Here is a 60948-nt window from a genome sequence, read left to right on the forward strand (position 1 = left end):
CTCCAACAGAGTGACTCTAGGAGCCTGTGGCAGGGACTAAGAACAAACAACGGACTATAAAACACCAACAACTGGTATGACGAACGCGGACGTGACTCTGGCCGACGAGCTGAACACCTTCTATGCTTGCTTCAAGGCTGCAGCTAAAGATGCTAGCGATGCTAATAGCATCTCAGGTCGTATTGTCAGAGCCTGCGCAGACCAGCTAGCACCTGTGTTCCCTGAGATATCCCTCACCTCAGTAGTGATGAAGTGCTATGAGCGCCTGGTCAGAGACTTCATCATTTCTTCACTACAGGACTCGCTGGACCCACTAAGGTTTGCATACCACCTGAACCGGTCCACAGGCGATGCAATCTCTCATCTCATCCACACACACATCGCTCACTCACCTGGACACTAGGAAAGGGAATTATGTTAAAATGCTCTTCATCAACTACAGCTCTGCATTTAATACCATAATTGGTATTAAATATTTATATACCATATTTATCCTTTAATAAAGTCCTTTTAATTAGTCCCTCCACACTCACCACCAAGCTGGAGCACCTGGGACTCAGCTCATCTAGGTGTTAGTGGATCTCCAATTTTCTGACTGGCAGACCACAGGCAGTAGGGATAGGCGGGCATGTCTCAGCCTCACTTACTCTCACTGGCACTGGAGCCCCCCCAGGGGTGTGTTCTGAGCCCCCTGCTGTACTCTTTGTACACCCACAACTGCGTGGCCGCTAACAACTCCACCGCCATCATCAAGTTTGCTGACAACACTGTTGTGGTGGACCTGATCACCAACAATGATGAGACGGCCTACCTAGAGGAGATTGGAAATCTGGAGAACTGGTGCCAGAGAAACAATCTCCTCCTGAACGTCAGCAAGACAAAGAAGCTCATAGTGGACTTTAGTACAAAGCAGGAGAGGAACTAACAGACCCCCGTCATCAACATAAGCCCATGGAGAGAGTGGACATCTTCCGATACCTCTGTGTTCACATCACGCAGGACCTATCATGGTCCTGTCACATCAACACCATGGTGAAAAAGGCCCGACAGCGTCTCTACCACCTCAGACGCTTGAGAGACTTCAGGTCCTCTAAGGTACTCAGGAATTTCTACTCCTGTACCATAGAGAGCATCCTGACGGGAAACATCACGACCTGGTTTGGAAACAGCACCATGCAGGACAGACGAGCTCTACAGAGGGTGGTGCGATCAGCTGAGCGCAACATCGCACCTAACTCCCTGACCTATTGCACTCGATCTACAGCAAGCGGTGCTGGACCAAAGCCAGGAAGATCGTGAAGGACCTCAGCCATCCCAACAATGTACTGTTTCCTCTGTTGCGGTCTGGGAAGCGATTTTGCTCCGTGAAGGCCAACACAGAGAGACTTCCCGCAGGCAAAAAGGTCTCTCAATCATACCACCATACAGGACTGATAACATCTTTTAAACTCCCAACATTGACTGGACAATTATGGACAATCATGGTCACATTCACACACACTTGCACTACATATTTATACTTTTGGACCATTGCACAAGTCACTTTTCATGCATATTTGTACAACCACTGTCACTTTAAATTTTTATATATATATACTTTTTTTCTTCTATATTTCTGTATTTTGTGATATTTTTATTATGTCCTTATTTGTACAGTTTATTTTACTAGTTAAATTTATTTTTCTTTAGTATTTCTTTTTATTCATATTTATTCCTTACATATAAGTTGTTTTTTTTTTTTTAAGGTCACTGTCGGTCGTATATATGTTTATAAATATATGTTTCACATTGTCCACAGCCCAAGATTTTTGCTGCTGGCACCATTGAAACCGATGTTTGGCATTGGCACGACTGACCAAAGGTTTAGCTATAGCAGCCCGGCCATGTAGACTGACCCTGTGGAGCTCCCGACGAACAGTTTTGGTGAAAACAAGAGTTGAGGTGCACATTTAATTCTGCAGTGAATTGGGTAGCTGTGGCTTTATGTTTTTTGGATACAATCCGGGTTAGCACCCGGACATCCCTTTCAGACAGCTTTCTCTTGTGTCCACAGTTAATCCTGGTGGATGTGGTTCGTCCTTCTTCGTGGTATGCTGACATTACCGTGAATATCGTGACTCTTGATACATCACAAAGACTTGCTGTCCTGGTCACAGATGCACCGGCGAGACGCGCACCAACAATTTGTTCTCTTTTAATCTCTGAAATGTCACCCATAATGGTGTGTGCATTGCAATATTTTAAACAAAACTGTGCTATTACTCTGCTAATTAAAACTTAACACTCCGCTCTTACTAGTAAAATGCGCAATCAATGAAATTTTGCCACCAGCCAGGACACACAGGACTGAGACTCTATGATGAAACATAAGCTCTATGACTTATCTTACAGTGCATAGGTTCTGTGGCAAAACACAGTCTCTATGACGTAACATACAATGCATAGGCTCTATGGCGAAACACAGGCTCTATGGCTAAACATACAAGCTAGGCATGGAGCTGACATGGGACAAGACAAGCACAGAGGCACGGAGGGACCAGAGGCCGGAGGGACCAGAGGCCTCCTTACCTATAGCTAGACACATTAGGATAACACAAATGGGGGAACACACTCAACACTACTTACCTAAATTCTAACACAAAACACAACATTTCATAACACCGAATCAACTCCACACACACACTGAAACTCAAGGGACATATAACAATTACAACACTTGAGCCTCTTTTAACCAACATTGAACAAAACGTAAATTCACATTTAAATGAAAATACAAAGTATATAAAACAAAACAAAACAAAACAAAACAAAACAAAACAAAACGCCCACTTACATGACAGTGATTATAAACCAACAATCCTCGACCCAGTTTCCCAGACTAACCAGTTATTTATAGATGATTTAATGACCTGCCTCGGATCTGGTGAGCTCCCGTATCACCTGACCAAGGTGCCTTCTGGGAAACTGAGTCTGCAAACCAAAACTACAAAAACAACAGTTCCCTCTAGTGGGAACCCTTACAAAATTAACCAGTGTTTTAGTTTAATTGTCCAACCCCTGTATATACAATGGGTACGGAAAGTATTCAGACCCTCTTAAGTTTTTCACTCTTTATTATATTGCAGCCATTTGCTAAAATTATTTAAGTTTCTTTTTTTTCTCATTAATGTACACACAGCACCCCATATCGACAGAAAAACACAAAAGTGTTGGCATTTTTGCAGATTTATTAAAAAGTAAAAACTGAATTAAAAAAAACTAAATATTCAGACCTTTTGCTCAGTATTTAGTTAAAGCACCCTTTTGATCTAATATAGCCATAAGTCTTTTTGGGAAAGATGCAACAAGTTTTTCACACCTGGTTTTGGGGATCCTCTGCCATTCCTTCTTGCAGATCTTCTCCAGTTCTGTCAGGTTGGATGGTAAACGTTGGTGGACAGCCATTTTTGGGTCTCAATTGGGTTGAAGTCAGGGCTCTGGCTGGGGCATTCAAGAAAAGTTGCTGTGAAGCCACTTCTTTATTATATTATTTATTATATTATATTTTAGCTGTGCGCTTTGGGTCATTATATTGTTGGAAGGTAAACCTTTAGCGCAGTCTGAGGTCCTGAGAACCCTGGAGAAGGTTTTCGTCCAGGATATCCCTGTACTTGGCCGCATTCATCTTTCACTCGATTGCAACCAGTCATGAATGCTGCCACCACCATGCTTCACTGTTGGGACCGGACAGGTGATGAGCAGTGCCTGCTCTACACATACTGCTTAGAATTAAGGCCAAAAAGTTCTATCTTGGTCTCATCAGTCCAGAGAATCTTATTTCTCACCATCTTGGAGTCCTTCAGGTGTTTTTTAGCAAACTCCATGCAGGCTTTCAAGTGTCTTGCACTGAGGAGAGGCTTCCTAGTCGGGTCACTCTACCATAAAGCCCTGACTCGTGGAGGGCTGCAGTGATTGTTAACTTTCTACAACTTTCTACCATCTCCCAACTGCAACTCTGGAGCTTAGCCACAGTGATCTTTGGGTTCTTCTTTACCTCTTTCACCAAGGCTCTTCTCCCCCGATAGCTCAGTTTGGCGGGACGGCCAGCTTGAGGAAGGGTTCTGGTCATCCCAAACGTCTTCCATTTAAGGATTATGGAGGCCACTGTGCTCTTAGGAGTAAGGGCAGCAGAATTTTTTTTGTAACCTTGGCCAGATCTGTGCCTTGCCACAATTCTGTCTATGAGCTCTTCAGGCAGTTCCTTTGACCTAATGATTCTCATTTGCTCTGACATGCATTGTGAGCTGTAAGGTCTTATATAGACAGGTGTGTGGCTTTCCTAATTAAGTCCAATTAGTATAATAAAACACAGCTGAACTCAAATGAAGGTCTAGAACCATCTCAAGGATGATCAGGAGAAATGAACAGCACCTGAGTTAAATATATGAGTGTCACAGCAAAGGGTCTGAATACTTAGGACCATGTGATATTTCAGTTTTTCTTTTTTAATAAATCTGCAAAAAATGTCGACAATTCTGTGTTTTTCTGTCAATAAGCGGTACTGTGTGTACATTAATATGGGAAAAAATGAACTTAAATGATTTTAGCAAATGGCTGCAATATAACAGAGTGAGTGAGCGAGAGAGAGAGAGAGCGCAACATGAATTTATCAATAATCCTTATTCACTCAGCATTAGATGGTAACTTATGTCTCCATTCGGTCATGTTAGTTCCTTATCCTTAGCACAAAATTGTTTGTAGCTTAATGTTGGATATTCATGAATATCACTGCTCTAGATATTGTAATTAACAATTACATAACCACACAATTTAAGTCTCCTTATCATCAGTCTGCAATCTAAAGAAAATTTACAGCCAGTTTTGACTTAACAGTTGCTATAACATAAATACTGTACATACAATCACCCAGCAGAGCATGCAATGTGATATTCAAACACAATGCACTCTTCTGTTTCCATGCAGGTGCTCCATCACACCCTCCAGACCCTATGACCTGACCTCTGACCTCACACACCTGGGAGTCAGCTCACTGCAGTGTGACCTTTGGCTATGCTGTGTCCGTCACTTCCAGGCACCTGTTAAGCTTATCACAATGGCAGGCCATTTTTCTTTATGGGTTCACAGGACAGCAGGTGATAAAATTCTTCCCATGCTCCCATTTCAAGGAAAGTAAAATGTTGAACAAGCTTTCTTTAAAAAAAATAAAATAAAAAATCAATGTTTAGCAAACCCAAAAGTGGAAGAACTAGGGTTTTAGAACATGCTGCCAAAATACAATGTTCCTTCATCTAAAATGATAAATGATCCAGAATAATGAGACACTTTGTGGTTTTAAGCCACTGTCTTTTCAGTGCAAACATAAGGTGGCAGTCAATCCATTCAGCTGAACCAAGCCGAGATTTCTTCCCATATTAGTATAAACACTGACTTTTACCGGTTTTATCCCAGCCCAAAAGAAAATAATGAACATTTTCTTGTTTTCAAGACCTTGGAATCACTATACAACTCATGTTGCCATTTGAAGACCCATTTCCCCCCCTTCTCAAACCTTAAAATCCACCATTTTGACTGCACATTAATCTGAGCTGAAGTGCACTGTCATCTGCTAAGATAGATGAGCTTCGGATGCTCTCGTCTTACAGATGAAGTGGCTCATGTGGGGATTCGAGGAGGTAACCGTTATAATCGGCATGACAGAGAAACCCTCTCGAGGAGCCCATCAATCTTGATGCCACACACCGAGACAACCAGAGAGCTCTGCCTCAGCTGTCTTCTATCCGATTTCTCTCAGCAGCTAGTACTATATTTAATTGTGTTATTATGATGAACAGACACTGAGGCTTGGCGGGGAGTCAGAGGCAGATCATGCACAACTGTTTCTCTGGTTTCTTCCCACTCAGTGATGTGTAGCGGAGCATTTTAACAAAACCACACTGGCTTTACACTGAGAAATGTAGCTCCAAACCACCCTCATCCGTTTAAAGTGATCCAGTATTTGAAGAAGGTGCTGTGGTTTACAGGCCTTAAATATCACAAACATGCTCTTATTATTCACTGGATCAGATCATACTCTTGCCAGAGGTTCACTGACAGATTGAACTATTTATAAAGTACTGCCTTAACATTTAAAAAAGAATGACTGGAAAGCAAACATTATAAATATCCTCCATTCTAATAAAAACAATGGCTTATAAATGTTTCACATGATGCTTAAAATAGTTTATACCAGGGGTGTTAAATCTTTTCCAGAATGCACAAAGTGCTGGTGTGGGTGCAGGCTTTCATTTCAAACAAGCAGAAGCCAAACCTGATTCCACCTGTTTAGTTAATTAGTCATTCTTGGCTATCTACAGTTTATAATGTCAGGTGTGACATTTGGTTGGATGGAATAAAAACCTGTACCCACACCGGCCATTTCTGGATATGATTTTTCACCACTGGTTTACATTGACAGGACAAGCATTGGATTGTATAAATTATTTCACAATTAACCAGATAACATTAGACCAATTTTAGCTAGCTGTCTAGCTGGGCTGGATGGATGGATGAATGGATGGATGGGTATGTTTGTGGATATGTTGATAAATGAAGGGATGGACAGGCAGATGGAAGCATGATAGATGATTCAGGGGGTGTGTTTGTGGTTATGTAGTTGGATGGATGGATGGATGGATGGATACATTAGTAGATACATAGGTCCTTGGATGCTTAGGTAGGTGGATGGATAGATGTAGGAATCAACTGATAAATAATGAGTTGAAAGATATACTATAGATGGGTTAGAGGATGAACATGTGGGTTGAATGTTTGAATAGATGAGTGGTTGGATGGGTAGGCAGGTGGCTTTTTGGATGGATTGATGCAAGGATGGATGTTCCTGGATTGGCAGGTGCAAACAGATGTAAATTACCTACTTGGTCAGAGGAAAACCTCTGTAGAAATTATTATTATTTAAACCACCATCATTTAACCAATCAGAAATGAGAGGTATTACTGTCTGCCTGTTGCGTTGCCTGTTGATTCAGAAACTCCCATCTCTTACAGTAGCATTATGTTCCAGTCTAGGAAAGTGTTTTTAAAGGACGTTGCTTTGGATAATTACCTAGGCGAGGAGCTATATGCTGCTTAAATGGAAAACTAAAACATATGAAAGGCATCTTCATGTTTAATAATATGTGTTCCCTTTTTTCAGCACTTGATTTGATTGGATTATAAATTTCTGATGCATCTAAGTGTTAGATTACGCCAAAGTCTTGAACTTTCTAGGAAGCATTTAACATGTACAGTACAGTACATTTTATACACACCCAGTTTATACACACCAAAAACCAACCTTCATTTTCAGAAAAAGGAAAATTGACTGTTCAGTCATGGGTTTATTATGATTCACTGGAAAATCCACAGGATTCTTTTTTACTCAGTGCTACAGTAACTGCTTCAAAGAAAATACTAAATAATAATTTATTCACTTTTAAAGATGAGATTCGCACAGCATTTTTTATCCCATTCCTGCACCTGGTTCTAAGAAACAATAACATTGATTTTAATTTTAATTTTAGATTTACCACACAAAAGTGCAAAGAGCAAAACAAATTGCAATTTTTTAAATCAGGGCAAATCACTTCTGCCATAGAGTGCAGTAGTAATTCAAGGTTGTCTTGATTAAAAGCACAAAACATGTCCAATGTGGGACCCAGAGAAGAGAGACAATAACAGTATAATAATAGCTATGCAAGCTTAAAATTATTATCATACTAAAGATTGTGGCCAAAAAAATATCAAACACTTCATACACTGTGCAGAATGTCTTAGGAAAACTATGTGGCTCCTGTTAACGTCTGTCAAATTTAATGTAAATGACGGAGTTTGAGTAATAAATGACTAAGTAGTCGCATTGCAACAGTAGGAATGTTGGTGGCACCTAGGCCTGATTGATGAAGTAAGAACCCTAACCTGTACTTTTAAGCACAAGCGATATCATTTTACTACCTGTGCTGCTTCCTTTACATTGTTTTGTACAGCAATGTATGTTTTTGCTCTATTCTATCCATATTGTTTTGGTTTGTTTTGCCGGGCAAATATTACCAATTTGCTAGTAACTATGATTTGGCTGAATTTTCTAGACTAACAAAAATCTTGAATACCACAATACCACAGTTCTAGTTAGGGTTATTATTACATAACATTTGTCGATTTAAGGTCTGCTAGAAAGTGTTTAGACTAATTAAAATTGAACCATTTTTTAGGTTGAATTGAACAGCTGAGAACAGAATGAAAGATATGCATCACACCTACCTTTAATAGGCCTTTCAATTGGACCATTACAATATTACAAAACAGTTTGTCAAGCTGTAAAGCCATTATGCTGTTGAATTTGCTGATTGAAGCTAACATGCTCATGGTTCCCTGAAGCTGCTCATATTCCAAAAACAGCACATTCCAAAGTATTTCATTCCTCTTAAACCAATATTTATGCAAATTAAAACTCATCATTTACAATCTGGGTTGCCTAGTAGAACACGGCCATTATGGACTATTTTTGTGCTTTGGGACTTTTATTTTCAGTTACTTACTGACACTTTTGCCTCTGTTCAATCTTGTTTCACAAATGATTTTCTGTTTATTTCCCTGATTCATTCCCTATTCAAGACCTTGCATTCTTTAGCCTTGATTCTCGTGTACAACCTTCTTAGTTAATCTAGTTTCCCTCTTCCTGTTTAAAGCTCTGTTTTTGATTATGTGTCGTTTTCGTTTTATGTCATAAAAGTCTACATTTGCACATTTGCATAGTGCCCCACACATGCTTCTTTACATTACAGAATGCAAGACCAAACTCTTAGCTCAGCAGATGAGGTGTAGAGGGGCAAAGGGTTGGGGGGAACAGAGTATGACTACAGCATGTGCAAGGCAATCGAAATGGGTTGGCAGTCACCTCGCAATCTGGTGGCAAGCCAGGAATAACAAGATGCACACTGGAGAGAAATGTGAATCACTCTCCAAAAAGAGAGACTCGTGGCAAAAAAGTTTGCCATACAGCTGGAGATTTGCTGAGCTGCACTTCCAGCACAGCATGTCTGCTGGAGCTACAGGAGCAAAGGGCATGGCTCAACATTCATCCGGCCCAACCGAAGTCTGCAGGTCGACAGGGAGACCCCAGTACAAAGTCTCAACCTGTCAAGTCTCATTCCTCTAAGCCTCGAGCTAAGTCTAGGCCTGAAATGTAGTTATTGTTACTGGCATAATTTTTGCAATAATTTAGACCAAATTAAGGACCAAGTTAGGTTTGTGCAAGCCACTTCCAATCGAGTCGTGTCCCAAGTCCTAAACAAGTCATAAGGTCTATTTATATTTAAATAATATAGCTACATAAAATTGTTCGACAGCTTTTATAATTTTGTTAAAATATAAAAAAATTTTAAATGACAAATGCTAAGTTCGAATTTTTGCTCATTTTGGAAAATTACTATTCTCTCACAGGCATGGTTGTCTATAACAAAATGTTTGAAAACCACTATATATCCTTGTTTTAGAAGCTGTAAACATCCATATTTACACCCAAAGCACGACATGTATAGCTGTAATATTTCAAGCAAATATAGTCAATTAAATCACTTATTTCTGCCACATGAATAGTGAAGCGCAGATACTTTCTGTACAACGCAGTGGCTGCCGCGAGTGGTTTAAATGTGTTTAAAGCATATGTGGAGAATTTTGAAGTCAAGTAAAAAAGACTTTTACACTCTGTTATTGCCGTTGCACTCACTCCAGCAGTGATGAATTACAGATGTCGGATGTTGTTTAAACAGCATGTTATATATTTAACAAAACTATGTGGGATACTGTAGTGTAGGCACTGTGGTGAAGCAGAGGAGCAATGTTACAAAACTTAAAATATGCACAAGCAATCTGTGTACAAGAGACATGAAATGCACAGGCTGTGTGTGGGAAGCTGTTGGTTAAATGGTGCATACCTGGATTACGATAGAGAGCTGTTATCATGTGCCAAAGTAAAAGTTGTAGACCAGAAGGCTGAGGTGTACACTGAAGTGAGTTTCAGTTTTTTAAGCAGAGTTTAACAAGCAAAACATCTTTGAGAGCATGCCTAACAAAAAAGAGGCTCAAGTGTTCTTTCAATTTTGTCCCCTTTCAGCTTTGTTATGCGAGGTGATTGTCTGTCAGACTAAATGAACTTCAAAAAATGAAGATGAAAATTGCTGAAAATTAATTGTATGTCTTAAGAATTTTCAAGACAAAGGGTAAGGTTACAAGTTACTGATGTCAAAGTTAAGTCAAAAGTCAATAAATTTGTGACTCGGATCTATTCTATTTGTTTGACATGAGATCCAAAATACAGATTTACACCCCAGAAATACTGAAATGCTGACATCCGGTGTACAGATTTGTAGGAAATCTTGCAGAGGTATAAAAATCTGCTGATCTTTAATGTAATCAGTGATATTATTATTATTATTATTATTATTATTATTATTATTTGAGGTTGAAGCCCACGTACATGTCTGTGTGTCTCTCTGTACAGCAGAACTCTCTGTCTAACTTATTAATACAAAGAAATCCCATTCTGTAAGGTTGAGTATCTTACGCTTTGTTTACACAAAGTTGTCCTTCTTTGGTGGTCAGACAAATACACTCCCTGTTCGGTAATCGGAGAGTGAATCAAAGATGAGAAATGGAAAAAGTAGATCGGATAAGATAAGGTTTTGTCTTAAAACGCCAAAGTGAAAATATGAACTAATCCTAGGAAAAATACTCACTTTATCTTTTCTAATTAATATCTATTGGTGCAGGTGTTTGTTTACATTGAGACAGTAGCACATTAGTAGATTATTTTAAGGTAGATTATGAAATCTAGCACATAACTGTTCATAACATCACTTTTACTCAACATTTTGAATTAACTTATGGTGCAGGTTAAACTTCAGGCAAAGATCTAAGGCAGTCCAGTTGGTGGTCCAGTTGGTTAAGGCTGTGAGTTACTGGGTTACTGATCGGAAGGTCAGTTTCCTAATTGGGATATCCGAAGAAGACATTTCACTGTGCTGTGAAGTAGATGTGACAAATAATTAAATATTCTTCTTCTTCTAAGGACTGTAAAAGTCTCAATAAATTCTGTACAGCAGTCGATGTTTTGTGTGATGCAGTGACAAAATCTGGCTGGACAAAAAGACAGACAGACAGACAGAAATTAATATGAGACTGGTTTTAAGTGTATGAAATCTAAAGATATAATTAAAAGTTCTGATTAATGTACAGACAAAATCTGTCATATTGACCAGTTCTGAGTCCCCAGACCCCCAATAAAGCAAAAAACTGCACATTCCAGGGTGGCCTTTTATTGTGGGCAGTATAAGGTACACCTGTGCACTACTCATGATGTCAGATCAGCATCTTGATGTGGCACACCTGTGAGGTGGGATGGATTATCTCAGCAAAGCAGAAGTGCTCACTATCACACATTTAGACTGATTTGTGAACAATGTTTGAGAGAAATGGTAATATTGTGTATCTGGAATGAATTTTAGATTTTTAAGTCCATCTCATGAAAAATCGGAGCAGAAACAAAGGTGTTGCATTTATATTTTTGTTGAGTGTAATCTGATGAAGAACCACATTTGTTAAATTGTGTCAGTACAAATATTTGTAAATTACATCAATCATATACATACTGTAGTGTTTTTATCAATAGTATATAAACACTTGGTTTATAACCCATTTCATGAAGGCAAACTAAATTCAATTTAGTTTGATGGCACAGGTGGAATTATCACTGGATCACAATAAGGATTAGGTGAAACCACTTAGGGCAGAGACAGAGGTGGCTAAGCAGAACTGGAGGCCAGGGTTCTGCAACTTTGGAAGAGTTCTGTTTACAATGTTCAATCAAAATGTTAAAAGAGAATGACTTTTATAATGATTGTAAAACATATGCTGCACCAACTTTTACAAAATTCTAAAAATGTTATATAATAAAAGAATAGTTATAAGGGGAAAAAATTAGGAGAATGAATATAAATAATGATTCACATTTTTTAAATGAAATGTTAAAACTGTTGCACAGACAATGGAGGAAACAGCTTCATTACAAGTGTTGTCTTTTTAATATTCACAGCTCTGTGTGTAAAGCATCTAAAATGCATCATCAGATGCATTTTAGATGCATAAATAAGCTTCAGCTAGTCCAGAATGCAGCAGCGAGAGTCCTCACCAGAACCAGAAGATATGAGCACATCACCCCTATCTTATCTTCACTCCATTGGCTCCCTGTGAAATTTCGCATTGATTTTAAAATACTACTCTTGACATATAAAGCATTAAATGGTCTCGCGCCGCAGTACCTGAGCGAACTGCTAGTGTCTTACGATCCGCCACGCCTACTTCGATCAAAGGATGCAGGCTGCTTGTCAGTACCGCGTATTATGAAAAATACAGCTGGGGGCAGAGCTTTTTCTTACAAAGCCCCAAAGTTATGGAATAGTCTTCCAAATAGTGTTCGGGACTCAGACACAGTCTCAGTGTTTAAGTCCAGGCTAAAAACCTATTTATTTAGCCGAGCATTTTTATAAATTGATTTGCCATAGGTAAAGGAGCAGATCTGGGGGACTCATGGACGTAGAGTATTATGGTGAACTGGTATGTTTGGATGCTGTCTTCCTCACTCTCATTGATCACACAGGTTTGCTGATGGTGAGGTGATTGCTTGCTTTACATGTCAGGAAGCCCTCATGTTTGTGTTTCCTTCTGGCTCTCCCTTTTAGTTATGCTGTCATAGTTAGTCCTGCCGGAGTCTCTGCTTGCACTCTACAGTTAATATACATTCACATTATACATTGTGTGACTGTGACCATACCTAACTGCCATCTCTCCTCTTCTTCTCTTCCCCCCCTCTTTCTTTTTCCTCTCTCCTCCTGTCCCCCCCTTTCACTCTTTCTCTCTCTCTCTGTCGAGCTACACATGTCGTTCCTGAGCTGCCAGTGATCCAGACTCCCTCTGCCCTCCGGACCTGTCTGACCCATCCTGGTGCCCCGCTTCTGGCTGAAGATCTCGTCACATGGATGCCCCGTGTGTCTCTCTGGGATGCGTCTGGTGTCTGGGAATGATTCTCTCTACCTAGAAGATGGTTCTGGCCTTGACTGGTGTTGGCAACTGTTTCTCTGGGGACTTGACAGTTCGATAGTTCATGACTGGAACTTCTTACAAGTCTACCTGGGTCTTCAATAACTACCTGGACTCCATATTAACATCAATTAACATTAGCTATTATAGCTGAACTGCCTCCCACCCTACACACTGTATAAATGCAGATCATTTACTGCTTTTTGTTTCACCCAAATGAGGATGGGTTCCCTGTTGAGTCTGGTTCCTCTCAAGGTTTCTTCCTATTACCATCTCAGGGAGTTTTTCCTTGCCACTGTCGCCCTCGGCTTGCTCACCAGGGACAAACTGACCATTTTGATTCATACAAATTCACATTTCATACAAACCTAAATAATTCTTTTGACTGTGTAAAGCTGCTTTGCGGCAATGAAAATTGCTAAAAGCGCTATACAAATAAAATTGAATTGAATTGAATTGAATTAAAGCCATGTATAAGCGGTATGTGCTCCTGCAACGAAGGCTATATGGGGGAACGGTGTAACAGGGGTAAAGTATAACCTACTGTCCACTCAGTAGGATTTAGTGTCCACCTAAAGGAATATTGTTGATACTGGTCTCAACGATAGATGTAAGTGGATTTTTATATATTATTTTATTACTCTGATTTACTCTTTGATTGGTGTTCAATGTATGTAATAAACAAACAAACAAACGAACAAACAAACATGGAAGACATTGTTCATCATGTCTCTTACTTCTTACTTTATTGAAGTAAAAACTATATAAAACGAAAATACTATTCCACTGCAGAACCTTCACTCCAGACTTCCAGACCAACTTGAACATGACACAAAGTGCTGACACTAGAGACTCTTTCCACTTCCTCCACTAGAAGTTTTTGTAGACAAATCATATTTTTGTTTTGTTTTGTATTATATTGTTTTTACCTTAAAAAAGTGGGTAATAAATCAAGAATGTGAAATCATTGGCAAATAATTGTGGTTCAAAAGCAATAAAACATTAACCATTCCCGTAAAGATTATAAATATTTAAATAATAGTCAGTCTTATAACTTCTTAACATTAAGTACACTGAGTATCAACCTTTTTCAATATGGTAATGTAGATATAAACGAGTGTGGCCAACACAGCAGGCCGTGCTCCCACATCTGTATGAACACACCAGGCAGTTTCCGCTGTTACTGTGATCCTGGATACACGCTGGATGCTGACGGGAAATCCTGCAACAGTAAGTCAACAAGAAGTAAATAGACCACCCGCAATTTTTAGTTGCCATTGTTTTTTTTTTTACAGCATGAAGGTCGGACACTTTCAGTGTTTTATCTGCTATAATTTCTTTATCAAACCATGAGTTGGCTCTGTCTAGGGGAACAGTGTGTCCTGTGGCTTTCGTTGATTCTGAATCTGAATTTTCTGAGAAATTTAGTTACATTTCTTGCAAGTCACTGTCGGAAAGCAGTTTTACAGAAATTCAGATCCTTAAAGAACAATCCAGATGTGACAGTTGCAACAAAAGAAATCCCCCTGAAATAACAAAAGAAGTCCACAACCAATAACCCTTTTTATTACAGCAGTTTAAAGTAATATTATTTAAATTTTATAGTTTAGACTAATCCGCACATCAAATTTATTTATACCCTATTTTCATTTATTATTTATATCTATTTTCATTCCATTTCCTTTTTTCTTCCTAATTGCTGTTTCTGAGTATTTCATCCAATTGTTAACATATGTTTCAGCAGTGGTAATTGCAAACACCTATTAAAAGCTAGCGTTAGATGTTGACTCCAAATATATTCGCCCATCATGACCACATTACTCCATAATCATTCAAATCAAAAACTAGTTAAATTTTCTTTGTCAAAAAATTTATGTGAAAATTTTGTAAAAGACCATTTTATTTAATTTGATTAGTTATATATTTTCTTTTGATATAAGAAAAGGCTGGCTGCACTTGACTTTGCTGCGAGTTGGGTTGCCAGTTTGGCATGAATTTTGCATTGATCTGCGCATGCCCACCTGGAACCCAACCGGCACTAGATAAGAGAACATGCATCCAAAGTCACCCATTTATTGATTATAGTAACTATTTAGTAACAAATTTAGTCTTTTTTTGTTTGTTTGTTTGTTTGTTTTTTGTTTGTTTGTTTGTTTATAAATGTTGGGGGGGGATGGGGGGTATGTAAATAGTAGCAGGAGCTAAAAGATTTTCCACTATGGGAAAGTCTATAGAGTTGGGGCTTATCCTCATCCTTCTAACTCTAAATGATAGGGGAAAAAAACTAAAAAATAACTTGTTTCATGGATGTTTTATGAGATAGAATGTAATAAAAAAAATTACACAAATTAATTAAAAAAAATTATGAAAAACAGTAAAAAAAAATAGTTTTAATCTTAAGTACTATAACACTACAATCAATCATAACATTATAACACAAGACGTTAGGCTTAGCAGTGCAATGCCAAAAACAATCCAGATATCGGTCAGTTAAGAGCTTCAGATGAAGTTCACATCACACATCAGGGAAAAATGGACCTCTGTAATTTTAATCATGGCATGGAAGGTGGGTTGGTTTAACAATCTTTAAAGCTGCTAATCTCCTGTAATTTTTACCCACTAAAGTGTCTAGAGTTGTACACAGAATGGTGCAAAAAAACAGGCTTTTGCAGTTATAGCATGTTTTACACGCAACATTCCAGTCTAAAGTAAACTAGTGGATAATGGTGACCATTCTGACGCTTCTCAGAGAACTCTAGAGAAGACAGCTTTCCATGCTGTAAAGGAGCATAGTGTTCACAAACTAGTCTGTTCTTACCCACACGGCCATGGAGGCGATCTTCAGACCTACTCACAGTCAACTATTCCACTTTATCAGGGTTTCTCAAAGCAGTGTCTTTTCTGACTCATGAACGTCTCTAAATTTTCATTAGTTGATGTTATACACATTTTTTTTAAGCCTACAGTAAGGTTTCCATCCATTTGTTTTTATTGGACGTATAATAAAAAAAAGACGGAAATGTCAGAATTCTGGAAGGGTTTCTAAATCTGGAAGGTTTTTGATGTTTGGGTAAGGTGAAAGAAACAGAAGACGCAGTATGAGGTGATGGAAACGAATGGAAATGCACTTACTACGTCATTGTTTATTTTTGAATAAACAACGATGTAGCATGTTCCAGTCTCTTTACACACACACACACACACACGCACATACACACAGACACACGCACGCACATGTTTGGCTGGTGCTGTTTCAATGACATCATCTTGTTGGTGCTCTTTAGAATATTCAACAGGAAAGTAGTTGAAAGAAATGCAGAACCATTCATGTTTTCTTTGATGTCTTTTTTGAAAGTCTGCATCATTTTGTGAAACATTTACATGTCCATATAAATGTTTGTATGTGTATGTATAAATTATTAAATTAAATAATAGCATATAAATATTTATATTCATTTATTTATATTTGATTCAATTTCAGATAATTTGTTTATTTTTACATGACGTTCATTTGAATGTGGTTTTATTTTTACCTGATTTCATTTAGATCCTCATGTGTTCTTCTTCTAATATTTTCAAATGAATAATTCCTTTTTAATAGTCATCACTTACTGTTTACTTATATATTCATTACCATAATACTCATCTTCACATAAACACATAACAATAATGAAAAAAACAGATGATCATATGGGAAATGTATGCGATTCCTCCATGCGGTGGATACACTGTACTGTAACACCGTTCACAACACTCACACACAGCAGTAGCTTTGATTTGTTTGTTTGTGCAGCTGTGACAACTTTTTTTTTCAAGATCTAAGCATGTGCATTTCTAGGAAATTACAGATTGTGTTAAATTGGGTTTGAGTCACAAGTGAGCATGGAAAGAAACAAGCATTATGGCAGAGTTACTCACTCCAGGAGTTGACCTACTGTGGGTCTGTAATCTATTTATGCAAAGGTGAGAGACAGAAAAAGAGAGAGAGAGAGGTCCTTCAATCCTTTGTTCTTGCTCTTTACAACGGTGTAGGTTTCAAAGCTGTGTGATGTAGAGACTGTCAAAGTGGTCATTTACTCCAATTCTGGCTTCGTTTGATCACAACGGGGTGGTTGTTTGTGTTTAGGGCCTTTTTTTTTTTTTTTTTTGAGCAGGAGTCCAGGTGTACTAAACACATGGTAGAATGTGTGTGGTTACATTTTTTCATGAATAAGCTTCTAATGCTGTGAATCACAAATTGGTAAAAAAAATAAATAAATAAATAAAAAACTTAAAGGAAAATCCAACACAGCACATGTTAGTAAGGTGTTAAGTCACAGTCTCCAATAAAGGCTAGGAAAGCTTTGAGTCTCTGGAACTGTACTGGAGTGATCAGAACCCTTCTTCAAATGGATATTCCTCTATATTTTTAGAGAAAACTGTTCACCATATCACTCCAGTATATTTGGTGATTGTTTAATTGAATCGGGAGTTGCATTATATATGGTATGATTATAATCTTTTAATATTTATTGAATGCAGGATCAGAATTCGGCATAATCCATAGACTCATCCCAACAGTTTGAGGGTGTTGGTGTAATGGTGTAGGGACTGTTATCCCATATTGTTATGGGCAATGCCACAAAACAGCTTTAGACAGTAGGATTCTGTATGTACAATTTTAATTGTTTTTTTCTAACGTCAGTACCCAAGAAATGATTTGGCAGAAATGGTTAAAAGATTAAAGCTAAAAATAATCTGATGAGCTTTAATGTAATCAGTGATATTATTATTATTATTATTATTATTATTATTATTATTATTATTATTTGAGGTTGAAGCCCACGTACATGTCTGTGTGTCTCTCTGTACAGCAGAACTCTCTGTCTAACTTATTAATACAGAGAAATCCCATTCTGTAAGGTTGAGTATCTTACGCCTTGTTTACACAAAGTTGTCCTTCTGTGGTGGTCAGACAAATACACTCCCTGTTCGGTAATCGGAGAGTGAATCACAGATGAGAAATGGAAAAAGTAGATAAAAGGATAAAGATGAAGTTTTGTCTTAAAAACGACTCCAGCGTGTTAAAATTCACTTATACCACTTCAGCGCTGTTATTTCAGCCAAAGTGAAAATTTGAACTAATTTAGCTCACTTTATCTTTTCTAATTAATATCTATTGGTGCAGGTGTTTGTTTACATTGAGACAGTAGCGCATTAGCAGAGTTGACGCTGTATAACGCGCTACTGTAATGTAATTACTTTTCCTGATAACGCAGTAATGTAACACATTACATTTAAAATGCATGGAATTTGATTACATTTACCAATGTCAATAACATTACGTTACTAGCGTTACAAATGTGGTGTTTAAAAATTAATCAAGATGCACTTAAAAATCACACAGTTTTTGGAACATCTGACACAAACTGGTTTTTAAACTTTCCACAGGAAGACTAAACATACATTGATTTTTGGAGTAAGCTATGCTGTTTTGCCATTTGTTTGTGTTTTGTGAGAATTTGGATGCTTTGTAGGGGCATTACAGTCGTTTTCCGCATACTCATATGTTCCGGAAGTGGGCTTATATTTCAAAACACTCGTAAATTAAAGCAAATTTTCCCATAAGAAATAATATAAACTCAAATTATTTAGTCTACAGCCCCCAAAAAATACTTATAAAAATAATTAATACAAAATATAAAATAAAACAAATTAACCTGCATTTTACCTTTAAAAACAGTAACAGTGAGATAGGGGTATTACTAATTTTCCCTTTAATCTACACTTATCCGTAGGGATTTATTTTGTACTTTAAAGAGGTAAAAATTGCCCCAGAGCAGTGTTTCTGTGTAGAGCAGAGTGTGTATGAGTGTGTGTGTGTCTTTCTGTCTGAAGCCGAGAATGGTGTAAAGGCGAGTGTGTGATTGAAGGGGCACGGTGTCAAATTACGCGCACACACACACACATAACAACAGAGAAGGAGAAAATGGATCTTTACCCTCTCTAATGAAACTTGCTTTTGCTTTACACACGCGCTGTACACACATGCATACAGACACAAAAGAAAAGATGTTTTACACACACACGTGGTCACAGTGTTATAGTAAACAGTACACGCGTCCCCGGATGTTGATTATACCAGTGAGAGACACGCACACCCAGCAGAGAAGACGATTACCCACAGTTCCACAGTGCAAGAGAGAAAAAAACATTGGCTCAGTTGTGATCACGTGATGCTCGGCGTCAAAACGAGAAGCGCATGCGTGATACATGATACTCGGTACTCGTAAACCAAGACTTGCTCGTTTTTTAAGTCAAAATTTATTAAAAATCTTTGCTCTTCTTGTGGAACGCTTGCAAACCGTGTTACTCACAATCCAAGGTTACAGTGTATAGACATGCACACCTCAAGAAAAAAAGAGGTCTATATGCTGTGATGTAATCTATAACTTGTATATATATTTATTGTTTGTTTGTTTGTTGTTCCAAGTTTTGTTGGAAAGATCTTTTTGAGAGCCAGTTTCATCATGATGCTTGATAGATTTTTTAAATGCACTTGACAATACTGTTCTTGAAAGAACTGTTCCAGAACAGCTGACCTTTGTGTCTTAAAATATCAACTTACTGTTAACACTGCTGTTGTTGTTTTGATTACTTTATTTCCTAACACTATATGTGCTAATTCATAGGTTTCATAGGTTTAGATAGTGGTATTATAATAATAATGTATTTTTTTTAAGTGTCATATTTTGCCATATGTTTAATACACTGCATATACTGTAATAATACAAACTGATTAAATGCACAATTTCATTATTTATCTTTTTTTCTAATATTATATTTATGTTTCAGACATACTGTAGATGAGTATAAAAGCGTCGTCTCTGTAAGCTCCGAACGGCAAAACTGCAGGAACACTTTCGTAAGTACAATATTCACATTTCAAGAAATAGTCACTCCATCTGGAAGAACGTTTGAGCTCAGTGTGCCAGGTTTGTTTTCATGATGGACAGGCATTGCTGGCCAGTTTGTCAGCACAGTTCTTGTAACTTAACTTTCTCTGCCTCACCTTTGTGCCACATCTTTTTCTTTTGTCTAATGGACAATTTATTTTTCATCAATTGAAGAATCGAAGTTTTCTTTTTTTTAACCATAGACAAGTTTTCATGAATTAATTTTATGAACTGATTTACAGAAAGTCACGCTTTCTCACCAAATACATGGATGATTACCGAAGAACTGGGTACAGCTTAAGGTAAATATTTACCAATATGTATTTCCATTACATCCATTACACCTTAGCTACATTAGTTACACGCATCAAGAAAGAAACCTTGAACAGACAACTATATTAAGATTAAGTGTGTAAACTAGATTAAAACTGAGCTAATTAACTTTAAATGAAATCATGCACACTAATTGATTTTTTTGTTACTGTACTGTTATCAGCTGCCAGCTGGTTCTATTAAGTGATATTAAGAAATATTAATTTAATATATTTAAAAAAAATAATGGTGTAGTGGTTAGCACTGTCACCTTGTACCTCCAGGGTCCGGGTTATATTCTCGTCTCTGGGTCTGGTAGGATGGAGTTTGCATGTTCTCTTCATGCTTGGTGGGTTTCCTCCGGGTACTCTAGTTTCCTCCCACAGTCCAAAGAGATGCAGATTAGGATAATTGCCATTCTCAAAGTGCCCATAGTGTGTGAATGTGTGTGTGGCTGTCCTGCGACGGATTGGCACCTCATCCAGGACGTACCCCGCCTCGTGCCCTAAATCCCTTGGGATAGGCTCCAGGCTGTATACACCCCCCCCCCCCCCGCAACCCTGTACACAGGATAAAGCAGTGTAGACAATAAGTGAGTGAGTATATCTTAATAGGAATTTCTTTCACCAGCTGTCATGTCGCCCTCCAGAGGCAACAGAGCAGTGCTTCAAATCCAAAATAAGACATTATGAGCTATGCTGTTATAGGAGACATCACATCTCATTCCTTCCATTTTTCATCATTTATTTTGTATATTTTGTATTTGTAAGTATTAATGAATGTCACTTTATATGTTTTGCTACCCTTTTAGAGATACATCTCTGGAGACAGTGTTATGATCTGGGGTTGATCAGTCACTCAGGTCGAGACTCAGTAACGTTATGGGGCGATAAAATGAAGTCAGCTGACCACCTGAATGTACTGAATCATCAGAGTATCACATGTATGAAGTTTTTCTTCTTCCATGATGACATGGCTATATTCCAGGTCTCCAATTTTAAAAGAGTGGTTCTGGGAGCATGAGGAATGATTTTCATGAAAGCATGAATTGGCCACCACATTGTGGCCATAATCAAAGCTAAATTATAACTAACCTAATCTTCTAAAAGAGAGTACTAACTCATTTGCTACTGAGCTCAGCTGTATTTCACTAATAAAATTCCACTGTATTAATGCTTTCTTCAGGCTCCATGCTTGTGAGAACAAGAAAGCATTAGTTCTGCTTTCGTTAACGTACAGTGTGACTAAATTAAAAGCACTTGCCGTGGGCAAAGCCACATGTTTCTGGAGCGGTTAAACCCTCCTGTTCACTAGTTAGGAACAGATGTCTGGTTGGTTCACTTGTTGGTTGACTGTTTAGATTTAGTAGCAATGCGATTATAAAATATAGATTTTAAATATGTATGTAAAGTATACTACAGTATACAGGCTACTCACTGTATGTTTTAGCTCATAGCTCGGGTACAAAACTTTATTCAGATGAAAAACTCCATTGTGTTCTCTTTTCTACTATATGTCATTCAGCACCGTTATGATTACATGATTATTGTTTCAAATTCTTGACATGCAGAATGTAAAATTTTCCTACTCTCTCACATACAGTAGATATGGATCTGTTATTTCCAGTATAATATTTATATCTTTCTTTCTGACAGTTATAGAAAGCTATTTTACAGATGCAGAAAAAGACATAAATGCAGTGCTAAATAGTGGGGTTCTCATCTGCGGTTGCATTTCCCGATATCACATTCCCAGTGAGTTGTAGGGAATAACAAACAACATAATAAAGGATGTAGCCATGTTATGTACAAGGCATTTTGGAGAATTTATCCAGATATCATCTATTTAATAAACAGGCTGTAATCCTGCGATAAATTGAGCACTGAGACCTCAGAAATCTAATATCCAGCACTGAAAGATGAAATGGAGCAATCACTGATTGCTAGAGTCTAATTTGCGAAAGCTAAAATCTTGGGGTAAATCATGGAGTTTTAATATTTTTTAAGCTTGATTTTGCAATAATTGCATCCATTAAAAAAATTCAATTAAAATTTTATTTTATTGTACACGGTACGATATGCAGTAAAATGCTTATACGACTGCTCGTGACCTTAAAATAAAAGACTAATAATAGGAAATAAATATAAAAGAGAAAATATAAGGTAAATTTAACTAAGAAGGAATAAAATAAAATAATAAAATAAAATAACTGTACCAAACAGGACCAAATATACAATATAAGAAAAATATATGAAAAAATATAGAATAATAAGTAAAGAAAAACAGCTGTACAATATAGAAATATAGAATTTATGGAATTTTATGTGGGAATGAAGTTGAATATAAATAGAAATGTCCAGGGGGTGTGCAAATATACCTGAAAGTGACATATTTAAAGTGACTTGTGCATTTTCATCACAGTTTGTAGTAACAGATCATTTTTTTTTTATCAAACATGAACAAGACCATTGACCAAGTTTTTTTTCTTAAAAAAAAGTATATATATATATATATATATATATATATATATATATATATATATCATATATATATCCTATATATCCAGCACTGCAGAAAGTATTTTTATTTATTTATTTATTTATTTATTTTATGAATGCTGTTATGCAATGCACAGCCTCTCCCATTCTCACCTGCATTCTCTCGATCACGTGTCCCTCACAGGTGAAGATGAGTGTGTAACAGGTCGCAACCTCTGCAGCCGCCATGCACGGTGTACGAACACAGACGACTCGTACACATGCAAGTGTGAGAATGACCACATCGGAGACGGCTTCAGCTGCTGGAAACGGAAAAGTGGAAGGTCACAGAACAGCATGTACTTCCAATATAAACTCCTGAAACGAAGCAGGACGACAGATACACGCCAATGAAAGAAGCACAGAGAAGGTCCACAGCTGTGCTCTCTCTGGCAATAGAGAAGTGTCAAAAGAGTGCACTGTGTGTGCCTGATGTTTGTTTTATCCTCCGTGTCTTATAGTGGTTTAATTCCGTGTGCATGTGTTCATTTGAACAGCTGTGCTTATTATTAGCATGTCCATTTTAATGACTGCATTAATGGAATCTCATTATGTTTTGAATTATGGACCAAGAAAAAAAAAATACAGTCTGCTGACTTTCCACCATTGTTTTCCGAGTCAGGCTTTTGCTTATGTAGTAATCCTTTTTCCACCATAAGAGCTTTTTTTGAAACACAGCCTGTCAAGATGAACGGAATTCTAACGACGCACACGTGAAACCAATTTCATAATCACACCATACTATTAATGGAACCTCAAGACAATCAGCTGTTGTTCTGCAGGGGTTTTTTTTAGATTAACACAGTTTCAAAATTATTTATGCAGGTTTAAAATATATAATACATAAATCCAGATCAATCCAGTAGTGCTAAATGTCCCGAAATGTCTTTTAATTTCCCAGGCACAAGGCCTCTCAACTTCCTCTTAGTGATTATGATTGACCACAGCTGTTAGCTTCTGTGTGCAACATAAGAAGGGTTTGTTTGACAGCAACTCATTGGGTTGAACAACACACAGAGTACAATGGGAAAGTACATGTTTAGTGCAGATCTGAGAAGAGAAAAGAACATTTACACAAGTCGGGAATTTCTCTTGGAGCCATTTCTAAAAAATTTTTTTAAAAAAAGCACTTAAGTCCATAAGCACAACTCAGGAACCACCCAGGCACAGGACTGCTATGACCTGGAAGTTACTGGAAAACCAGTGTTACTGTCTAACGTTCTTCATCACCATGGCCTGAAGCCCTGCCGTCCAAGAAAGAAGCCCCAGCTCCAAAATCCACACCTTCAAGCTCTAATAAAGCTTGGACATAAAAAAAAAAGTCTTATGGAGGAAAGTTTGACGGAATGTTTGTAATAGTTAAGGTGAGGTGTTCTCAAGAACACCGTAACAGGTCTTAAGCATGGTGGTGGTAGCATCATGCTTTTGCTTTAAATGGTGCATGGTGGAATAATGAAGACGCAGGACAATCTCCGAATTTCCTTAGCATTACCTCAAATTATCAGCTAGACATTCAATCAAATATTAAGTGTGCTGTATGTATATTATTTTTTGCTCTATGTATAATTTAGAGACTGCGCTGATTTTAGAAATCAGTTAAAAAATTCTTAAAAGATTATGAAATTTATGTTCATTATAAATTTTTGTATTGTCTGTTGGCTGTGGAGCGAAGTTTGTATTCATGGTGATGACGATACAAGAGAGAAAATAAGACAGTGGCAATATTGTTAATGTTAATTTATCCATCAGTATAATTATCCTTATTTTAACAAGTTCTGGCAACCCTGTGTGCAGGTATAATTCCAGCTTTGTTGTTTACGATGATAATGATGATAATGACAATTAATTTTTTTTTGTTTGGTTTTTTTTTTTTTTTTACTACAAAAAAACATAATAGTAATAATAATAATAATAATAATAATAATAACAATTTTCCATAACAATGAATTTAAAAGTAATCTTGGAAACATTATTAACCTTTTTTTATTCAAAATGCTCAATTTATCTACAAGTTATCTATTGGACTAAATATTGTAAAAAAAAAATCTTTCTAAAAAAATGTATGAATTTGATTTTATAAGGAGTTGAGTTACACACCACTAAATGAGTAGATAATTATCAGTGTCATTTTGCATATAATACTGTATAAATAAATAAAAAGGAAATATTAAATAATAATAGAAATTCATAAAAAGCTTAAAATTATGAGGATAGTACTATTAATTTATATTTGAACCTGAAAGAAAGAGGGGTTATTAACCCTTATGCCATCATGTCATCTACGTATTATTATTAGTAGTAGGGATAATGATGATGATGATGATATATTTTATATAGACGTCATCTGTAAATACAGCTTTACCCCAGTCAGGGACTTTGATGAAATACCCTAATGAAAGGGAATAGTCTTGGGAATCTAATTCTAGAGAAAAATAATCAAAATAACTTTCCCAGAGCTAAAATAGCATCATGCCATGGCGGCAATGTTCACACATCTAACTCATACAGGTTATTAGAGGTTATGGATTTTGCATACACATAGGAGAGATGTAACTACCTCCTACTGTATCTCCATCAAGCTACAACTTTTTAGGGCTTATCAACTATATCCAGTCGCAGTGATAAGTGTGTACAAACATCAGCGAAATGTATAAGCATATACAAGTAACTTAAGTTATTTAAAAACAGTAAGGAAGTATTTTTAATTCGTTACTGAACACATTTGGTCAATAGTCACCATGAATACTTATATATAACAATATTCTGGACAGGTTTTGTATAAATTATTGCACTAGACATCGCTACAAAGCAGTTTTACAGCATTACCTCAGCATACGAACCATGAACCATGAATTCCGCCCCACTAATTTCCACCTTAAGAAGGGGGGGGGGGGTGGCTTAGGAATTGGAGAGGCTGAAATGGAGGACAATGTTGGACCTTTGGCGTTAGCAGCGACAATTCCAAGCAAAACTTATTAGTTTATAAAATACTGCTCTCTGGTGGGCATATAATGCTTTTTTTTTTCTTCTTTCAGAAATCTTCAGTACTGTATTGTTACTTTGAATCTGCTGTTATAATGTAATTCATATATTTGTCATGTAGTCGTACAACCTTGTTGTAATAACTTTTTAATTGTAACGTAGTTAACAATATATTAAAAAAATCAAATTTAAATTATATTCAGAGAAAATATATTATAAAGGAAAATAAAACATTTTTTATTTATTTATAGTTACCGTTAACAGGGCGGCACGGTGGCTTAATGGTTAGCAGTGTCGCCTTGCACCTCAAGGGTCCGAGTTTGATTCCCAACCAGGCTTAATTCCTTTCTCTGTGTGCATGGAGTTTGCATGTTTTCCCCGTGCTTGGTGGGTTTCCTCCGGGTATTCCGGTTACCTCCCACAATCCAAAGACATGCAGATTAGGATATTTAGCGTTTCCAAATTGTCCATAATGTGTAAATCAGTCTGTGCATTGGCACCCTGTCCAGGGTGTACCCTGCCTCACGCCCCAAGTCCCCTGGGATAGGCTCCAGGCCCCCCGCAACCGCGAATACAGGATAAAGCGGTGCAGACGATGAGTGAGTTACAGTTAATGCTGTGGAACAACTGGAAATTGAGCAGTTTGATCTGTTTATTATAAATGTAACTGCCTATATACATTATTTCGAGTGAACAAGCAAAATTTTTCTAGATATAGAGTAGATTTCTATATAGCAAAATTAGGCATTCTTTGTATTTGTTCTTTTTTTTTTTTTTAAACAAGAAAAGAAAAATCAACATGAATGTTGTATTTACGCAACTAAAATATTACAATCGGATACAAACATAAATAATACCTGTGTGAGCAGGATTTCATTAGAACTCCAAGAACAAGAGTGATGTAGCTGGGGTTGAGGAACTGCCCTGGAATGGAATTCACACTCCATTTCTACTTTCCCCCTCTTGGGGTGTTTCAGTGTTTTGCTCTAGATGTTTTGGAGGGGTGTTGGGGTCTAAATTGAGTCATACAACAAGACAATGATCCAAAGCACGCCGGTAAATCTACATCAGAATGAGAAAGAAAGAACCAAGGTTTTGGAATGGCCTGGTCAAAGTCCAGGCAAATGTCCATACACAGATATAAACATTTTATAGTACAGAACGGATATATAAACATCTGTAATGTGACAGACACACCAGTGGGAAGAAGCAGCTGCAGCGGGAGTTTGTCCCTGACCTCATTCATTCTCACCACAGCAGGTGTCACACCGGACCCTCAGGCTCGCACGCAGGGCCAAAGCACCCTGCAACCCTGAAACTTCTTACGGAATGCCAAGAACAAAGGGCTGAAATCAAGCAAAAATGCAGCCTCTTGGAATAACTCACACCACAATGCCTGGAGTAGCGGGGGGAGAAACCTGGTCTCTTTCTTTTCAGAGCCATCAGAAAGTGTCTCTACTAAAGCTCAAATAGAACAACATTGCGAATAAAAGGTTCCAGGCCCCTTTGATTAAATAGACCTCACACTAAGCTGTGTGTAATTTCTACCAGAAACTGGTTTATTTACCGAAAAAAAAAAAAAATTATACGATTTAATGCCAAGCAGTGACTGGGATACACGTCAAGCTAACAAGAAGGGAAAGGGAAGAAGGGAAGGAGGGAGAAAGGGAGCAGCCAGGATAGCAAAGACAGAGAAAGTGAAAAGGAAACTGGAAAGTTTCTGCAAGTCCTCCGGCTCATTTCCTCCATCCTGAGGAGCGCTGATGATACAGAGAAGGCTGTGCCATGATTCTGGACGGAAAACAATAAATATGTAAATCCAAATTTGGACATCTGCAGTTAAGATGACCCCATCTCTTTAGGAACTCGCACCCAGCTCGGCTTTCATTATGAAACAATATCGCCGTCTTCCCGGCAGCCGGGGTGAGTGATGACTCGGAGGGGTGCGGAGGGCCAACCACAATATGAAGCCCCACACACACACACATATACACAAGAGAGAGGAGGGAGAGTGTGATGGTAGTATAACCTGCCACCCACGTTGCTGAAAAGAGCGTGCACTGGAAACCCAGGTAGTGAAGTGTAAAACCACAGAAACCCCTGCTTTACCCAGAACTGCCCCTTTCAGTTAAAGAGAACAGCAATCAGACTGCCAGTGCAGTGCCGATGAGGGGGAACAAGACACTGTTTCCGACAGTAAAGGACAGAGAGAAGAAAAGGAAAGATGATGATGATAAGGATGATAAGGATGATGATGATGATGATGATGATAAGTTCTACTTGAGGTTAGAGTCAGGGCTGTGGTTACAGAATCGACTTCTGATTTTAACACTCTCGTAGACAGCCGATGCTTCACAGCAAGCATGCATTAATGGTCTCTTAAAAATAAATAAATAAATAAATAAATAAATAAATAACAATCATATCCGGGCCAGATTTTTTTACATACTTTATGTTAGCTTAAAATCGGGCTGTGAATGTATAGATCAGTTATGAAAACTAGAACTGTTACATGGTCCATATTAATGGCTGTTTCAATTTGTACCGTAACATTGCCGAATGCTCAGGTCTGATTAGACAGATTTATCATCAATAAGAGTGCTTTTGACAGTAGGGCCAGCTGCATTATTGTGCTTATTAGAATACATTATACTGTAATAAGAACATACACAGTAACTTCTCAGATGGTCTTATTGAATGTATACAAATAGTGATATAGTAAAGTTTACTGTAATGGAGATATTTATTTACGATTTTTGGAAGGAGTCTCCAGTGTCATGTGCTATGTCTTAACCCACAAACATGACAAAAGTGGGACTTTTTGTCTTGTAACTCTAAAGTTCAGAGCATTATTTGTTATTTGTTATTTGATTTGTTGTTTTTTTAATAAACATAGGGCTCAGGATTGTGCAGTATAGAGTGTAATATCCTTTTATTTCAGCACAAAATAGGCATTTTAGTTCCTTTTAACCAACTGTATGTACTTGACTGAGCAAAAAAACTATTAACTGGGTCACATAGACAAAGAAATAGCACAGAAACACATGATCGGATGTTTTTATGGTTGTTTTCAGTTGTTTAGATTTACCCTTTATAAAAGTAATGATAATTTTTGTTCTACCTGACATATCCGAAAACCCAAATAACATAGTAACACAAACCAGCAAGGCGTCTATAGAAGCACATCTCTTTTTTTAACCGTCTTTGACCTGAGTTTTCTGGGAAGTTAAGGATTTTAACCAAATTTTATTATCATTTTGACAATCCTGTAATTTTCGGCTACATAAAAATAGATCTCGCCCCCACAAAGACACAACAAATCCTGATGCAAGATGTGGCCGAAAACTGGAAGCTGAACCCAGAATGATGAAAAGAAGTGCAGTCCTTGAGTATCCCTGGGAGTATCCCTCAGGAACAGGAAAGATTTTCATCCTAATCTACAACCGTATTCCGCATGGATGGGAATTCCTTTTTAAGTGCCATGCTGGAAGGGGAAGGAAGTGGCTAGGAGAGGAGCTGCTGCTGCTGAAAGTGGTTTCTCTGTATCCTGATTAGTCCGGGCGATTTCTCCTTTGATACGACTAATTCTGCTTGAGATCACCTAATGGTAACATAACAGGCGGTCATTCACGGGTCACCCCGAAAGGAGGAATTTAAATCACAATTCTGGGTATTTGAAATATCTGTGTTGGTGGCCTCTATGAGAGAGAGAGAGACAGAGAGAGAGAGAGAGAGTCACGTTGCAGCCTCGCACACGTCCTGTTTAAAAATGTTGAATGAGGGAAGGGGGTGCCATTGGTAGACTACAAAAAAGAGAAAAAAAGGACCATAGTGAAGGAATCAATTATGCCCCGATTAAATGAAAAGGAGGGTAGCAAAAAGGGTGAAAGCAGTAAATTTAGTTTAGAAAAGAGCTGGTCAATAACCGAGTTGAAACTTGCAATCCTGGGCAGCTGTTGTTAGGGAGGTTGGGGAGCGCAGAGCGGATGGAGCTGATGGAGGTGGTGGTGGTGGTGGAGGTGGAGGAGATGGTGAGGGATCTGGCAGTAGCAGCGATAAGCACAGACTTAATTAGTGTTGTATTGGAAGTGAAACAGTGAAAGTGTTGTGAAGCAAGTCTGAACAGCTGTGGTAGACGTCTGGGTGCTTGGCACTCTCAGTTCCCTTTTTTTCACTTTATAAGAGATTTTCTTGACCTTTTCCCCCCTTTAAAATCACACTGACTAGAGAGTCACTCAAAACTTAGGTGTGCACTTGTGTAGAGATTTTACAGTCATGTTGAAATGTTAGCATCTCTCATTTATTTCTATGTGTTTCTGTGTAAAAACATAATAAAAAGCATATGATCGTAGTAGGTCTTAGAACAACGAATAACTTATTTATTTATTTATTTTTTTAGAAAAAAATGAAGCGAAACAGAAAGAGAAAACATATGGGCAATACTAGGTTTACCCCTATACTGCTTCCACAGGATTTAAGAGAGTAAGTTGCAGCCTAATCATCAGCCCTTGATTAATTGATCTTCACTAGATGCGCAGATTTCTATAAAAGCAGTTTTGGCAGTTTGCTGGTCTGGAGCATTCAGGTATGTGTTAACACAATGCCAAGAGGGAAAGACATAAGAAATGGTCCTAGAGAAGCAACTGCTGCAAACCATTTCCAAACCATTTGGATTTCAGCATTCTACAGTGAGAAAGATTATGCACGAGTGAAAAGCATCAAAGACATTGGCCAATCTTCCCAGAAATGGACGTCCCAGAACAGGCCTCACTGAGCATGTTCAATGCTAAAGTCCATGAAAGCACAATTAGAAGAAAACTGAACAAGAACAGTTTGCTTTTGAGAGTTGCCAAGAGAAAGCCTCTTCTAACTAAAAAGGACACGGAAGTAAGACTGAGGTTTGCAAAACTGAGCAATGTCCTACAGTATGGACAGATTAGACCAAGGTGGAGGTGTTTGACCTTAATGCCCAGTGCATTAAGGTGAAAACCAAACAGCATTTCAACAGAAACACTTCATACCCACTGTCAAGCACGACGGTGGAGAAGTGATGTTTTGGGCTTGTTTTTGCAGCCACAGAACCCTGGGCATCTTGCAGTCATTGATACGAACATGAACTTTTTTGTATACCAGAATATTAAAGAGGCAAATGTGTGGCCGTTGAGCAGTAAGTCTACATCAGAATACCTGAATCAGGGATTTGGAAAGGTCTAGTCAACGTCCAGACCTCAACCCAGTTGAAATACTGTTGTGGGATCTTATGAGAGCTGTGCATAAGTGAATATTTAAAAACATTAATGAACTGGGGCAATGATCTAAAGAAGAATGAGTGATAATTGAAAATTTGAATTAATGGTATTCAAAATAAGGACTATGCATTAATTTGGGTAAACAATAAAAACACTTAGGGTGTGCTGTTGTAGGTAAATAATCAGACATGGCATATGGTGATGTGCTGCAAACTAACAAAATGGTTTTAATGTTCTAACCCTTTAATTGATTGATTGGTGGGGGGGGTGTACATTTATACATACCATTATAGCAGCAATTAACAGTCAGGCATGCATCTGCATTGGTAGATAAACTATGTTAAACACGAAGGGCAAAACTACTCACAGAGTGCTGACACAGGAAGCTCCTTACTTAAATTTTACATAAACATCTATTTACACAAAACAAGACCATAACAACAATTAAATATGACTTTTGTTATTTAGTTATTTGATTTATGTAAGGTTCGCTCCATAAGAGTCCCTGTAAACGTTGTTATGATAAAAAATAATATATTAGAACAATATATCAAATCCTTTGATTCAAATTATAGCCAGCGTTATGGTCACAGCTGCTGTACTAGAAAATTAATCAACACTTTTTCACCAATTACAATCAAACGTTTAACAGTAGTGAAGATAACAATTGATGACTATTATTAAGGCCATTAAATTTAAAATGGACTTAGGGGCTTGGCATTGCTGCACACTCACATCACAATCATGGGAATCTGTCAGCTCACACAAACAAAAGGACCGGAAATCACTTTTCTCTAAATGTGTTATTCTTCTCCCCATAAGCAGCAGCTCAAAAATATTAATAATAACAGTGTATAAAAAAGCAAAAACTCAAAAAAAAAATAAAATACAAACAACCCACTTTTTAACATTATAGAAGCAATTTCTCTCTCTCTCTCTCTCTCTCTCTCTCTCTCTTTCTCTCTCTCTTTCTCACTGTCAATACTGCTTTGATCCTGTATACAGGTTCACGGAGACCTGAAGCCTATCTCAAAAGTCTTGTGGTATGCCAATCTACTGCGCGGTACACACACTTACAGTACACACACTGACACACTACAGGCAATTTGTGAACACAAATGAGCCTAATCTGCATGTCTTTTGACTGTGGGAGGAAGCTTGAGTACCCAGAGGAAACCCACCAAGCACTGAGGAGAACATGCAAACTTCATGCACACAGAGGCAGGAATTAACCCAGACTCTGGAGATGCAAGGCGACAGTGCTAACCACTAAGCCACCATGCTGACAAAGCAATGTCTTTTTAATGAATCATAAATAATTTCCTTATAATTAGCTTGATTACCATACCTAATTACCATAGTTTCACTGTTTTCATTTTAAATATGGAAAAATACTGGACAGCTATAATGAATTAATTAATTAAAAAAAAGCAGATTTGGACCCATCTGAAATTGTTCTCCCATCCTGTTTTGGGGTCAATCTGAGGAATTTTTATGCAACTGGATTATATTATTTAATGAGAATGCAGCGCAACTCAGTTTACAGATGTTTTTAATATACTATTATTGTCTGCATTAATTATATAAAGATAACGTTTATGCTTCAAAGTGCTCTTCACTTGTTTTTATGGGGTATGCTTTATAAATGATTTTAAATAATTACTTTATAAATTCATTTGGACAGTGAATGCAACAGAGAACTGTTTAATAATTTTTAGATTAGATTTCTAAAGAATAATCGGTGTAAAATGGGCGGACAAATGGTTTGGGTCTACGTCCTGTTAGAATATGCTGACATCTAGTGGAACATAAAGCAAAGGCAAACAAAACTAAAGCAGACGATTGTATACAGTATTTGCATGATATTTCCATTTTTTATGTTTAACATGATGAAAATACAGGTCCTTGTATTTATTCATTGTGCAAATGAATTTGAGAGAAAATTGCATTACTGCAGTTAAACTTTGACCTGAAGAACCGAATGCAAACAATATGCCATGATTTGCTTGTATCAAGATAAGAAGTCATGAAGATCATTAAAATCACAGGCTTATTACTTCAATATGGTGGATAAAGCTTGTTATCTAAGCATGTGGTTTGATTTATAGCTAAGATTTTATGATATTTACCCCCTGGTCATCCCTGGAGTCATGTTTTTACAAAATATTCCAAATTATCAAAGGACTATTTTTGTGTTAAAGAAAAAGTGTTTCTTTATATAACAACAATTCAATGTTGATTTTTTTTTTACTTGAAATTAATCGTGCTTGTCAACTACATGAGTCAAATGCACTTAGTTCAGGATTTCTCATTGGGAATGTGTTAAATGTCACTAGAAAATAAAGTGTTTAAAAAATAATATTTCATTCTTTCACATTTACATGTATTACATTTGGCAGACATCCTCATCCAGAGTGGCTTACATTTTATTTCTCATGTAAGCAGTTGAGGGTTAAGGACCTTGCTCAGGGACCCAGTGGTGGCGCTGATCTGTAGTCTAATGCTTAAAGCACAGAGCTACCCCTAACCCCCTGCTTCAATAATAAACATCACAGGTTTGGAATTTTTTTCCTTTTTTTCTTTTTTTTTAAATCTAAATCTAAAATAGCCACATAAACAGACAATATTGAGAATTAAGAATCATTATCAATCATTAAGAATGATACGTACCATACAGTTTTGTTGTAATACAGCGAAATTAGAGCATGAATAAATATTCCTGTAATTACCTTTATGACCTGCTGTAAAAGAACAGTGCAATACTGCCATATATATATATATATATATATATATATATATATATATTATATATATATATATATATATATATATATATATATAAATAAAAATTATATATATATATATATATATATATATAAATAAAAATTATATATATATATATATATATATATATATATAAAAATTATATATATATGTAACCCTTCTTTACTCTTCTCTTTCCCTCTCCATCCGTGTGCATCCGCTTCCAGCACCGCCCCTATTGCTCTGCGTTGTGTTGTAATCGTGTGTGTGCGATGGTGGGGAAACACGAACCCGAGGGGAGAAGGCAACTGTTCGTGGATCGTGGCTTGACCCGTTTATTTTACCAAACACGACCTACAGCATTGACAACATTAACTCAACATTGTTTTCCTCTCATTTAAATGTACATACAATTCAATAGGATTCTTTTGATGACTGTATTAATTCTACATCACTCTGCATCCATAACAACTTGTTAATCATGTTTAAATAAAAGAACAAAACACATTATTTATCTCATTTCTTCTGCTTGTCACTACCCAGCAGTTTAAACCCCAAAAACATATCACTAAATTGAACTTTAGTGTACATACAACAGAAGTAATTTACATTTAACTTCCCGCTGCTCTTAACATGACTTACCTACAGCATTGACAACATTAACTGAAGCCAAAATGGCAACCTGCAGGTCTATCAGTACTACGGCAAGTCAAGAGGCTCAAACTCTACAAAATAAACTGGTGTACAGAAATACTTATAGTGACACCTAGTGGGCAACTCAGTTCACTGCCCTACACCCACCCCAGCTTTAACTGATGGCGCCCCAGCCATCAAATTAACCAAAATCAGGGTAACTGATTTATAACCCACCAAACAACAAACATGTTGTGTGTGAAAACATAACCTCTAATGTGTGTAGCTAGTGTATGTGTGATTAATCAACTGTTATCGGGGTGCATGCCGTGTGGCTGGATGTGTGCTCTGCTGCTTCTCTCTTATTTTTCTTTTTTTTCTGTAGCCACAAGTTTCTTCCCCTTTCTATCTTCTCTTGGGAACTCTCCACTTGTACAACTTGAGCCTCAAGTGAGAGTTTAACAGGGGGGTGTCGGGTCCTTTTTGGATTCCTTCTTGGGGGTTTGGGCACTTGAGTGGGGGTTACCCCAGCATCAGTCGCATGCATTTTATCTCCGTTGCTCATTTCCTCTGACCCTATGTCGGTCTCCTCAGTGCTCATTTGCTCCTCTTCATCGTTCACTGTTTCAGTGGGGGTTCCATTCTCCATTCCCATCAAAAGATTTTCACTTCCTGTCACTACTTTATCCCCTTCCTCTAACTCGATGTCTGATGTGCCAACTGACTCATCTTCCTCTATGGTCAGTGTTACGCCCCGCTCCACTGGGAGAAACATACACTGTGTCAAAAGATTTCTATGGAGAACTCTTTCCGCTCCTCCTCCTTCCGGTTGCACTACATACACCGGCAACCCTGGTTGCTTCTTTACCACTACATATGGCTGTGCCCCCCAGCGATCTCCCAACTTCTGCTTCCCCTCCACATGACAGACCTTGACTAACACTCTGTCCCCTGGATTAAAGTCTTCACTTTTAGCTTTCTTGTCATAATACTTTTTCTGTTGTCGCTTTGCCACCTGAGACGCCCGATTGGCCAATGCATAGGCCTGTGACAGAGACTCGAAAAGGTTCTGGACATACTCGCCGTATTCGCAGGGCTGATTTGTTGTTGGGGACCCAAAGAGAAGGTCAACAGGGAGCCTTGGGTGCCTGCCGAACATAAGGAAATATGGGCTGTAGCCAGTGGAATCGTGTTGCGAGCAGTTATACGCATGTGTCATGGCGTCCACTTGCTCATGCCACCTCAGCTTCAGATGCGGCTCTAGTGTTCCTAACATGTTCATCAGTGTGCGGTTAAATCGTTCAGTAGTGCCATTCCCTTGAGGGTGGTAGGGTGTGGTGTGGGTCTTGGTGATTCCAGTGCATTTACATAGCTCTTTCACCATTGCACTTTCGAAGTTCCTCCCCTGGTCTGCGTGCAATCTGACTGGGAACCCAAAACGGCAGAAAAAGTTCTTCCATAAGACTTTAGCTACTGTACCCGCCTTCTGGTCCCTGGTAGGATATGCCTGAGCGTAACGAGAGAAGTGGTCTGTGACAATGAGCACATTCTCCATACCACCCTTGGACTTTTCTAGCGTCAAAAAGTCTATACAGACCAGTTCCATGGGGGCACTGCTTTGAATACTGACAAGGGGGGCTCGGACATTGACAGTCGGAGTTTTTCGAAGGCAGCATCTCTCGCACTGTTCGCACCAAGCCTTTATTTCCTTGAACATTCTTGGCCAGTAAAACCTCTCTCTTATCATCTGAAGGGTTCTCTCAAATCCCAGATGCCCTGCGTCATTGTGCAGTGCTGTTTTGACGGTTTCCCGCAGCCTCTCTGGGAGTATCAGCTGCTCCACCACCCCTTTTTTGCAGTCTCTGATGCTGCGATACAGGATCCCTTTATTGGTCACTAACCTCCTCCACTCTTTTAGGAGAAGGCCCCCCGTGGCTCCCACTTTCACCCTCTCGCTCCGACTGGGTTTGAGACCCCTGCCTTTAAAGTAAAGGATGGGGCCGATTACTGGGTCAGTCCTTTGCAACTCTCTAAGCTCCTGTGTTGTCATAGCAGGCAGTGTCTCCATCCCTATCTCCATGTACAGCTCACTGGTAAGGGGTGGGTCATTCCCCAGTTCCTCCACCCAATCTATAATGTCACTCACAACCCCCTCAGGTTCTGGGGTAATTTGCACCTCCTGACTTATTCCATTCACCTGCACCCGCTGCGGGCAAGAGTGTAAAGTTTGTAGAACCTCCTGATTTGACATACGTGAGAGTGCGTCAGCGTTTGAATTATCCTGCCCCTTTCGATATTGGATGTCAAAGTCACATATGGACAGATGAGAAACCCATCGCTGACCCGTGGCGTCGAGCTTGGCTGAGGACATGATATACTTCAGGGGGTTATTGTCTGTTAGTACTGTGAATTTGCGTCCGTAAAGGTGGTCATGGAACTTGTCTGTCACAGCCCATTTCAGAGCGAGGAACTCAAGTTTATGTGCTGGGTACCTTGTCTCTGGTGGGCTCAAACCTCGACTTGCATATGAAATAACTCTTTCTACTCCATCTTGGACTTGCACCAGCACCGCGCCGAGTCCCATTCCCGAGGCATCAGTTTGCAGTAGGAAGGGCCGACTGAAGTCCGGGTAGCCGAGCACTGGTGCACTTATCAGTTTCTCTTTTAAAGACTGAAAAGCCTCCTCACAATCAGCAGTCCATACGAATGGCTGGTCGGTTCTAGGGCCCTTTGGGGTCCCCCGTTTCTTCTTCCTCGGGTCCCCGGAGGTAAGGCGGTATAGTGGGGCGGCCAGGTTAGAGTAGCCCTTAACGTACCTCCTATAATAGCCCACGAAACCTAAGAACCGCAGCACTTCCATGCGATTAGTGGGCCTCTCCCAGTCCCTAACTTTGCTGACTTTTTCAGGGTCTGTCCTGATGCCTTCTGCAGACACCAAGTGGCCCAGGTACTGCACTTCTCTCCTTACAAGCTGGCATTTGGAGGGCTTTAATTTTAAACCGTGTTCACAAAGCCTGTCAAAAACCAGCTGAAGTCTCTCAAGGTGTTCCTCAAATGACTTTGAGAAAATAATAATATCATCCAGATAAATAAGAAGATGGGTGAAATTGAGGTCGCCAAAACAGGAGGTCATGAGCCTCTGGAAGGTGGAGGGAGCGTTTTGTAACCCAAAAGGCATTCGGTTGGCCTCAAATAGCCCCATGGGGGTGCTGAACGCAGTCTTATGTTTGTCTTGTTCTGCGACCTCCACTTGCCAATACCCAGATGTAAGGTCAAGGGTGGAAAAATACTTTGCTTGCCCCAATGCCTCTAGAGCCTCCTCTATTCTTGGTAATGGGAACGCATCACGGGTGCTACACGAATTGAGCTTCCGATAGTCTATGCATAACCGGAGTGACCCATCTTTTTTTGTCACCACTACAACAGGGGATGCGTATGGGCTTTTACTGGGGCGGATGACCCCCGTAGCTTCCATCTCTACCAATAACCGCCTCACATCTTGCCACTGGGAGGGAGGTATTCTCCGGTAGGGCAGACGAAAAGGCTTCGGGTCGACCAGGGGGATCTCGTGCTGAACTGTTGTGGTGTGACCATAGTCCATGTGATGCTGGGAAAACACATTAGCATTTTTTTCCAACAAATTCTTAAGCAGAGCACGTTGGTCTTCATTCTCCACCGCTGCTTCGCTTAGGTCCACTCCACAGCTAGCCACCACTTGATTCAGGCTGTAACCTGGTCCTTCATCCTTCACAACATCACCCTTTTTGTCTTGGAACTCCATTACCTGGTCCACAAGGACTGCCCTGGCTAGGTTAGTATGTCTCTTTATTGTGACAACTCGCTGGGAGAGATTCAGCACTCTAACCGGAGCACACCCTTTCTTTACATTCACCAGCACTTTGGCCACCAAGACATCCTGTGGGAGCTGCATGGAGGGGTCACTCTCTATCAGGGCAGTATATGTTGTTCTTCGTGGGCCAGCTTTAATTTCACACCTCAAGTCCATCTCCTTTCCACCAGGGATGTGTATTGTGCGACCAGTGTAGACAGCAGGACCTACAACGTCACGTCTTTCCCCCTGCTCCTCACTTTCCACCTTCTGCAGTGCCAAATACCACTCTGGGTGTTTCTCCCTGATCTGGTGTAGAAACTGTACGCCGTAGGAGGCATGAAGGTGATTTCTAGAGGCTCGAATGACATTGGTCCCCACCAGCAGAGGAACCGACACTCTATAGTCGGAATCAGGCACCACAAAAGTAGGCACTGCCTTGAATTCTTTCCCCAGCACTTTAAGGTTGATAAGCAGAACGCCATGATAAGGCACTGCCTGGCCTGCGGCACCCTCTATAGGTATTTTGGAAGGCAACAGTTTCTGCTGCTTTAGAACTGGATGGCTCTGCCAGTAGTGATGCGTGATACTGGTGATCTGCGAACCAGAGTCTATGAGGGCCTTGCAAGTTCTGCCATTGACTTCTACTTTACCTTCATTTCTAGGACCGACTAGGGGTGTTCCTTCGCTTATTGCGGAAAACCTCTCTACATGTTGGTGGGGGCTTTGCTGTGTACCCATGGATGCCCCGGCGGCCACGGGTACTAACCATTTAAATGCTGAGCAGGGTGCACACGACCATCATCAGGAGCCTTAGGCGGTGGAGCTCCGACTAGGCTTGGATCTGGCAACAATGTTCGGCATACTCTGGCTGTGTGTCCCGTCTCTCCACACCGATAACAGACAAAGCTTGGACTCTGGTTTACTTTTCCCTTGGTCGGCTGCACAGGCAATGAGGAGGCAGCGGGTGCAGAGGTCATTCTGAACTCCAACTGCGTCAGCTTATTCATTTGTTCTTCCTGAGTTAGAGCTAATTTCCTAACCATTTCTGTCAGCTCTGCTAGATCAGATGGATTCCTCGATCGGTCCACTTTAGCGGTTCCAGCCACTCCTGATACCTGCACCTGGGCGTATGTCTTGTTCAATTTGGTCTGTGGCCGGAACTTTGTGGTTTCTCTAGCTAGATTTCTGAGCTCTGCCTGCAGCTCCCGGAAGCTCCAGCGCCTGGGTGCCATCGGTGCAATCCTCCTATACACCTCCTCATCAGTGAGACCCCTCATGAACTGGCGGGTAAGTTTACTATCTCGGTCTTGAAAAGGCCTACCCCCTCGCTGCTTTTCCTCTACCGTCCGCAACTTCGCCTCCAATGCTATGGCGTAGGAGCAGGCTGATTCACCTGCATTCTGGGACCGTTCGTAGAAGTCAGCCAGCGGGTCGAGGGAACCTCGAGCATCACTGTATTCAGCTCGTAACTCCTCGAATGCTTTTTCAGGGGTCTGGTCATGGGGATGGAGGTTGAGGATGAGATTTCGGGCTTCTCCCCCCAGGTGCCGCACTACGGTGCTGAACCGAAGGTGGACAGGGAGCTCGATTGCCTCTAAAAGGTATTGTATGTCACGAATCCAGTCCTCCACTAACATTCTACAGTCTGGACTTCCTGTGAAGACTTGTACATTTTTTACTTGATGTGTTTGCATGAAACCACCATATGCTGCCAGCGGGGGGTGCCGGCTGTTCTCTGCTCGAGTATGCTGCCCATACTGTCCTGTATGTTGGTGTGCGGCCAATATCTGCGTATTCTGGGGGGGCAGATCTCGGAGGGTACCCACTGCTGCCTCAACTAACGCGGTCTGCGGTTTGGTTATGGCTAAGTTAGGGTCCCAGTGACTAGCGGCTGGGGTCAGCAGGGCAGTCTCGCCATAGCCTGTAAATTGGGTGTGTTGAGCTGAGGCTTCTGGGGGGCGTACTCGAGGGGTATAACCAGCAGCTCCCTGGTCCACACTCACATCAGCTTTAGCATGGCTCTGGGGGCTTGGCGCCGGCACAAAAGGGGTGAACGAACAACCAGGGTAAGTTTGAGGGCTGGGCCTAACAGACTGGGTAGGGTATGGCGATGCAATGGGACAGTGCTCAAGCGGGGGCTGTACTACTGGCATTTCAATAAGGACTGGCTGTGTAGCGCTTTGCCTAAACTCAGCCCCCAGTGGCCTGCGGGGATGCCGTTCGCGCATGTCGCCCGCCCTGCCCACCTCTGCACCTGGACTGTTCTCTGGGCCGTCATCATAGCAAAGGGGGCGTACATTTGCTGAGGCCCCAGGTGCCGGGTGCCTTTGTCCCTGGGCGGGTGTTACATACTGGTCAGCATAGAACAGGTTCTTTGTGGGTGGTGGAGTATGTTGGTCGGAGGGCCAGGGCAGATTCCCCCTATGATGCTCAGCCATCGGTAGGGGTTGGGATTCACTGGCAGAGGCGCACTGCATGTGGTTTGTGAGGTTTGTCTTTGCCTTAGCTATTTGTAATAATATTTAGCATTCAATGTAATAGTGAGTGCACCAAATGCAAACAGACTAAATGACAGTGTAGTTAAACTGTGTGTAAATATTGGGCAGGCATAGATTGATATAATATAACACACATCACCAAAAAAAAATATATATATATATAAATAAATAAATAAAAATGTCAACAAGCTCAACACACTAAAATTATTAAACAGCTATTTCTTCAGCTATTTACACATAGTATAATAATAAAAGAAAACCTGCCAATCAATCATACTATTTAATTTAGTCATCTGCTCCAATAGACACAACAAAGAAGTTATCCTTTTATCACACTGTCTAATGTAAAAAGATGTGGCATATATACATATATATCTTATCGACCAATCAACCAGTTTGTTCAGGTATTTTAGTCTGTTTAGTAAATGTAATTCGCTACTCAAATCACAGGCTGCAAATTACCCTCTTCGTGGGTCTAGAAGAGCCAGATCCGGGTCACGGCACCAAAGATGTAACCCTTCTTTACTCTTCTCTTTCCCTCTCCATCCGTGTGCATCCGCTTCCAGCACCGCCCCTATTGCTCTGCGTTGTGTTGTAATCGTGTGTGTGCGATGGTGGGGAAACACGAACCCGAGGGGAGAAGGCAACTGTTCGTGGATCGTGGCTTGACCCGTTTATTTTACCAAACACGACCTACAGCATTGACAACATTAACTCAACATTGTTTTCCTCTCATTTAAATGTACATACAATTCAATAGGATTCTTTTGATGACTGTATTAATTCTACATCACTCTGCATCCATAACAACTTGTTAATCATGTTTAAATAAAAGAACAAAACACATTATTTATCTCATTTCTTCTGCTTGTCACTACCCAGCAGTTTAAACCCCAAAAACATATCACTAAATTGAACTTTAGTGTACATACAACAGAAGTAATTTACATTTAACTTCCCGCTGCTCTTAACATGACTTACCTACAGCATTGACAACATTAACTGAAGCCAAAATGGCAACCTGCAGGTCTATCAGTACTACGGCAAGTCAAGAGGCTCAAACTCTACAAAATAAACTGGTGTACAGAAATACTTATAGTGACACCTAGTGGGCAACTCAGTTCACTGCCCTACATATATATATATATATTTATTGGTTTTGACCCTTACGGCTTTCTATAGCGTCACCTACCCACCGTTATACCCTGCTTTATATTTTATCCCACCCATATTCCGATAAATCCCACCTCCCTCTCTATGATTGGATAATCCTTCGTACAGTCCACCTCGTGATTGGACAGTTCGCTAGTCAAGTACGATAAAGGCTTAGTCCTATGGAAAATTAGAAATATATTATATTCAAATAAAAAGATGTAGTAATATTCTCCACACTGGGATGGTATAGTACAATATAAGTAAAGTTATGAAGTATAACAAGAATGTTTTGTACATCTAATCTGTGTACGGCTTGTCCGGGTCAAGCAGCCAATCATGCAAAAGGGAGGCGGGACTTCTGGGTGAAATACGGGTGGGGAATAAATGACGGGTTTTAATTTACCAACGTTGCAACGAAGCCGTGTGTGTATTTAACAAGACGTGGTGAGTCTGTTTTAAAAGGAGAAGATTAACATGGATCATCATTGTCAGTGTAATGTTCCGTGTTGTCGTTTTTAAGCGTATCCACAGACAAGTGCACTGTGGCTGTTTATATTTAATGACGCGGTTATTTCTCTATTAAACCCACAGCAGCTGAGGGATAAGTTGTAATGATTTACTGAAGATTTTCGGTTATAAACCGTCAGTGGGATTTAAGCACAAGCGTGTATTGTGTGACTGTTCATGCGAGTTCATTTTCTTATCTGACAGCTGACAGTTCGTAATATGGAACGCCAAAAGGATCTGTAGTCATAACGTCAGCATGTGTTCTCGTGAGGTCACGCTCTCTGACGTCATCAGCAGGTATTGGAGGGAAAATTAATAATTGACCTTTGCAATGACTAAAACTGCACTATATTCTCGACATGCACTATTCTGTGTGTTTTTTTTAATCTGGTGTTATGCGCTAAAATGCCCCCCCTGCTATGGACCCCCCCCCCCTACATAATCACTATCAAATATATATTAGAACATAAATTCATAGGTTTATTATTATCAAATATGATATTACTATTATAAGAAACCCTAGGCACGTCACAGGCGTCAAGACCATTAATACAAATTCTTGTATAATGTTTATTTTGTGGCACATTTATTTTTCAGGGCTTTGTCATGAATATGCACATAAACATTTATATAAGAAAAAAAATAGTTTATGATGAAAAATTAGACGAAACTAATTTTAATATAAAATAATGTAAAAGTATACATGTATATGAAAAAATATTTATATTTTTTCATACACAACATATTTATTTTCATATTGCTTATTTAATTTTATTGTCTCATGTAATTTGTTATTTGTTGGTGGGGGGGGGATCCATGGCAGGGGGGCATTTTAGCGCATAACACCACACTGGTGCCAACAGGAATCAGAAATTAAGGTTAAGTCAGGTTTAATGTCTATTTATTTTATTTTTTTTTCATCAAATTTGCATGTCTTTTCTAAATGTCTTGATTGATTAAAATATGATTATCGTGTTGGAAAATTCTTAAGGCGAGGCATTCGTATGCGGAGGTACCACTGTATATGTAGGTGATACAATACAGGATGCAATCACTAGATAAGAACACTAAAAGTGCTGTTTTTTTTTTTTTTGTTAAGATATTTTTTTTAAAGACATTTCTTTATCAGCATGTGCAGGTGAAGACTTGTTGTGTTGGTGGTTATTCAATTCAATTTAATTGATTTTTATTTATATAGCACTTTTAACAATGGTCATTGTCTCAAAGCAGCTTCACAAGAATGAAAAGAAAATTTAAAAAAGGACATTTATGGAAGTGTGTAAGTGTGAGGAAAAATGTGTCTAGATAATAATGAGATGAATGAATGATGAATGAAATGTTACTAATGAGCAAGCCAAGGGTGACGGCGACAGTGGCAAGGAAAAACTCCCTGAGATGGCAATAGGAAGAAACCTTAACCAGACTCAACAGGGAACCCATCCTCATCTGAGTGATAACGGATAGAAATATATAACATCATGTGTGTTATGCAGCTGAAAGTACAATATAACAGAAATTCTTTAAAGCTAAATATGAAAAAACCCTGCCCCCTTTTGTAGATTTTAAAATTCTGGGAATTACAAGAAGTCCGGAGTTTTGTGATCTTAAGGAGCGTGGTGGATTATAGCGTATCAGAAAACTGGTTAGATATGTGGGAGCTAAACCATTTAAAGCCTTGTACAGTATGTAAGTAATACTATTTTGTAATTAATTTTAAACTGAACAGGTAGCCAGTGCAGGGATGATAATATTGGGGTTATATGATACACATTTTCTGGATCTAGTGAGAACCCTGGTGGCTGCATTTTGGACTAACTGTAGCTTGTTTATTGAGGATGCAGGACAACCACCTAGTAATGCATTACAATAGTCCAGTCTGGAGGTCATGAATGCATGAACCAGCTTTTCTGCATCAGATACGGATAAGATGTTCCTAAGCTTGGAATTATTTCTAAAATGGAAAAAGGCTGTTTTTGTGATATTGGAGATATAACTTTGATTATAAAATGTGTCCCACTGTCTCTGTTTCCTGCAGTGTATACTGTGATAAATTCTGAGACGGTAAGGCCTCAGTTTTGCCCTTTCTCAACACGACCCAGAAAGGATGTCTGAAAAACCGACCCGAATTGCAATAGTGAATCATGATAAATGCAAGCCAAAGAAATGCAGGCAGGAGTGCAAGAAGAACTGCCCGGTGGTTCGAATGGGTAAGAACAGAGAAAACATTGCCTCCAGTGAAAAACATGAAATGAATGTTACATAACTTAAAGTGTTTCCCAAAGGTGTGAAAGATGCCTACGGTGCTATCAAGCGGAGCGGGCCAGCATTACCCGCCAGCACAATAGTGGTCTCATATATACAACAAACAACATGTACTGTTCAGTACATATCACCTTTAACACAATATATTGATTTATTTGATACTTCTATTCATTTTGCATTTCAGAGATCCTCTTTGGTGTGTAACAATGATGCTGAACAGGTTTTAATTTTTTTCCCCCATTTGTTGCATTACTATGTTTATATCTACTAAGTGTTCGCTTAAAATTTTTGAGCATTATATTTTAACTCTTTGTGTTGTGCAGTATCTGACCTCTGGTGTTCAAACAGTGTAATTGCATTAGATGCATAATGTCTACAGTAATATTGCACATTTTCACGATACACATTGTGACATTTTTGCATTTTAATGCATCAATGAAGAGATGAAAGAGTGTTACATGAAACAGCTGTAATGTTTGTACAGTATGCACTGCCGTCTGGTTCATGAATGTTTTTTTTTTCTTTTCAGGAAAACTGTGTATCGAGGTCACCACACAGAGCAAAATCGTATGGATATCTGAATCACTCTGTATAGGATGTGCTATCTGTATTAAGGTGTGTAAAGTATTGGGAACTTGCTTGAGCCTTGCTGCATCGCTGTTTATGATGAAACAAAGGGTTTATTATTAGTAGTAGTAGTATTTTCTTTTGTAGAAATGTCCATTTGGTGCTTTGGCTATCGTCAACCTGCCGAGCGACCTGGAGAGAGAGACCACCCACCGATACTGTGCCAACTCTTTCAAACTGCACAGGTATGCAGAGCGGGTTAGGATAAAATATTTGTAAAAAAAAAAAAAAATACAATAGCGTTCAGGTGTGATATACAGCCTGTCCTTTGTTATTATTATTATTATTATTATTATTATTATTATTATCGCAGGTTACCAATCCCCAGACCCGGAGAGGTCTTAGGGCTGGTTGGTACAAACGGCATTGGGAAATCAACAGCACTTAAGATCCTCGCCGGAAAACAGAAGCCCAACCTGGGGAAATATGATGTTGGTGACCTTTAAAGTTCCTCTAGATATTTTACACTTTTTTTCTGCGCAGTCTTTTTGCTTTTTTCCTGTTTAAGTTTTCTTCTGCGTGAGTTATCATGTGCTAGATTACATAAAACAACAAAGCAGTCACAATAGTCACCAAAGGATTGAAAAGGCTTTTTAGCATGGCCTACACACTGCATAGTGGTGAGTAGTGATGCTACGGCTTGCTTCTGTCTTGCCAGACGCCCCCAGACTGGCAGGAAATCCTGGCTTACTTCCGAGGATCCGAACTGCAGAACTACTTCACAAAGATCCTGGAAGACGATCTGAAAGCCATCGTGAAGCCGCAGTATGTTGACCAGATCCCAAAAACTGTCAAGGTTTGTTACCTTCAGATAATTTTTTTATGTACTGCATGTCTGTTGAAGTATGGATCTAGGTCATAAATGAGTGTCTCTGTTTTGCAGGGCAGCATAGGCTCTATTCTGAGCAGGAAGGATGACACTAAGACAGAGGCTATAGTCTGTGAGCAACTCGGTATGTACTGTACTGAGGGGGGTACCCTAAGAAAATAATCACAAGTGGTGCTATGTAACAGTTTGATGCTAAATGGCAGTAAAGCATCATTTAAAGCATCATTCAAAGTAAATAAAGGTATAAAAAAAGTGCATTATCCGGCAAATATTTCATCTGGAGCAGTAACACACACTTTAGGGGTAAGACCTGTGTTAACTTGTTAAAGAAATAATAAAATATGGAACCTTTATTGTTAAATACTAATAAACATTGTTTCATGATTTATATTTTAAAGCTTTTTATATTACTAAGAAACTGTGAAGTCCTCTATACTGAAAAGTTACAGCTTTAGTCTCCTTACACAAGAGGCATTCAGGTCAAACTGAGACTTTTGATAACAAAATAACAAAACACAGTTATGAGACTAAACATTCCCTTTATTCTCTATATAATCCGCTGTTACACTAATGCACTTATCCCAGTGTGTCACTAGTGCTTGAATACCATCAAAGTAAAAAGTTTTCTTGGTACTCCTTAAATGTCCCAAATATGTAGAAATGTCTTGGAGTAAGGTCAGGACTGAACGGGGGATGTGGCAATAACTTTCAGCCGAGTTCCTGTTAAGTGTTAGTGAATGATTGTGTGAACAGTCACACAGACAGATGCGTCTATTCTGCAGGTTAGTAATGAGTTATTCATAGATTTTCAGTGATCAGGTGTTCCCTTAGCTGAACTCTCAAGATAACGACTGCAGTGTGCCCTGAGCCACCTTGGTCAGGAGCGTCCTTTACGGATATACAGCCTTCTTCAAAATGTTTTCACCGTTTAAATGTTTTACTGCAGCTAAGAGTCTCATCACCGTACAGTGAAACCTTGGATTACGAGCATAATTGGTTCTGGAAGTGGGCTTGTATTCCAAAACACTCTTAAACCAAATAAAAATTTTTCATAAGAAATAATGGAAACTCTAATTATTCTTTCTACAGCCCCCAAAAAATAAACACATAAAAATAATTAATACAAAATATAAAGTAAAAATAAAACAAATTAACCTGCACTTTTAAAAAAAGTAAAAATAAATCCCGACAGAAGTGTTTCCGTTTATTCGCGCAGCCGCTGTGTGGGTGTGTGTGTTTGGGTCTGTTATGTGTGTGTGCGTGCGCGCGTAATTTGACACAGTGCCGGTTCACAAACACTTTCTCTCTCTCTCTCTCGCCTTTAGTGTGTGTGAACTGGCAGGTGTCAAATTACCGACAGGCTGAGGGAGAAAATGCGTACACGGATGTTGATTATACCAGTGAGAGACACGCAGTAAGACCCAGCAGGGGAGACGATTACCCAATTCCGCAGCGCAAGAGCGAGAAAAAACATTGGCTCAGTGATCATGTGACGCGCGGCGTCAAAACAAGAAGCGCATGCGTGATACATGATACTCGGTACTCGTAAACCAAAACTTTTCTTGCTCGTTTTTCAAGTCAAAATTTATTAAAAAATTTTTGCTCGACTTGCAGAACGCTCGCAAACCGCGTTACTCGTAATCCAAGTTTTCACTGTACTGTGCTTGAAGTCTTCTGTAAATGTCATTCTTTTCGCCTGGAGTCCTTGTTTGACCTGAACGGCCCTTGTATATACTTCTTGTCCATAATTCATTTTAACCAGTAAACAGGTTCTGTCCGTGTGTGTGTGTGTGTGTGTGTGTGTGTGTGTGTGTGTGTGTGCAGATCTGACCCATATCAGGGACAGGAATGTTGAGGATCTGTCAGGAGGAGAGCTGCAGCGTTTTGCCTGTGCAGTGGTGTGCATCCAGAGAGCAGACATGTATGCTTCTAATATCCTGTTTGTATACTACAGTACAACCCAGTAATGAATAAACATGGGTTTTGTGTGTATGTGTGTATGTTTATATATATATATATATATATATATATATATAGATACCTTACACACGCCTGGATTTACTGTACACAGCTGGGTTCTGTTTGTTGAGGTGATTTTATTAACGTGTACAGTATGTGGAAAACATAAATTAGACTTGGACTAAAGACTAACACATTTTGTTTGGGCCGCAGCACTGCAGATGAGGATATTTTTAAACAACAGATGTCAAAATTAAGGTTAGTGGGGTTAGTTATAGATTAGAGCTTTTTCAAAAAAAGCTTACTAGTCTGTGAGAGACGAATACAGCATTATGTGTAGTGTACAGTATCTATAAATTTGTTGTGATTCTAGGCCTGTCCTGTGTTTTGACCCCTGCCTGGGACATTAATAATCATTTTTAGGTTACTCCTAATAAATGCCATGCTTATCTCTGCGCTGCTTCAGCCTACAGTACCACATGGTACAATTTATTTATGCAAATGAGGTTTTGTCTAATTGTACAGAATATGCATTACTTAATACAATAACACATGTCTTGATTACAATTTAGTTTACTGTCAAGAAAACAAGTAAACCTTTTACTAAAAAGTTTTTTTGGGCTATAATTATAATACTTAGGGTTTAACCAAGATAAATAAAATTTTTGTTGTAAAAACAAAAAGACTCTTTTGTACAATTTTCAGTATAAAATTTAACATAAATTCAAGAATTTAAAAATAATTGGGGGGACCGTTTTTCATAATTGTAACATTCGAATCAAAATGTACATAAGATTTTATTTATGTAGGTTACAATTTGAGAAGATGGTTTTAAAAAGACATTGGGTGTAATGTTTCCATACCCCTGTCATGAGGGCAAAGGAGGTCGGGCAGGCTGAAACGACCCAAAAGCAGACACACCACACAGAAATGATAGTCTTAAGAACTTTAATCATGAAAGTGCAGGAGAAAGGATGTGAGCAGTGCTTGGTGTTACTTAGCCCGTGATACACCTGTATAGTAAAACAAGGTTTATACAACTCCAGAGTAAATGTGGTATATAAATTAAATTATGAATAAAATATGTATATACATAGTGACAAAAAGAAATTTGGATGTGATAACATTGTGGTGAGGTTATTGGACAATGTTATGGATGCTGTAAAAACTTTGGTATTAAGTTTTTTTTTTAAAGTTAGAATCGAAACAACATAGACTGCATGACGATGGGATAACTCTGAGCGATGGCTTTAGCACAATGTTACAAAAACAACTTTAAACAATATTGATATCGATGGCCCAAGCAGGACTCAAACTCTGGTTGGTCCGTGTGCTAATCACCACCAGGAAGCATGCTGATGAAACTTCACTACGAAGACAACAGCAATTTATCAGAATATTAAATTGGAAAGCAGCCCAAAGGGTAAAATAATAATCATAATAATCATCATCATAATAAAGAAAGACTTAAGATCTGTTCTGTGAAGGTGGACTTGATGCACTTTGGACACTGTACAAATGCACTAGAGTAATTTGGGAGCTAAGATGTAATATTTTACAGTAATATGTCTGCAAAAAAAAAAAAACATAGAGGTGATATTACAAAAATAAGAGTAGTGTGACATGAGATACAAACGCTGCGTGTGGGAAGCTGTTGTATTCGTCCGGATCTCTGATCGTAAATGTAAACCCTTAGAAACTTAAGGGAGCAGGATGCGGACAGATGGATCTTCATCAGCATACTGTAAATGCTTCAGATAAAGGTTACAATTCCTTTGTTTTGATGTTGCATTTGTAATGTTGTGTTTAGGTCGTTCATTCAACGTTATCTAAACATGGTTTTGTCAAAGTCATTCTAACTTCAAAAACAACTGTGTCCCGACGGTAAATGTCGTTGCAACATCATTACAACTATATTACAACACTCATCCAATGTGGGGGTTCGTGCTACTGTAGGTACATTGAAACAAGCTTTTTCAGAGATACCCACATAAGACATGTTGTATAAAGTGGGCGGGGCTTAAATTTATTATCAAAGTGGCTAACATTGAGATAATGAGCCGACAAAAACAGCTGAACAAGCATTTTATGTTACGTTTTTGAATATTCCATCAATATGGTTTAATCAAAATTCAGTTAATACAAAAATTGGTCACGATTAAAATGAGTGTCTTGCTTTAAATCTTTGTTTACAGAATTTTTTTTTTTTTTGAAGAGAAGGGCATGAATGATTTCTGTGCCTAAATATCACAAAAGGTGATCTGCAAGCTATCTGCTGTTTTCTAATAATGATATGTGTGTTGTTGTTATTGACGTCTATAGACGTGTAACATGACCTAATCCATGTAACTGTTCCTATTTGTGTCGAATCCATCAGTTTCATGTTCGATGAACCCTCAAGTTACCTGGACGTCAAGCAGCGTTTAAAAGCTGCCATCACCATTCGCTCCCTCATCACACCAGACAGGTGAGTGGAGCACATCAGCGCTTAATACCGTGCTGTGAAAAAGTATTTGCCCCCTCCCTGAACTTTTTGGGAAATGATTCGGATCATAAAACAAATTTTAACAGTACGATCATTTTTTAAATAATAAGCATTTTGATGTGATCGCATAAAGTGGGCGGGGCTTAAATCCATCATCAAAGTGGCTAACATTAAGATAATAATATATGCTGTAATCACGTTGTTCTTGTCCCTGCTTTTACACAGCCTGTCCTGACTTGGCTGAACAGGACTTGTACATGGAGACTTGAAACCGAGACTTTCATCAGCCAGACAACCTGTAATAATAATATTAAAAAAAAATTTAACCTTCTTTGTTTATCTCTCTTATTAGATACATAATTGTGGTGGAGCATGATCTGAGTGTTCTGGACTACCTGTCCGACTTCATCTGCTGTCTGTACGGCGTACCCAGTGCCTACGGCGTTGTGACCATGCCCTTCAGTGTGCGAGAAGGTCCTGATCACCTTCACCATCACACACGCATGAGCAGTGCAAGCGAATTTAAGCTAGTACTGCATAAAATCAGCTACGTTTACACAGACAAGATTTTTCAATCTGATCAAAGGAGTAGTATTTTTCTCCAGCTTTGAGGTTACATTAGGCTTCTCATCTTTTCAGATAAAAAGATTTCCTGCCTTCTGCAAAGAATTCAGTCTCATGTATGATTGGTTAGATTGAGCCGGATCGGGTCAGAGTGTTCCGACTGAGGTGTTCACATGATGCGTTTTTGTTCTGATTGGGTCATTATTTCTATTATTAGTGGAATATTGGGGTCCATAGAGTTAAAATACATTTTGTGAGGAATTTATCAGAAATACAGCTATACACAAGAAATACAGCTACCGTATACACAGGTATACATTTTCCTAAACCCTAGGCCCTAATTGTTTTATTCCATACTTATTTAATAGGGATATGATGATATGCTTTTGTCTTAATACGATTCCATACACAATTTAATATATTAATTTTTTCTATTTTCTTGAAATGGTTTGATTATGTAAACAAACAAACAAAAAAAACATATATGCAGCAAAGTGCAAATAATATTTCTTAAAACCGTTTTTTTATACTAAAAATATTAAATAGTATTGGTAAAATACAAAATTCTTCACATAAATTGGGTTTATTTTTATTGAATAAAAACATTGAATTATTTTGTTTAAAAAAGGTGTGCTCTTCTGACAAAGTATGGAATGGGTGAGACAAAGCACTGCCTTTTCACTTTTTACTGTTCTGTTATTATAACAGCAAAAATAAAAATAACCGGTGATGTAACGAGATCCAAAAAAAATAATGAGTGATTTGACCTCTTATTAAACTTACTGGAAATAGATTATGAACGCTTCAATACATTATCCCAACCTGGAAGGACGATGCTGAACCGTCAACATTGTGGGAGGATACAAAAATCAGGAATGGAGATCACTTAAACGGTTAGTGAAGTTGCATGGTAAAAAATCAACAGTATAAATCGGTGCTATGTTTAATCTTGAAAGTAAGAGCATTTCAATACACACACATATACAAAATTTACGGGATTAAGACTAAATTTTCTAAAAAGTGTAAAGGTTGGACTTGTGTGACCTGATGAGTCCAGATTGGTCCTATTCCAGAGCGATTGGCGTGTCAGAGTAAGAAGGAAAGCACATGAAGCGATGCTCCCATCATGCAAGTGGCCTCAGTACAAGCCTCAGCTCGGGTCTAGGTTCAGCAACGTTATGCGGCAATAAAATAAAGTCTGTTATTTAATGTCATACTCTTGTTCATGTCCTGTTTGGCCACATGCCCCGTCTGTTTAAGCATAACCAATGTTACATTATGTGCTCTGTTTATCCACTCTGTTTGGTGTTCCCTAACCCATCACTACCCAGGCATCAACATTTTCCTGGACGGATACGTGCCGACTGAGAACCTCCGGTTCCGTGACACTTCACTGGTTTTCAAAGTAGCCGAGACCGCCACCGAAGAGGAGGTGAAGAAGATGTGTCGTTACCAGTACCCGGATATGAAGAAGACCATGGGTGACTTTGAGCTGCAGATCGTCGAAGGCGAGTTCACCGACTCTGAGATCATGGTTATGCTTGGAGAAAACGGTGAGAAGGTTCACCTGATTGGGTCAGTTTTAGTCTGTTGAACGTCCGGGTTGTGTTTTAGTTTTGGCAGTGAGGCAGTGCTTACTGTATGCTGAGATGGAAAAATACAGTTTATTTTAAATAAATTCTTCCAGGAACTGGCAAAACTACTTTCATCAGGCTGCTCGCTGGCCGATTAAAACCGGATGATGGAGGTGAGCAGTGTGTATTAATCTTTGTTGCTGCATTACATACGGTATTTACAGTAAAAAGCATCAAATTAAACCTGTTCTGTTCCAGGTGATGTCCCGGTCCTTAATGTCAGCTACAAACCTCAAAAGATCAGCCCCAAGTTCAAAGTACGATGCCGTTCTACGTCAGACTTTCATATGTCAGATGCAATAACTGTCTAACACTTCCTGTGCGTGTTTGTGTGTCGCCGCAGGGTAGCGTGCGCGCCCTGCTGCACGAGAAGATCAGGGATGCGTACACACACCCTCAGTTCGTCACAGACGTCATGAAGCCTATGCAGATCGACAGCATTATCGATCAGGATGTAAGTGTTTAGGTTTTAAAGCTGTCTGCTGTTTGCGTTGTGAATTCCTGCTGCAGCGACGGTTCTTACAGGTACAGAACTTGTCCGGAGGAGAGCTGCAGAGAGTAGCGCTCACTCTGTGTCTGGGGAAACCTGCAGACGTCTACCTGATAGACGAGCCCTCGGCGTACCTGGACTCAGAACAGCGGCTGATGGCTGCCAGAGTTATTAAACGGTAATGTCGTGTCATCATAGAAATAGCTCTCTGATTCGTTTAGAGCAACTGATTAGTTCATTTTTTTTATACTTTCTTTGTACTGATAAAGGAACAAAACTTGCATACTGGAAACTTACAATTTAATGAATGTGTAATATATGTCATATATATACAGTGAAACCTCGGATTGCGAGTAACACGGTTTGCGAGTGTTCTGCAAGACGAGCAGAGATTTTTAATAAATCTTGACATGGAAAACGAGCAAGTCTTGGTTTTAACGAGTACCGAGTATCATGTATCACGCATGTGCTTCTTGTTTTGACGCTAAGCGTCACATGTTCACAACTGAACCAGCGGTTTTTCCCTCTCTTGCACTGTGGAATTGTGGGTAATCGTCTCCCCTGCTGGGTCTTAGAGCTCATCTCTTACTGCTATATTCAACATCCGTGCACGCATGTACTGTTTACTATAACACTGTGACCACGTGTGTGTGTGTGTGTAAAACATATATTATTTTGTGTGTACAGCGCACGTGTACTGTTTCTTATAACACACGTGTGCGCGCATGTAAAGCAAATGAAAGTCTCATCAGAAGTTAAAAATTAATTTTCTCCCTTTCTGTTGTCATGTGTGTGTGCGCGTAATTTGACACCACGCCGGTTCACACTCTCTCTCTCTCTCTTTCTTTCTCTGTCTCTCTCGCCTTTGGTGTGTGTTTGTGTGAGTGTGAAGCACCCCCCCTCTCCTTCACACACCCACGCACACACATAACGCTCACACTCCATAGCGCAAGAGAGAGAAAAACACACACACACACACACACACACACACACACAGTGTCTGTGAGCATAAAAACCCTTTTTTTTGTCTGCGCATGGAAACACTTACCTGTCGGGATTTATTTTTACTTTTCTTTTTAAGGTAAAGTGCAGGTTAATTTGTTTTATTTTTACTTTATATTTTGTGATAATTATTTTTATGTATTTATTTTTTGGGGGGCTGTGGAACCAATCATTTCTATTTCTATTTCTATTTTTTTTCTATGGGAAAATTTGCTGATGAGTATTGCAAAAAAAAAAAAAATTATGTGCACTTATGAGTGTTTTGGAATACGAGCCAGCTTCCAGAACAAATTATGCTCGTAATCCAAGGTTCCACTGTGTACCTATATATATATATATATATATATATATATATACACAAATGAAGGTAAGTCAAAAATGATCCACACTCTGGCTGTAGAATATATTTTCATTAAATTTTAGAAGAGACAAATACGTCTTTTTGCGACATTTTTCAATACACTTTGTATATCTGTTAACAAGCAAGAAAACATGTTTTAGGCTGAGCTGTGAGCTACGGATGCATCTGTGTCTTCACTTCTTCATCAGGAGTGAATTGTCGTCCCCTTTCAGGGGAACAAACAGGTGAAAGTCTGTTGGAGTAAGATCAGGACTACAGGACGGATGCTTTAACAGCTCAAAACGGAGTGTGTGCAGAAGCGTTCAGAAGTGCATCACCATGCGTGATCACAACGCCCTTGTATAGCAGTCCTCTTGCGTTTGATGTTCAGACTTCAGCTGTTCAATAAGCGTCTTACTGTACCGAGCACTTTTGATTGTTAAACCTTTCTTTCCTGATAATGTTCATCGAGAATCCCAGAAAACTGTAGACATTGATGAATTTTCCAGCTGATGGTCGACTTTTTAACTTTTTCTCTGTTTTTTTCTATGTTCCGTTCCACACTCGTAGTGATGTAGTGATGAATTCATGTCTCGTCATTAGTAATGATTCTCTTTAAGATACTTTCCTTAGAGTATCGGCCAAAATTTTGTTTGCAGAAATTCAAACTCTTCTTTTGTGCAAATCACAAGTTTGCATCCATTTTTGCTTGTAATAAACTGATGTTACACGTTCACATCTGCGCAACAGTGACTGGGGGGACCGTAGCCTTGAACGGAAAGCGCTGATAAGACCAACAGAAGATTTAATATAACTGGAGGGCGGATAATCTTTGACTCACCCTCGTATAAATATACACACACTGTCTCTATTTCATTCGCGTTGTTTCTGTCTTTTCCTCTCCATGCCTGTTCTTGTCTCTTACTTTCTTTCTTTTTCACCCTATCTCTCTGACTCTGCATGTCTTACTATCTCTGTCTTTATTTTTCTCCTTGGTTCTCTCTCTATCCTCCACTTTCTCTGTCTCACACTATCTAAATCTCTTTCTGTTTCTCTCGTGCACTCTTTTTTTGACCTTTGTGTCTCTGTCACGTATTCTTACATTTGCTCTCCCCTCACAGATTCATCCTCCACGCAAAGAAGACAGCGTTTGTAGTCGAGCATGACTTCATCATGGCCACGTACCTGGCTGACCGCGTTATCGTGTTCGACGGAGTTCCGTCACAGAGGACGACCGCCAACACGTGAGCTTTTTGGATATTTGAGATAAAATAGACAGAAATCCTATTTCGGTACGTACATGCTTTCTTATTGGTTATTCACAATGGTTTATTTCTCTGTTTCTCAGACCACAGATGTTGCTCGCAGGAATGAACAAGTTCCTTTCACTTCTGGAGATTACGTTCAGGAGAGACCCCAACAACTTCAGACCAAGAATCAACAAGCTTAATTCAATTAAGGTAAAAAAAAAAATTATAATTATAATATTAAGTTGTTGTTTTTTTATCATTTATTTTATAACAGCTACCCTACTGCATATGTTCTGAACATTCCCAAAGTTATATATATATATATATATATATATATATATTTTTTTTTTTTTTTTTTTTTTTTTTGATAAAAGCTCTTTGTATTAAAGAGGTCTTGTATTCTTGCAGAGGTCTTACTGTATATTCATCTAGAAAAGATTTGCTGTTCCATAAAGGAATCCACTGAGGAATTTTATGATGTCTGGCAACCATTCTTAATAAGCCACTCTGAAAACATTTAACATGTAGTTAAATTAGATCTGTATTGAAAGATTTTTTGTTCATTTGTTATTATTATTATTATTATTATTATTATTTTTATTTTTTATTTATTTTATTTTGTTTTGGTTCAAATTTTGCAAAATTTTTTTTACTTTATATATTTTCTCCTATTTCTTTTTCTACTATCTGGCTGTTGTCTCTTATGAAATGGGGGAGGGGAGGGAAATGGTGGGGGGGATTCAATTTTTAACAATTTTTTTTTATTAAAAACATTATTGATTTAATAGTAAAAACAAAACATTACTTTTGTTCGGATTATAAACCAGAACCTTGCAAAAGTTATATTATATATATATATATTTGTGGTTTCTATTCTATATTTGATTTTCCCCTCTTTCACTTTCATCCACAGGATGTCGAACAGAAACGAAGCGGTAACTATTTCTTCCTCGACGATTAGCCCTGTCCTTCATAAACCCAGAGACTGAAGGAGGTGATGTGACACACTGCCGCTTCTAAGGTCTACTCTAACGCCGTCTCTGCTCGTAGATGGGTTTGTGTTCCCATCCATGAAAGAAACACTGTTTATCTTTATAAAATTCAGAAAGACCACATTCTTTTAAAAACTTTTATCATTTTAACAGTGTGGTTCTTTTTAATCAAATTTCAGTGACCACTAGAGGGCAGCAGACACACAGTACTGCTGTCTGTGTGTGGCTCAAATGTCTCCTGTCTTGTATTATGTGGATTAAAAGTGATGTATAATTGAGAGATGCAATTGGTGGTTTTCTAGCATTTACACACAGCTCAGAGCTTCGGTACAACATTTGTCAGCATACAACAACTGCTGGGCAGATAGTATTAGTGTGTTGGATCAGTCTCAGACATGCGTGGGTAAACTACACAAATCCTGTACTTGAGTAAGAGTAGAGATTCCCTAGGGCAAGTATTATTCAAGTAAGAATTTCTCAATTTATTTGAATAAAAAGGTAAAGAAGCACACATCTTTAGTTTTTACTTTGCCCCTTGAACCTCGAGGGTCCGGGTTTGATTCCCACCTCGGGTCTGCATGCATGGAGTTTGCATCTTCTCCTCTTGCTTGGTGGGTTTCCACCAGGTACTATGGTTTTATCTCACAGTCCAAAGACATGCAGATTAGGCTAAATTAGGCTCAGTTTCTCTCTATCTTTGCCGATTGTGACGTTCCATTTTCATTGCTGTCTGCAACCAGCTCCGCTTCTGATTTCAAAAACCTTTTACATTATTAGGCGTGTTTCTAATAAAGGCAAGTCATGGAATTAAGCATACAGTAATAGACAGCAGGGGACTTCAAATACTACACACCAATGTGATGTAAATGGTGCCCTGTGCATTCCTTCTTCACCACGATGGTTCCTGGGACAAGATCCACAGATTCACTGCCACATTGACCAGAATAAAGGAGGGGCTGAAGGTGAATGAATGAATGAATGAATGAATGAATGAATCTGGTGATTAGTGTACTGATGATGCTAAATGCTGAGTGGTTGGAACAGACGAGAGGGGAAGAGATCTTTCGGCACTTTGCAGCCTGTCGCAGGAGACGTTTTGTTCCCTTTGATTTAATTGAATCTACATCGTGAAGGGTGGCGCAAGACTTTTGCTATGAAGTGCACTATTTATACAGTTTGAGCATTGTATACCCAAGCACTTTGTAGAACATTCAGTGCACTGGAACACTGGAAATCCCACTATGCACTGCAGTGGTTGCCAGATAAGAGCGTAATTTATCAAGCTATATTCACGCAAATTTATACATAACTTGTTCACAGGAGAATCCAGTTCATAACCTTTCTTATTTATTTTAATTAAACAATGAATATTTCAAGAAATAATTTTAAACAAATTCAGAAACTAAAGCAAATAGACCAGGCTATTCAATTACTACAAATGTAATGGCACCCTATAAAAGGAGGAAGTATTACAAATGCCAAAATGTGTTTATGCCAAAACATGTTTTATAGTTAGTCTGTGATCTGTGGCTGCAAAAAAAATATTTTATGCTGTTGTTTATAAAACGCATACTGTTTCAAATTTAATTTTTAGAAAGTACAAGAATAAAATGCTGTATCTGAAGAAAGAAATCAAAACAACGGTGCAAGTTACAGTACACACTTTGAACACATCACAAGGTTTAACTAAAAGTTTAAGCATCGGTTCTACTTATCGGGTTCGTGTCAAAGAAGCACATTTATTATCCATATTTAACTTTTTCATCTTTACAGAACAGATGGCTCTTCTCTGTGCAGTCAGTTTAAGATGTAATTTTGTTTGCAGCTGCATTACATTACTGAGATCCCAGGGCTGGGTGGAACACAAGCAACTGCACTCTACAGGTTCAACAAGCACACACACACACAACCCCATACACACACGATGCATCATCATCATCATCATCATGCATTTGCATTAGATTCACTTAGATCATATCCTTTCGTAAAACCTGTGATTCGAATCAGTGTTCATGGTTATAAAAATAGAAAGTGAAAAATCGAAGCAATCGGCCGGTCAGCGTGCTCAGCATACTGTATACTCCACATGGGGAAGCGTCTTAGAAGCCAGTGTCTAGTCAGGGACAGAGCGAGAGGAGGGTCTGTGTCGGAGTGCCGTGGTTAATTGGCGCTGATCGATGGTGCTCCTCCGTTAGAAACCGAGTGAGCGCGGGGAGTGCGGGCGAGGGCGAGGGAGGGGAGGATGGGTAAACCTGATACCCACAGGCCCTCTCGGAAATCAGCCGGTTCGATGAAGGCAGTTTACTGGGATAACTGTGTGACCTACGACCCCCGCTGCTATAGTTAGAGCACTTTGGTCTCTGCGATGGCAAAAGGAAGATCGATGGAGCGTTTCATGGTGACATCATGCCTCTGAGAGCTCAACCCTCTTAAATCCATGTAAAGGCAGAGGAATTGTGTTTATTTCATCACAAAACTAAAAACATACAGAGATTACACTATTTATGCTTGCTTTTTTTATGGTGATAAATAGATGTAGAAGAAAAATGAATAGGATTATTATTAATATAACTATTAATCTATACAGGAACTAGAGATGTATGTAAATTGTCTGATCAAGTAGGTTTTGCTTCAAAAAATTGTATATCCAAAGCGGTTTTCATGCAATAATAAGTTATTAATTTATTTATAAGGAACTAACCTCATATTCTATACATTTTCTACATTCCTTTATTGCTAATGATTTTGCGTAAATAGTCTTTTAAACTCCTTTTGTATTTGTTTTACATTTCATTTTAACGTAATGAAATTCTAATGAAACCGAACTTACTGTACATATAGTATAGTATTCCTTTTTTTTTTTCATAACTTTTTTTGCTATCACTGGAAAACAATCAACTTCACAGTGACGTGATGCTCCCTGGTGGAAAGTAGAGTAACTGTATACAGCAAAATTTCCAGCATCAATTCCCAGAGTGTGTATGTATGACCAAATGGTCACAAATTTACTCTGAATGTGTTAAATCAACACTCTGCTGATGGTGAGATGAGCACATCCTAAATTGGGTTTTTCTTCCACCTATAGTGTAATACAGTGATTTGCCAGCAGGTGCAATTTTACATCTATTAGACAACTAAAAACTTTATATCTGTTTATAATATCAAGTTTATTTGTCAAAATTCATTGGCAGTTGTACACTTAAATGCTTGTTGTGTGGCTCAGGTACTCTACGGCCATGCAATTACAAAGTACAAATCAAAAGCATCAAGGGAAAGCAGAGAGAAAGAGATGTATGAGATTATTTACTGTACAGTAAGTCTCATATTTTTGAACTTTTATATTTCAGCATTGATACTAAAATTAGTGTAAGCTTCTAGAAGCATATGATCTTTAAAAAATGTTGCTTGAATTGTTTTGTTTGTTTGTTTTGGTAAAAGCCTAAAACAAAAATCTGTAGTGTCCGTAACCATGTCATCCAAATTCATGTTGCAACATCTTTTTAGCATTTTAGGATTATACAGTTTTTCAGGTTTATGTCTTTTCATGTCAAATCTAAATTGGCCAAGTTTCATCTGAATGACAGTTAAGATCGTTGAATGATTTGAATTCAAAAATGTAACGGACACTACGGACATAAAAGGGCATGAAACTGTACTTAGCAAATGTGTTTCTTTTTATCTAATAAAAACATAAATGTGTATGTACAGTATATTTACAAATATACTGTACATACCAATACCATATTTTGGCCGAGAACTCATGTTCGTAAAAGCATATTTTTATATAATGATGTAATAGTACACACCTGCGTGCTTCATGTTTCCTCCTCTAGTATGTAATGTAATGGTTTATTTATAGGTAGTGATCTAACGGCTTTCTTTGTAGGAAAACACATCAAACATTGGAACCTTGGCTTTATTTATACTCTCTTTCTGTTACTCTACAGGAAAAGGGTGATGTCAGTGTTCTACCACTTACA

The 60948-nt window shown here is 38.7% G+C and overlaps 1 protein-coding gene across 1 annotated transcript; it reads left to right on the plus strand.

Annotated features, from left to right (window-relative positions):
* The first annotated feature begins 42430 nt into the window (after nucleotides 1-42430).
* On the plus strand, nucleotides 42431-57246 carry LOC128528974 (ATP-binding cassette sub-family E member 1). The gene is made up of 18 exons (XM_053502219.1): nucleotides 42431-42471; nucleotides 44570-44741; nucleotides 45326-45411; nucleotides 45511-45608; nucleotides 45737-45854; nucleotides 46082-46219; nucleotides 46307-46376; nucleotides 48077-48173; nucleotides 50589-50678; nucleotides 51049-51170; nucleotides 52592-52813; nucleotides 52948-53007; nucleotides 53093-53151; nucleotides 53238-53348; nucleotides 53420-53562; nucleotides 55848-55970; nucleotides 56075-56186; nucleotides 56890-57246. The coding sequence occupies exons 2-18, from the start codon at nucleotides 44639-44641 to the stop codon at nucleotides 56935-56937; spliced, it is 1800 nt and encodes a 599-aa protein (XP_053358194.1). The 5' UTR covers nucleotides 42431-42471; nucleotides 44570-44638; the 3' UTR covers nucleotides 56938-57246.
* The last annotated feature ends 3702 nt before the right edge of the window (nucleotides 57247-60948 follow it).

This window comes from Clarias gariepinus, chromosome 8 (assembly GCF_024256425.1).
Source record: "Clarias gariepinus isolate MV-2021 ecotype Netherlands chromosome 8, CGAR_prim_01v2, whole genome shotgun sequence".
NCBI classification, from domain to species: Eukaryota; Metazoa; Chordata; class Actinopteri; order Siluriformes; family Clariidae; genus Clarias; species Clarias gariepinus.

Bases quoted from the DNA above. Each gene is read 5' to 3' on its own strand.
- LOC128528974 (XM_053502219.1), top strand. From the start codon at position 44,639: ATGTCTGAAAAACCGACCCGAATTGCAATAGTGAATCATGATAAATGC. The intron at 45,609-45,736 runs GTATGCAGAGCG...TTATTATCGCAG, and splicing joins AACTCTTTCAAACTGCACAG to GTTACCAATCCCCAGACCCG. The intron at 46,377-48,076 runs GTATGTACTGTA...GTGTGTGTGCAG, and splicing joins TATAGTCTGTGAGCAACTCG to ATCTGACCCATATCAGGGAC.